This window comes from Mus musculus, chromosome 2, assembly GCF_000001635.26.
Source record: "Mus musculus strain C57BL/6J chromosome 2, GRCm38.p6 C57BL/6J".
In the NCBI taxonomy this organism is placed as follows: Eukaryota; Metazoa; Chordata; class Mammalia; order Rodentia; family Muridae; genus Mus; species Mus musculus.
In genome coordinates, this window is record NC_000068.7 from 122,755,457 (window position 1) to 122,827,545 (window position 72,089).

The following is a 72,089-nucleotide window of genomic DNA, read 5'->3' on the forward strand; positions in this document are numbered from 1 at the left end:
AATCCTTTCCTAAGAAAAGCACCGAATGCCCGCTGTGGAGAAAGATCTGGAAATCCTGTATCTTTTCACCTGCCTGGATTGATTGGGCCTGGGGTGAGCACTTGGCTCAAGGGCAAGCAAACTGTGAGCTCATCAGTGAAGTACTGGCCGGGCAGAAGAAGTTCTGCCTACATGGAACCCAGAGTGACTCAACTTGTGGGTGACAACTCCTTTGGGGGGTCAAATGACCCTTTCACAGGCATTACTTAAGACCATTGGAAAACACAGATAGTTACATTACAATTCATAACAGCAGCAAAATTACAGTTGTGAAGTATCAAGCAAAATAATGTTATGGTTGGGGGTCACCACAACATGAGGAACTAGAATAAAGGGTCACAGCATTAGGAAGGCTGAGAACCACCGGCTTAGAGGATTCCCTTTATTAACTGGAAAAGAGTGGAGACATAGAAGCTGAGTGTTAAGTGGTTACTGTTCTGCAATCCATGGATTTGTATTTCTTTTGAGGTGAACAAAGTATCACAGTGTCTCAAGATGCTTGGGATTCTGCCTAGCTTCTGTGAAACCTGGTACCAGGCTTCTTCTAGGAGTTGGATACTGGGCTGTTTCCTGTTTTCTGCTTTTCCACATTTTAAAAATAACATAATATTTCATATCCCATTCCATTTATAAGATAACATTATCAATTATCTATTCGATATAGCCACAACCCACAAACATTTTTCATTGTCTTTGGTAGCTTTAGCATTGTGATGGCCAGAGAGTGGCACTATTACAAGATGTGGTCTTGTTGAAGTAGGTATGTCACTGTGGGTGCGGTCTTAAGACCCTCATCCTAGTTGCCTGGATGTATTCAGCTAGCAGCCTTCAGATGAAGATGTAGAATTCTCAGCTTCTCCTGCACCATGCCTGCCTGGATGCTGCTATGTTCCTGCCTTGATGATAATGGACTGAACCTCTGAATCTGTAAGCCAGCTCCAACTAAATGTGTTTTTATAAGAGTTGACTTGGTCATGGTGTCTGTTCATAGCAGTAAAACCCTAACTAAGGCAAGTACGTTACAGTTTTCAAAGAATTGTACTTGTATTGTTTAATAATAAAGGGGCTGCCTAGGGGACTGTGTATCTCTACACTCTTAAATTCAGGAATTCATAGAAAAATATGCCAGTGACCAGGATCTTGATTCAGTCCTACAGTCTTTATTATTTGTATGGCGTTTTTCTGCCTTTATCTAATTTCATATTTGTATCTCTGGGCAGATCTAGATTTCTTAGATCTACTTCCAGCTGATCTGTAGATCTGCCCCAAGCCAGGGTTGTTTGGCTCGCATTACCTTCTAACAACAACAGGAAGGCATAGAAATAGAAGTGGGGTGCAAAAGTTGAAGCACACATGTGGAAGCAGTGGGGCTAGGAACTGATTCTGGGAAAAGCCCAACACTACTGCACCACAGCAGAATTTTCTTAAGCGGGAGCCTTAGGAGCAGGGGAGAAAATACATGAATATAAATTCCATCTGCTAATTTTATAGATTCAGTCTGGCACTAAGGAAGAACAAGGGTGGAGAGGGTGTGAGCTTCTCTTCCACAGAGAGCTCAGCAGCAAGGCTGCTTTAACCCTGGACAATACCCCCTGTAGACATGCAACAACCAGACAAGCTGTGGAAGAGACTGGCTCTGGAGCCTTCTTTTGGGATCATAATGTGACTCAGCCTGGCTCATTTTGCCCACTGTGTGGTATGCGTGTCATCCGAAACAACCAGTTCTGCGAAAGAGAATGGTATCAGGTGACCACATGTGGAGCTGGGAGAGCAAGTCTCAAATCCACCTCTCTGAGGGAGGATTTCGTGTTTATTTCTCTATCCTAAGGGTATGAAAGGTGATGGGAAGGTAATTAAGAGGAGGTGTTGGGTGTTACATCTGAATGCTTTTTTCCGCTAATGCTTTATCTTCTGTTGCCAAGACTTGACAGAAGATATATCCTAAGCACACGGGCTACCACTCACCAAGCCACTGGAGTGAGCTGATTAGGAGGGTCCCCACAGTACCAAGGAGGTCTGTAGACCATGGTTGATTGTAGAACTGAAGTTTGTGAACATCCATGGACATCAGATGGGCAGTCAGCAGGATTCGTTTGCCGAGGGCCAGGAAAATGATCGGTGAAGTGCAGTGTCTTCTTTGAATCAGGGGGGAAAACATTCACTAATATTCATCATCAACAATAAGAGTTATCACATTATTAGGCAAGGAGTTAGATTGTAAATTCTTTAGGCTTTGTGGGGTCATAGGCCCCCAGTATAGCTGCTAAAATCAGCTGTTGTAGCATAAAAATAAACAGCGAATATATTAAGTGGGCGTGGCTACGTTTTAATATGATTTTGCTCATAAAAATATGTGGTAGGCAGGCTTTGGCTCATGGGCTATTAGTTGATGATCCTTGATCTATCTATATCTATATATTGATGTCTGGGAGAGAGATGCATGATAATGAAAGACAATGTGAGAAAATCCTCATCAGCCAGAAGTCACGATGCTTTGCTCAACTCTCAAATGATTCAGCTTTAAGATCTGGAGCCCACCAACTGAAGAGGTGGATGAAGGAAGTTCACTGCCACATGGGCAGTAGACCCACGATGACTTCCCAGGCCTTCATCAAAGGGACTCGTGCCATTGGCTTTCATAACACTATACTGGGAAAAGGGGATAATTAGACATTTTCAGGACTATTGGATAGAGGATCTGAGCTAGCATTGATACTGATAGCAAATATATATTGCCCCCCCTTTTTTCTTTCTAGAGAGCCTTATGTGGCCCTTTTATTCATTATCTTAGGGAATGGTTCAGAGCACCATTCATGTAGCAGAGCAGCACATTAAGGCACATAAGGGCATCAACTTCAAATGAAGGAGGTGTGGACCATGGGAACTCCTAGTTGTCACAAATTACACCACCTTCCAGAGGTAACTGGAGCTAATGTGCACAGTCACAGCTGAAACACTAGCTCAGAGGAGAGCTGGAAGGTTAGTGCCATTTCCCAGGACACACTGTACTTAGTACGTTGGTGATGGGTTTCCAGAAGCAAGGATACAAGGGTCTGGAACCCAGGCGTTGTGATGTAGATTGGCCTTATCATCACCCCACCCCCACCCCCAGTGGCTCTTACGAAGGATCCATGACAGTACTGGAGACCTACCCAGAATGATGGTTTGCGTTATAACACTAGGTAGGTCACCAGCACCTGCTATGCTGATATTTGAGAGCAAAGTAAATAGAGGAGAAGGTGGTTACTCATTATGGCCCAAGGACAAAATGTGATCATAAAGGACTATAATTCAGCTTCCTTTTTGAGTGGCATTCGAGGAAGGAGTAGGCTACAAGGGCTATGGAGGTGTTATTATTCTCTGGCCCTGTGAGAAGTAGATTTTTTTGTGGCCCAAAAGGTGTAATATAGTGGTCATGAGAATACACTCTATAGACTTTCAATAACAGGGTGCCTACCTGACCACATAGCTTAGTAGTGTCTTTTCTCTGAGACCCTCTACTGCATTTGTGTTGAGGTGTGGTTACTGACTCCTGAGCTCAGTAGGGATGCTGAAGCAGGTTCAGCCCTGAGAGGAGTGTTAGCTACAGTGTTTGTGTAGAAGGCGAGGTAGAACCAGAAGCAAGACTTCTGGTTCAAGTATTACTAAGAATTTCAAAATGGCAGCCCCAGTGCACAAGTCAAGTGGAGGCCCCATGTGGCTTGATGGGTTACATTCTCATTAACCTGCTTTTACTTGGAAAACATGCATTCGGCTTCAGCTTTCCTGCACTAGATGGGGTGATCTGTGTTTCCCCTCTTCATTTGTTAATATTGTATATTACACTGATCAGTTTTTGTAAGGGAACTCCTCTTTGCGTACCAAGAATAAACCTTACTTAATATTCATGGTGTATAATCCTATCGACTATGCTATTGAATTTAGTTTGCTAGTACTGAGATGTTAATTATCAGAAACAGTATAACTTTTCTCATACCTTTGAATGAGTTAAGAATTTAGTCCTTCCCATTTGGTTTTTGGGGAGAGTTTGAGAAAACTTGGAGTTAGCTCTTCAAATGTTTGGTAGACTTCATCTGGGAAGGCTTTGAGTCCAGGGCCTTTCTCTGCTGATAGATGTATTAATTACTGATTCAACCTGATTACTTGTTATTAGCCTATTTGGATCATCTATGCTCTCATGATTTATGTTCTCATCTTAGTCTTGGTGAGTTTTGTGATTTTTCTGAATTTGTCTATTTCATGTAGATTATCAAATTTATTACTTTATAATTATTCATTCTTATAACCGTTTGCATTTTGGTAGAGTTGGTAGTTATGTTTCTCTCTATTAGTTTTCTCATTGCTGTCGCAAAGTATCTGGCAAGAAGCAACTTAAAGCAGGGTTTATTTTGTCTTCCTGTTCTGTTCTAGGAGACACAATCTGTCAGAGCAGGGCAAGCATAGCAGGTGGCAGATGTTGGGGGTAGGGAGGCTGCTGGTCACCTTGCAACTGCAGTCAAGAAGCCAAGAGTGAGCAGAAGGTTTGATGACCTTCTGAAACAGTGCCACCATCTGGGGACCAAATGCTAATATATGAGCCTACTGGAAGCACCTCACAGTCAAACTACAATAATCCACATTTACATTTTTATTGTAATAATTTCAGTGTTCTTTCTATATATCTTCTTATGAGATGGGGAAGCCACTATGCTGCTCAAACTAGCCTTGAAATTTTAATTCTGCCTCAGTTTTCCAAGTAACTTGGATCACAGGTGTTCTGCCTCAGTTTCACAGGTGTGCATCATTGTGCTGTGTCCTCTTTATAGCATTTTATTATTTTTCTGTATTCCTTTTAGATTATGTTTACTTTTGTTTTAATTTTTGTTGTTTTTCTACTTCTGTTAATTTAGGGGTTATCTTTTTTTTTTTCCTAATTGCTGGAGTTATAAAAGTAACTTGTCAATTTGAGTACTTGGGGCTGAAATGGAAGAGTCACTTAGGGAAGAGCCACAGAAACAATAGTATTACAGGCTTCTTCAGTATCTAGATATTGGATCAGACACTGAAGGCTAGGGACAATCTGTCTCTATCACCTTTGAATGGCAGTTTCAATGGACATAGGATTGTTGGTGCATACTTTGAGTATATTGGCTAGCTGCATTATGATCTCTGATTTCTGGTGAGAAGCCTCATGACATTATTGTGGACCCCTTGTATGTGGTGAGCCATTTCAGTCTTGATGATGACTTCAGAAGGCCCGGCTTATGCACCAACATGTGCTTTTACCCACGGCTTCTAGAACTTAGTCTTATATAATGCCTTCAGCCCCACCTATGAATGTGTAGTCCTCTTATCACAATCACCTCAAAGGTCTCACCTCTTATTACAGATACAATGGCAATAAAATTCCAACATGAGGTTTGGAGGGGGCAAACATTTAAATCACAGTAATAACATAATAACACAGGAACTATAAAAAAATCAAGCAGTAACCATCAACTGGATACCTTTTCTATGCCAGGTACAGTGCCAGTCAGCTTTAAATATTAACTCGTTAACATTTTACAAGGATCATATGAGGCAGGAACTTTAGAAACATGTGCTGATGCAGTTAACTGAAGCCAATTGGTACATTCTCCTAGAGAAAGGTGATGTGCCTAGGCCACACCCCTGCTCTGCATCATTCTAAAATGCAGGTACCCAGCAGAACCTGTTGTGGATGAAGGGCTTAGACCGATGGTAAATCATGTGCGGACAAAGACCTTGTATTTACAAAGCCTATAAGAGACGTTGTTCTCTACCCCTATTATCTAGTATGCAACCCTTTCCCCATTTGAAATAGAATGTCCATTATGGTAGTACTGGTGTGAGCAGCAGGACCAAGCATGCTCTCCTCCTGTCCTTACAGTGAGACCAAGCATGCTATCTTCCTGTACTGGCAATGAGACCAAGCATGCTCTCCTCCTGCCCTGGCAGTGAGACCAAGCATGCTCTCCCCCTGCTCTGACAGTGGGATCAAGCATGCTCTCCTGCCCTGGCAGCTATGATGCTAGTCCTTCATGTACAGTCAGCCAAGTGAACACTTTCTTTAAAGACTTGATCTTGCTTCTCTTATATTTGTGGCACTCAGTCATTCATAGTAGTGTTGGGAGTATCCTGGGAGTGGCCAGCTGCTTCTGGTAATGAGTGACATGATAAGATATACTCAAAGATGCAATAGTGGCAGTTTTATCTTGGGGCCAACCAACTGTTGTTTAATCAAACTTAAGAATTACTTAATAGGATGGAAAACAAGATTGGTCCTGTGAACCTAGCCCCCAACTACCAATGGCTGGTGAGGTCATGAACCCTAGAGAAAAACCTACTACTGACACTTTCCTGGAAGAGTAACACTCCTAACTCAATTCTAAATATTTACCTTTATATTCACAAATAAATATAACTCTCACCCCTCACCAAAGAAGCTTCCCTTTGCAGCAGGTGGAGACCATCACAGAAAGCCACCTAAGGCTCAGGACACATCATGGAAAAGGGGGTGAAAAGATTGTGAGTCAGAGGACTAGGATGTCTGCTGTGAGATAATGTCTTTCATATATGATAGGAGCTGCACCCATGCAATTTCAACAATACAGTTGGTTACCTAAACACGATGCAAACAATGACAACACCAGTTGACATCCCAATGTGGATGGAGGAAATCTCATAGATCTTAGCATAAATGAAGAACTGCAGGCAATTGAATGGCTGCTGAGAGAGGGGAAATCAGCTTTCTTCCGGGATGATAATGCTATATGTATATATAGTATCAATAATAAAGAGAAGAACTCATGAATTTGAGGGATATATTCAAGGAGTTGGATTGAGGAGAAGGTAGCATGGAAATGATGTCAATATAATACTAACGTACAAAAATCTCAAAAAGAAAATAATTTTTTTTTTAAGGAGAAGAAAAATAATACCAGCAAAAAGAAGTTGTTTGGTCTCTGCCTTAGTTAGGGTTTTACTTCTGTGAACAGACACCATGACCAAGGTAAGACCTATAAGGACAACATTTAATTGGGGCTGGCTTACAGGCTCAGAGGTTCAGTCCAGTATCATCAAGGCAAGAGCATGGCAGCATCCAGGCAGGCATGGAGCTGAAAGTTCTACATCTTCATCTGAAGGCACCTAACAGAATACTGACTTTCAGGCAGCTAGGGTGAGGGTCTTAAGCTCATACCCATAGTGGCACACCTACTCAAACAAGGTCACACCTCCTAATAGTGCCACTCTCTGGGCCAAGCATAGACAAACCATCACAGGCTCTTTGACTCCTTAGAACTTTCCTAAGTCAGGTTCGTGTCCCTGGCCACTATGACTCCAGCATTTGATGGAAGCCTTCTCCCAATTTCTCTTAAGTTAAGGTGTCTATAGCTGGCTTCTTGCTTGCAATCAGTGCTGATCGGGATAGGGCGCTTTGTATTTGAAGTACCTGTGTATACATTAGTGCTTTCTGACTGGAAAATCACTTGATCTCCTGTGATACAGATGAAGAAACTCTAACTGCGCTGTAGCTTGATACAATTTTGGCTATTTTACAAGCAGTTTGGCTGCGAGGAATGCAGCAATCTGGGAGAGATTGGAACTGCCTATTGAAGGCCACATATGAAAAGGTAATATACTCTCTGTATCTCTGCTCACTTCCCTTCTGGTTAGGAGACTTCCTGTTGGTCTGTCAGGAGGGACAGTGTGTGCTGCTTGCTCCAGAAATCCCCACCCCCCCCAACTTCCCAATGAGTCTCATAGTAGCTCGTGAGGATTGGTGTCTCTCTGGATGAGTGGCTATCACAAGTAGGAAGGTTTACTGGGGCAGAATAAACCACTTCTCTAGCTACACATTCACCCAAGGAAGCATTTGCTTCAGAGATGAGGGTGGGGCTTGTTTAATGGGCTCCAAGCAGGTGCATTTAAAGCAGCATGCCTGGAGAATCCCTCTGCCTTGCCCTTACTCCAGTGTCTTTGCTTTCTCCTTTTCCTTTCCACGCTCTATTGCTGCTCATTCCTGCTAGTGCCCTTCCTAGTATGGGTCTGCATGGCTTCCTGGGGGTCGCCAGTCTATATTTCCTTATGCCCGGATCTTCTTGGATAGGTATTTGTTCCTCACCATCATGCCCCCTCCCCCACTACACATCATGCCCCCTTCCCCCACCATGCTCCCCCCCAAGCTTTCTTGCCATCCTTTAATATTTCTCTTAGTTTCCCATCTCCCTGTCTGCACACTCACTACTCTGGAAACCTCATATGGATGGGAATCAAGTGTAGGTCCAGACAGTAGCAGCCACAGGGCTCACTTGACATTCAGCGGACAAGATGGAGAATAACCATCTGAGGAAAGAATGACTGGGCTGGCGAGATGGGTCAGCAGGTAAAGATGCCTGCCTGGTTCTAAGCCCGATGGTCTGGGATCCATCTGTTGGAGGACAGAATTGACTTTGGGAAGTTGACCTCTAACTTCCACCTGTGCCTCATGACACACATGTACACGTGCACACATGCACACTAAATAAGTAAATAAAATATTATAGAAAGAAAAAGGGGAATGCCAATGGAGTAACTTCTCAGTCTTAATGTCTGATGGGCAAGACACTGATGGAAAGAAGGGACTTCAGTGGGGTAATAGAACGATACATAGATGCCCCAGCGTGTGGGAACTATTCAGGACACGGCTTCCAACTCGATTCTCCAGCCATAGACCTCCAAACACCCTGCAAACAGACTGCCCTTGATTCATTCACAGGAACCAGGACTTCTTAATGAGGATGGAGAGGAAGGAGAGATGAAGAATAGTACGAATTGCTTTGGAAATATGTGTGTAGAGTTTTGCTTTTGTCAAAACTTTGGGCTACAATTGTTGGCACTTAGAGGGTGGAAATCAGGGTTATGTTCAGTACTATACAACAATTAACTGTCCTGAGGCCTGAACATTTTTTTCTGGTGCCCCGCCCCTTGCCTCAACTCTCAAGTATGTGAAACATTTTATTGATAAAATAAATTCAGTTTTAGTTTAGAGTATGGCAGACATTAAGGATTATTTTTACATAGTCTTAATACGCTGTTTCCAGCAATAGCTTTATCAGTAAATACAGATCACATTTGGTTTTGTTTCCAAGTTCTTTACCAGACTTACCTGTTGCTGCACAAAGTCACGGAAAATTACTAGGGAGGCAGTGTTGCAGGTGCAGGTGCCAGCAAGTGCCACCAGGCTTACCATCAAACCCGTAGTCCCTGTTTGCGACCAAGCAATTTTTCTATAGATCCTTCAGAGTGAAGACAGTTTGAAAGAAGTGACTCAAAAACTATTAAAATGCATATAATCAAACAAGTGCGAAAGAAACTTAGTTATGCTTAAAAAAAAAGTTGGTGGCATTTGCGTGTTCTTTGAGGTTTTTTTTTTTTTTTTTTTTTTTTAAGTTGAGGCCTTAGCAACTTTTAGGAACTGTATTTGTTTTAACACATGAAGCCGCGGTCTCTGGCTTGTGCCTTCAAACAGTCAGTCCTTAGAAGGGGCAGAACAGTGACTTGTCAGGCACCAAAAGAACAACTCCTAGGAGCCAGCAGGTTCCAGGGGAAGGTGCCGCGCGGTTCTGAGTAGAGGTGGCCTTGTCTGCACCCCAGGCGTAAGAAAAGCGTCTAGGCTGCGTGGGGACAGTCGCAGGACATGGGGAGCAAGGATCACCCATACCACCCATGCCTCCGGTGTCCGTGCCTGCTCCAAGGTGCGCATTCCCCTCCGGGTTTGTTGTTGGGTAGCGCCCTGGCGGCCTTTCCTCCTCCGGAGGTTGGGGGTGTGGGGGTGGTGGCTGTCCCCGCCCCTGGCCTTTGCCTCCCCGCCCCGGCGGCCAGGCGGGGCTATGCGAGGCCAGCGCTCCAGCGCCACAGTAGTTTCTGCTGCGCCAGCGCTGGGGCCCACGGTGTCGCTCAGCCCGGTAAGACGCACCCCACGACGCTGTTACCCTCCTATAGCCGCTCGCTGTCGCCCACCTCGGTTCTGTCTCCGCGCTCCCGGCCGCCCTTCTTCTTTTCCAACCCCTGACAGACTCCCCTTTGGTCTGGGACTCGGTGGACTTCAATGCTTTCTCCTTAGTGGCCCAGCCTCAGCGATGCAGAGAGGATGGCCCTGGCACCCTCTCCACCCACACAGCTTGGACGTGTGGTCTCGGTGCGTGGGAATTTCAGAAACGTTAGTTCCACTTGTTGTCTGTCACTCAGCACCTTGCCCTGCCTGCCGGGTGGGTTGAGACTGGCATTGATCTGGGGAGGTACCCAGGGCGCTGGGGGTGGGAGGTGGTCAGCGGAGAAGCACAGGCCAGGCTGATTGGCAATTAGTACAAGGGAGAAAAGGCTCTTTGGTGAAACTTTTCACCTTACTTTTACTTACTTCTCCGAGAGCCACCCCAGCTTCTAGGGCTCACAGACTGAAGCTGAGTCAGAGAGTTTGCACAGGCTGTAAACCTCTCCTCTGTAAACACAGCTTTCTGATCCTTTTTTTTTTTTTTTAAAACCTGCAGCTACCTCTGACAGTTCTGAGTTTGGGGGAAAACTAAGGACTCTTTCTTAGAAGATTTCCCTTTTTGCTTTAAACTTTATTATTTTATTTCATGTGTATAGTTAGTTCGTTTGCATGTATGCCTAATGCCCTGGAACTGGGGTTATAAGCTTTCATCTGGGTGCTGGGAACTGAACTCAATTCCTCTGGAAGTAAGCCCTCCGTAAGAGCTCTTAACCACTGAGCCATCTATCTCTCAAGAGACTTTTAAAAACATAAAATTTAAGGCAGGCTATGATGAAAGAAAACAGCCACTAAAGTATTTAAAAGAATGCCATATAAATTTAAAAAGCAAATAACTATTATAATTTTGAATAGCTCAGAATATAGAATTCAAGATATAGGCACTACCTGTAAACACATTTCTAAAACATCATAAATACTGCTAATATTGCTGTGGCCAGCTGCCTACACAGTCCTTGAAGAGAATGTTAAATTTCAAGTAGACATCAGTGGAAGGTGAAGATTTTTTTTTTCTTTCATTCAGATGAATGGACCTCAATTTAGATAGATACCCTGTTAGCAGAAAGGGTGTTGATTACTTGTTAGGCAACTTAGCTTCTTGGGTTTAACACTTTCTTGAACTACCACTATGTCCTCTATCCCCAGCTTCTTTGGGCATCTGCTTTTCCTAAGGAAGAGAATGAGAAAAGCCCGGCACTCCTCCCCCAAGCCTAATGCCTTCTCACAGGTGAAAAGCATCCCTACTGAACTTGATGCAGAGGGATGCGGTAGGTAAAACGCCCCCCCCCCCCAACCTTGTCTGATACTGGCCTTTACATCCCTAAATCTGGTACATAAAAGGTCTGCTGGATGACATGGAGGTGGTTGCTTGTGAAGGCATCTAGGAGACAGCTGGAAGCTTGGGAAATGGCTGTTTAAAACTAATTGCTTCTTTTGAATCCATCAGAGCAAATCCATAAATCCAACTTGGGGATGTGAATACTGGGGAGGGCCCTTGGGTCTGTTGTGGGTCTGGTGCCTCGCCATAGAAGACAAACTGTCTTGATAGGAAAGTAGGATTCCAGAGGTTTCTTTTGCCCATGCGTAGGCTTGTTAATAAGATGTGTTGTAATGTAGGAAATGTCTTGTAAAGAATGGAGACAGAACCCATGAGGAAGCATTCCTAGATGCACATCTCCCTCCCTCTCTCTCTCTTTTTCTCTCCCCCTCTCTCTCTCCTTCTCTTTCTCTTTCTCCCTCCCCTCCCTGCATCCCTCACTGTCACAAATACTTTGACTCTAGAGAATTGGTAAATAGGAGAACAGTGGGTAATTTACTAAAAGCTGCCCAGACTAGGGCTAAAGCCAACTAAGCCTCCGTTATAGACAGTGAGAGCTTCCATGGAAGTGTTGGTCTTGTAACTGGTCTGTTCTTCTGTGCATATTCATGACAGTTGAGCTGGATGAAGCCAGATCATTCTTCCCCTGTCTAAGTTTGGACGATGACCATGAGATTTTCCAACTCCTCAGATTTAAGCTGATTCTAAATCAGAGCGAGAGAAAGGCTGTTACATTCAAGAGAACTAACACGCCCACCCCTTACATTCAAATCAAACTTCTACCTTCAAAGAGACCTACCCATGGTCCTATAGTGAAGTCCTTTCTTGCTTATGAGAGGGGGCCAGCAATTCCCTCTTCAGTGATTGCCATGAGAAAGTACATACAGTACACATTGCAATAACTCCCACAGATGATCTCCATGCCCCCACACCATGCTTTTCTGATACTTTGGAGGATGCACTTAAGCATAGATGCTTTCCAGGGAATTAGTGCATAATGGTACAAGACATGGGATAACTGGTTTTTATTCTGATTATGTCACAGGTCTAAGCATTTTATCTGGCTGTTCTCTGCTACAGAAATTCCAAGGAGTCAGTAGACAAATATCCCTATTGGCTGTCTGTTTGAACACCCACCTCTCCTCCCTTTCCAATGAGAAGTGAATGCAGTTTTAGGAAGTAAGAAATCTTTAATCTATCTAGTGGAGTCCTTTTTCCTGGTGTGAAGAAAGCATGGCATATAATGGTTAAAGATGAGCCCAATTTGGTACTACCTGTCACGAAGACCTGGGTGTCCTGGGTGTCCTTCAGACAAAGCTTCGTTGCAAAAGGGTAGCTGTGCTATTAGGTCTGGCATAGGAAAGATGTGAGCTGTTATGGAACCTGACATACCTGCTACCTATGTGTATTTCCTTGTATCCAAACCATCAAAGAACTGAACTCAGCGTCTAGATTCAAACGACATATATGTAATCTGTAATCAAAGAGTCTCTTGTCATTGAGACCTTGTGGGCTGGATTCCAGGTTATGGCAAGCCAAAGTAAGTGACCAGTTTGTTTATAGTGACACTCCGCCCCTCATAACTTTCCTGCACATACCTTTGAAACCCAGTGTACTTTGGTCTGATGAGTAATTTTATCCTGATAATTTTAATGATTCAGGAAGCCAGGTGTGGTGGCCTGAATACCTATAATCCCAACATTTGGGAGATGGAAGTGGAAGGATTTGGAGTTCAGTGTTATCTTTACTTACGTATCATGTTAGAGACTTTCCTGGCCATCCGTCCATTCATCCATCCATCCATCCATCCATCCATCCATCCATCCATCCATCCATCCATCCATCTGCCACACCACCTCCAGTAGGATCTGTGTGACAAGTTCCACAGGCTGAGGTGATTGACCTCAAAAGGGGGAGGCCTACTGGAACCGGTTGTGGAACTCTTCCCCTGAGAAAAAATATTGAGCCGTAGATCTCATGGCAATCTATCTGTTTTGTTTTCTCTTATTCCTTTTCTTACTTACATGTTCCTGGTAGCCTAGGCCCTAGAGATGGGGCCACTAACATGACCTCATCCCCAGGGAAATCAGTGCTTTACTTTTAAAATCATTTACAAAACTTATGATAGATAAAAATGTTCCCAACAATAAAATTTCATATGGCTACACGTGTGTCATTGGAGGTGGATTTTGGTATATGGTAAAGAAAGCCTTAATTAGGAAGAATCAAAATAGTTTAAATTCACATACTGAAGATTTATTAAAAAAATCAGGCATTATATGTTAAATAATAATTGACCATGGGGCTGAAGAGTTAGTTCAGCGGTTAAGAGCACTGACTGTTAAAGATTTATTAACCTACTCCTGGAAATATGCCACTAGTCTTGGACAACAGCCCCCAATGAATACATCCTTTTAAAATTGCTATATTTTGATGATTTATAATGATGTTAGCTGTTCTGTTTGTGATTCACCGAATATATAGTTTCAGAGTTGTAATGCTTGGATGATTTTTGTGCTTTACTGTGCCAAATGATTTTTGTTGGTATTTGTGATTGTTTCACTGGATATAGTTTCTAAGAGATGTAATGTTTGTTTTTTAATGTACGAAATCCCCTGCTTGAGAGCTGCAAAATACACTCAGATTCAAACTGCCTCTGTGTTTGTTTCTGTTTGTTACTGCCGAATCCTTACCCACCTAGCTTCGAGGACCCTCATTCCAGGGACCCCCATACCTGACAGGGGTGGTCTATGGCATCTATCCATCCATCCAAAGAAACAAATGCAAGATTCACAAAATCTGGGCCTAAGCTGACCCTTGCTGTGTGACCCAGTTACTTCACTGGAGACCTCCATTTCCAGGGGGTTTGTAGCTGGGCCAACACAGGTTTGTAGAGCTCTTGACAGGAAATCTGACTACAAATCTATTGTGGATGAGGTAGTAGATGGGTAGTCATTTGTTTTTGTTTATAGTGAACTGGATTGTGAGGCGTCAAGTACCCTTCACAATTAGGAAATGGGAGCAAGCTTAAGACAAGGCTTATTTATTTTTTTGTGTGAGCCAGTCAAAACCCTTACCTTTCAGTTAAAACAATTAAATTCACTCATGTGCAGTATCCTTTATTAAAGGCAAAAACTTTTCCTTATGTAAATATAATTTTTGTTTTCTCCTTGCTGAAATAATGAGTTTTATCATTATAATGTTTGTTTTGATTATGAAATATTATTAAGTACTTAAGCTTGGAGGGACATTCTTGGCAGCAAAGGGAGTCACTGCTTCTTTGCAAAGTCCTCATTAGTAATTTTTTTCACTTTTTCTATTTTTTTCAAGATTTTAATTATATCATGTTCCCCTTCCCTTCCCTTCCTCAAGCCCTCCCATATACACCTCAGGACTTCTTTTTGTTACATGCATATATATATATATATATATATATATATATATGCGTGTGTGTGTGTGTGTGTGTGTGTGTGTGTGTGTGGTATATATATATGAATTCCCTGTATATATGAAATCTTGTTCAGCTCATGTTTAGGCAGTCAGGTTGGTGAATGTTTTATGGGTATAGCTTCTGGCATTACTAGGAGACACCATCTTACAGAAAACTCCCTGCTCCTTTGGCTTTTACAATCTTTCCATCCCTCTTTGGAAATGTTCTCTAAGCCTTTGTTTCTCCGAGCGTTTTGTAGCTGCTTCCTTTGGGACTGGGCTCCAGAATGCTGCATTTTGACTGATTGTGATTTTTCTGTTCTGGTCTCCATCTGTTGCAAAGAAAAGAGTCCTTGATGAAGGCTGAAGACAACACTTATCTGTGGGTATAAGGACAGTGTTTAGATTATTAGGGATTATGTCGTTTTGGTAAAGTAGTGGTTGTCGGTTCTCCTTTGAGATTCATGACGACACTATCCTAGAATAGCTGGCTAAGTTCCCACTGCCAGGCATGGTATCCATCTTGATGATTAGGTCTTACATCCAATTAGAGAGCTGATGATGGTCTCCAGCATACGCGTGCTGCTACTGCACCCTTAGGGTTATTGTGCCATGTTGATTGTTGTTCTGGTTCATAAGTATCATAACTGGGTAGGACCCTTTGCACTTATTAAAAGATAATTCTTACAGGGCTCCCTGAAAAAATTAGGGACCCAATGTGACTGCAGGCCTTGATAAAAAGCTGTATGAAATCATTCCTGTTTCTTGGACAGCTTAGTTTTGGTCCACAACTGGAGCTCTTGCTTCACAGCTTTATATTCCAGCAAGTGTTTGGGCTTGGATTGGATTCCAAATAGAGAGTCCTATCATGACTTGCAGCCCTGAGTGAAGATTGCTTCATTTCCTTTATTTGTTAACAATATAGTAATCCAGTTCCTGAATATGTGGGCAGGCAGGGCCAGCCCCACCTTATGCAAGAGGAGTTGGGCCAAAAGCAGGGGCAGGGCCTGTGTGATCCTTTCTGTTTTCAAAGGGCATAGTTCTCTCCTCACACCATACTTTGGACCGTTGCTTCTCTCCGAGTAATCTCTTAGGACTGCTTTTGTCTTTGTTACTCCAACTGAAGAAGTGGATGTAATGTCAGTGTTTGAATTTGCCCTTCTCTATCTTCCATATCTAGGTCTTTTCCTCTTGCATGTGTTTCACATTCATGTTAGTGCCTTCCCCCCTGCAGTTCTAAGAGCCACCCAATGGATCATCATACTCCTGTCTCTGTTGTGAAGGTAGACCAGTTTTTCCTTTTCATCATTTCTCTGTGCCTAGCACAGTGCCTAGCAGAGAGAACACACTTGAAAATGCTAGGTATTCCAATCCATTCTCCTAGATTCTCTGTCTAAATTCCATTCCATTAAGACCTCCCAAGGCTCTAACTTCCATGAGCAGGGCACAGAAGCTGAAATCCAAGCCATGGCACAACAGGTAACTTACATGACTCACCCAGGCTAGGTGGGGCAGTGAGTTAGAACATTTTGTAGGGTGGAGATGGCCCTGACTACATAGCTCTAGCCGAGTGTTTCTTGTGTGAATGTGGGCTTCCTGTTGTCAGTAAGACCACAGGACCATTATTTTTAGGAGATACCTTCAAACTTTTTCATGTTGGCAAGTAAATCAGAATATAAGAGGATACTGTAAGCTAAACAAAACAATCTAGTCTATAGGCGTGTACTTTGGTTACAGCTTTATGAACACTTCATGGTTGCCAGTGGTCCTGAATTAAGTTTTGTATTAACCAGGGTTCTCTAGAGTAGCAGCAGAACTTACAGAATGGATCTCCCTATGTATATATATATATATATATATATATATATATATATATATATATATAGCCTTTAATAGAATCACTTTCAGGCTAATGTCCAACCAATCCAACAATGGCTGGCTATCAATGGAAAGTTAAGAGTCCAGTAAGCTGCTCAGTCTTCAAGGCTGCTGGCTCATCTGGCCTTTAGTAGATTCTGGGATCCTGAAGAAGTAGGCTCTAATGGGAGTGAAGGAATGTACTTGCTAGTAAGTCAGAAGCAAGCAAGCAAAGAGGAAAAGCTTCCTTTTTCTCTGTCTAGCAAGGTGTGTCTTCCTACCTCAAGATCCGGGTCAAAGGTGTGTGACTTCCTGCCTCAAAGGTCCAGAGTAGAAGTAGATTCACTCCAAACCAAACAAAAAAATCTCTCACAGGTGTACCCCCCCATTGTAGTTCATCCCAGATGTAGACAAGTTGACAACATCTTTCAGCTTTTGATCCTCACTGTCAGAAACATAGGTCTACCCAGTCTCTCCCCCAACTCTCTCTTCCCAATGCACACCTCCCTAGGGTCCCTTCTTTTCATCTACAGCTAAGTGATTCCCATTCCAAGAGAGTCTTCTTTGTGACCCTCAACCTCAACTGTCCAGCTCCAGGAAGCCCTGGATATAACCTCCCTATTCCATTTACATAATCATTTCCTTGACCTCCATACCTACCTCCAGAGGCCCTTTCCACTTCTCACCTGCTTATTCTCTCTTTTATCTGTATTTATTTGCATTTCAAGCCCTTATCACACATATTCATTAAATGCAGTAGACTCCTGACAGGTTTACAGGACTGTGTAACTGGGTTTATTGTTTCCCCCAGATTAATTTACTCCCTCTTGTCTGATATAGAGATATACTTGGTAAAACTACTCACCAATGAACTCATTCCTTCTGAACTTCTTCATTGTAACAGAGATTGCCACTAACTGGAACTAAAACCATGAGTACACATGAGGCCTACCTAACAGAGCTTATGGGAAGTAGAACATAGTATGTGTCAGCTCCCGCCCTGCCTCTCTCAAGACAGTCCCACCTTCCTTTGACTAGAGTCTTATTACCTCCCCCAGCCTCCTTGGGACTTGCATTTTTTGTTGTTGTTGTTGACATTTTGATGTATATCTTTTCTCCAGAGACAGTGAATTTTCTTTGTGGGTTCAGACTCCAGCTTTATGTCCCAGTCTATCATAACTGATATTATGGAGGATCTGGGCTCTTCTTGCCAATCCCTGAGGCACTCTGGATGGTTAGGTAGACAGGCACAGAATCTGTGATTTCTAACAAGAGAAGTAGCATCAAGCTTTTCAGCTATGTCTTTAGGAATAGTTGTTAGGAAATGCTGTATCTTTACTTTCAAGTCCATCTCCTCTAGACTGGTGGGAAGAGTAATGAGGTTAGCTTCTAAAAGAATCTAGGTTTGTATCCTATCGTAGACTTAACTAGGGAGTCATTTGGCTTCTTTTGAAGCATAGCATCAATATCTGTAAATGGAAATAACAGCACTTAACCTCTTGTTGATTTGTTGTGGATACAAGATGATGAATGCACAGTGCCACAAAACAGGGGGGGAGGTTATGTGCCTATATTAGTCAGGGTTCTTTAATCGCAGAACTTATTGAATATCTCTACATATTAAGGGAATTTATTGGAATGACTTAGTCTGTAGTCCAACTAACCCAACATTGGGCAGCTGAGAATGGAAAGTCCAAGAATCTGGTAGTTGCTCAGTCCCACAAGGTTGGGTATTTCAGCTGGTCTTCTGCATAAGCTGGAATCCTGAAGAAGTAGGTTCCAATGTGTTCTGTCTCATGTCTAATATATAGTTGTTTCCCGAAGCTGCTGTAACAAATCACAAACTTTGTGGTTTAATGATACTGTGATGGCTATTCCTGGTTGTCAACTTGACTATATCTGGAATTAACTGCACTCTAGAAAGGTACATCTGTGGTCTAGATCTTGAGACTGGAAGACACAAGTTTCTGACCTGGATCTTGACTTGGAGATCTTGAGGCATAGTGGCCATGAAAAGCTTTGACACAGACAAGGTAGTACATGCCTTAGAAGACCGAGGCAAGCAGATCTCTGAGTTTAAAACCAGCCTTGGACAAAGCAAGTTTTAGATCTGGGTATGGTGGTACACAACTTTAATATGGGGCATACCTTCTTCTGGAGGCTGACATAAGGACTTTGGAAGAAGGAAAGCTCACTCTTCTTTTCTTGCTTGCACTTGCTTACCAGCACACCTGTTGGAGCCTACTTCTTCAGGATTCCAGCTTATACAGAGACCAGCTGAAATACCCAACCTTGTGGGACTGAGCAACTACTAGATTCTTGGGCTTTCCATTCTCAGCTGCCCAATGTTGGGTTAGTTGGACTACAGACTAAGTCATTCCAATAAATTCCCTTAATATGTAGAGACATATTAAGACATATTCCATAAGTTCTGTGACTAGAGAACCTTGACTAATATAGGCACATAACCTCCCCCCTGTTTTGTGGCACTGTGCATGCTAAGTAATTGCTGTGCCAATCAGCTATGGCCTCAGCTCCAGCAACAGAATTTATTATCTTACAATAATCTACTTCAAAGGTCCAGTGCAGAACTCACTAGGCCAACATCAAGGTTCTGGTTAGGGCCATGTGCTTTCTGGGAATTCTTTAAAGGAGGTCCTGTTTCCTTGTCTTTTCCAGCTGCTTTAAACTGTCTGCATCCTTGGTTCATTACCCTTGACCTCCATCTTTAAAGCTGGCGATCTTTCATTTTTATGACTAACCTCCCATAATCATAGCTTCCTCATTACTAGAAAAGCCTCTCCGTTTTGAAAGGATTTAGGGGGTTAAGTCGTGCTCACATGGTTAATTCAGGGTAGCCTCTTAGTGATGATTTAGATATTTTCTAAGGTGAACTGTGTTCTCTGTCATTTTCTGAGTCTTCACTAACTGGATTTTCAAGACAATGTATGACATTTCTATCATGCTTCAAAGAGTCTTTTAGCCTCTGTCCACTGTCCAATTTAAAATATGGCCCAAGGAAGGAACAAACCAGGGAAGAAAATCCCGTCTCAATTTTGCTTTATTTCCTTTGAGATCCTGTTAACCCCCATTAGCCTAATCCAAGCAGCAGAAGAAGAGAGACCAAAGGATGGGTCTTGGAATAGGAGGGTAAGAACTAAATGGTAGAGAGGTGGTGTGTGTGTGTGTGTGTGTGTGTGTGTGTGTGTGTGTGTGTGTGTAGAATAACTAGCAAAAAGGTAATAAAAAAAAGTCACCAAATCATTGATATTTTATCTGACTTGTGTCTTTGGTGTTTTTAAAGCAAGTTTCCATCTTGCTAAGAATGACATAAATGTTTACCACTGTTTGTGGGTTTACTTTCAATACTTAAAAATTAAATTATGTAACGTCAACAAAAGATAGCCTTTGCCCAGGGTTGGGTCCACCTTCTTCTTGGTCTGTTTTATCAGCAGCTGCCAAGCTCTACTGTTCTTTTTAACACCTGAAGTTGATAAATTGGGTGTGGGGCCAGGACTAAAATGAGCAACCATTCTGCCTCTCAGCCCAGATCCTCACTAACTCTAATGAATACTAGGGCAACATTCTTGAGTAGTGGAGTAAGCATGACTGTGCATAATTCACATAAATCTCTGTTTCATCAGGGTAACTTTATACATTTAGCCAAGTAAAAAGTTAGTGCATATACTTTTATGCAGGGAATAGATCATGTAAGTTAGAATATTGATTATATTTCTTGTCTTCCACATTTGAAAATTTAGCTACTGCATGATTAAGATGAGCCTAAGATAGGCAAGAAGCTAATCTCGTCCATCATCTTCCACCTTGCAGAGAGCTTAGTCCTTAAACCCCTGTAATGAACACACCTGGATGGTGCCACTTAGTTGTCCAGGTTAAATGGATCAAAGAGATGTGAAGAATTTCCTTAGTGGAGGAAAGTTACGTTCAATAGAGTGGATGCTAGAGTGGGACAAGGGAAGGCAATGCCAGGTGCCTATTCTTCCAGATTAATTATTGCTTTAAAAAGTCAAACTGTAGCTTATGCTATGGAGTTGTAAAAATTGGCCCAATCACCCAGGTCATTACAACAGTCTTCAGTTGTATGTAATTAAATTGCTTTTTAAATGTTACCTGACAGTTCCGCACGTACATAAGGAGAAGAAACCTAACAAAACTTTGTTCAAAAGTGTAAACCTTTCATGGGGCAGAGCAGTTGGCACATGCATTTTAATGTAGGTATATTAGAACGCACCTGGAATTCATTTTTTTATCAAGTATGGCAAACACCACAGATTGCAAGGGGACCGCTGAGAAGGAAGACATTTCTTACTCACAGTTCTCAAGAGACCAGAGGCACAGCACCCATGTTGGGCCCTGTGAGAAGGGCTTGTTGGAAGGCAGAAATTGGAAGAAAAAGCATAAGCAAAAGCCTGTATTGTGAGGCAGGCAGAAAAGCTGACCCGGGTCAGGACTGAGCAGTTGGGACTCTGTGTACCCTCAGTGCAGAGACTACTTCTGGCTGTCCGGTGTCTAGTGGCAACGTGATTATATGAGCATTATATACTGATTATATGAACGATTATATGAATATAAAAGTCAGACAGACAAGGTGGCTTATAGGCTAATTAATGTCTTACAAGTCAAAGGTATGAGGGTGGGCCAGACCTTCACAGTCTGAAGTTAGCTGGTTCTTAGAGAGATAGTCTCTGTAGGAACTAGCCAGGTCTCACAATGTCAGTTTATCATAAGCACAGAAAAAAATACTGTAGCTAATACAGTAGGACTCAGAATATCTCCAGGAAGGGGAAGCAGCCTGCTGTCTTGTTCAAACCATGTCTATTGCTATGAATAGCAGTGTATGTGTTACTTACAGTACTTCAAGGGAAGATGGGGCTGTCTGAGGGAAACAGCACCCCTGCAGCAATGCAGGGCATTTCCTTAGCACGACTGCAGTGCTAACCTTGGGACAGCGGCATTTCCTTCTTGTGATTGGACTGGGCCTTCTTCTTTTCCATCACATGTGGTGGCAGTCACTCATATTTGTCAACTTTACTTGGCAATGTGGTGCCTAGACATTTGGTCAAACTATTCTGAGTGTGACTGTGAAGGTATTTATGGATGAAACAAAACTTAATGTGGTAACTGGAGAACTCAGATTGCTCTTCCCTGTGTGACAATTGCTGTCTGAGGGTTATACGGTGGAACATTGTTCTGCTTGTGTGAGACCCATTTAAAACAAGGCCTTTTCCTCCTTCCTGGATGAGTCTTTGGATCAGAACTTTATCATAGACCAGAGGTGGGCTAGGTCTTTGGCTTGCTGACTATAAAGAGCCTGGGACCTGTTAGGTCCCATGTAGTGGTTTGAATGACAACATCTTCCATAAACTCAGGTATATGAACCTTCAGTCCACAGGTGGTGGTGCCATTGCGAGGTTTAGGAAATGTGACCCTGGTGGAGGAAGTGATCACCAGGGGTGGGCTTTGAGAGTAAATAGTCTTTCCTACTTCCAATCCTGAGTTCTCAGCTTCCTGCTTTGACTGCCATACCTGCCTGCTGCCATGCCTCCTGCCATGTTGGGTTCTTATCCCCCTGGAATTATAAGTCCAGATAAACTCTTTTTCATAAACTTTCTTGGTCATGGTGTTTTATCAGAGTAACAGAAAAGCAGCAAATACAGACATATAAACTATTTCCCAGAAGCACTTCCAGGTAGTAGGGCGTGTGGAACAGTTTGTTTTGGTTTCCTCCCTAGTTTTAAAATCTCCTCCCTATGAATGTTGGTCTAGTTCTGAGTTGGCTGTGTAATCTGGAGGAAAGCACTACTTTTCTTCAGCCTCAATTCTCAAAGCTAGAAAATGGTCATAATACCCGAGTGCCCAGCATTGTACTTGGCATGTAGGATTTGTGTCTAGGGCAGTAATGAGCAGATTTATGTTAAGGATTGTGACCTAGTTTCAGATTGTTCAGGAAAACCATGCTATATATCTGCATGCTATATATCTGCATGCTATATATCTCCATGCTATATATCTTCATGCTATATATCTCCATGCTGATGGGGGGAGGTAGGAAGGGCAAAGGTCAAGGCTGGCATAAGAGGGGGCAGTTCAGGGAGCCCCTGAGCCGCGGTTGAGTAGAGTATACTAGAGGAGACTGTGGACCTTAGAGACAGCTTTGCTGTGTAGGACCTCCATCCTACACAGGACAAGCCAGGGATGGAAAGATGGCTTCTAGTCAGGGAGATCTCTATGTATGTATTTCTGATAAATCACCTAACAGAGATTGCCAAAGAAAGAGTGCTAGATTTCCAGGGATCTGTACATTTGTTAGAATTTATTTCCTCATTCAATGTAAATATAAAATGTTGAGTCTAAATTTATATTCTAGGTTTTAGATTCTTAAATTATTTCAGTTTCAAGACCATAAATACATAATCTGCTCTGTCTAAAAGCTTGCCTCTTGCCAGGTGTGGTGGTGCATGCCTTTAGGGTCAGCACTCTGGAGGCAGAGGTAGGTGGATTTATATGAGTTCAAGACCAGCCTGGTCTATTTGTGAGCTCTAGGCCAGCTAGGGCTACATAAAAGAGGCCCTGTCTCAACAAAACAAAAACAAAACAAAACTCTTTCTACTTTGTGAGGATGCGTGTAAGTGTATCAGTGTGTGAATATGTATGTATATATGTGTATCTGTGCATATGTGTTTATGAATGTTGTGTTTATGTGGATGTATGCTATATGCACATATATTTGTATGTGTGTATGTATACGTTTGCTTGGTCTGAATGTATATGGTTGTATGAGTATGTGTGTATGTATGTGTGTATGAGTGTGTGTTATGTGTTTATGTGTGGTGTGCATATATGTGTATATAAGTGTGTGTATGTGTGTGGGGGATATATGTGTGTATGAGTGTGTGTGTGTGTGTGTGTGTGTGTGTACACGTGCCTGTGTATGAATTTGGAGATGCAGCACTTTTCTGCTCTGCCCAGAGCCTGCAGGGGTGCTGTTCTGAGTCCTGGATCTGGAGAAAGTTCCAGTCTGGGGTGTTCTCTTTCTGGGTTGGGCTGCTGGCTGCTGCAGATGCCTCCGCTGCTGCTGCAGAGGACATTCGGAAAGAGTTGCTCTTCATAAAGGGGTGTTCATTATAGATCGGGCCCTACTACCTACACCTTGAAAGATCACTGCCCTCCCTGAGCCTCCATTTCTCCATCAGTTCAGTGTTTTTGAAACTCCAGTGTTGACTCAGTTGTGGACATTGTGATGAGCAGTTCTAAGTTGTGTTGCCAGGGTAGTATCCTTTTGCAATTATTTGAAATATGCCCAGAGTTTAACTTTTAGTGATAAAAGCCTGCTACCTCCTTACACGGTTTTGTACTTGACCTGACTAGATGCCAGGAGGGAATGAAGATGTGACAGACACACAGACACAGAGAAGTTGGGATTCGATGGGCCATGCTCATTCTGATGGAGAAGCCAGGACACACTGAAGCTTAGGGTGCTTATACACACAGTTGAACGTGAAGGTGGGGTTATCGCACACAGATAAACAGGCAGAGTTATTATGTATAGTGGAACTAGGAGGCAGGAGTGTTCTCTGTAGGGGAGCAGTCTTCAGGCTGTAAACATCCATGGAATAAAGCTTTGGTGTGCATTTTTTGCACCCACCATCAACACTCAAATTCAGATCTGAAGAATGCTTTGCCACCACTCTGACTGAGTTAAAATTTCATATCACATAACTTTTCAGTATTTGGAATACAATCCAGCTACTTTCTGTGAAAACAATATTCTGCCAGTGGACATTTCCCCCCCTGTATTATCAAGAGTCAGTTTGGGTGACTCCAAGCTTGAAGAGTTGTAAGTGGACCTTACATCAAGAATGCTGTAGATAATACTTGTTGGGGCACCAGCTCTGTATGAACTCAGCTAGGCATTCTGGCTGCTCTCAGCCCAATGAGAGGCGTGTCAAGTGACATAAATCTGAGGACCTTTGGCCACAGGCAGTCTGTACTGTTTGTTTAGGAAGGGCCAGCTGTGAAAAGGTTGCCAGTAAGTGATGGAAGTGGTGATGTTCGGGCAGCTGTTGACACCTCGGCCAGCAGGGGTTGTTCTGTGTCCATGTGTCTAGTTCCATCTTTTGAAGGAGGAACTCAGTTGATTTAGGACCAACCGAGTGATGTTTATCTAGCTTAAAAGCATAGTATCATTTAATCGGAAACTATATTGAATGTGCCACTTGCAAATGGAAGTTAAGTTGGTCTTATTTATTGATTTGTTAAAGCGTGTGTCTCACTTTATAAGAATGTAGTGATACAGTGGCTGCTTCATTCTGTAACATTGATAGTTAGGACATTTAAACTAACAAGTGTCCAGGGTCCAGGCTGTTTACTGTGGCGTCTGGGAAGCTTGTTAGATTTATGCTTCGTTCTAACTTGTTGACAGGGCTGTCCATTTCCTCTCTGCTGACCTCAGGGCCAAGTTTGGCCTTCCTTTTTTTTTTTTTTCCTCTTCTCTTTTCTGTCTTCTAGTTAAGATCCTGTTGTCGTCACTTCCTGATGTCCTGGCTGTTGCATTATATTTGGTTTAGGTCAATGTCAGAACTCCACATGGACTCCTCAGTGGTGTTCTCTGACATTGCTTCTAACAATAAATGTCTGTTTTTGCTTATCAACACCAATCCATTCTTTGATAGGAATATAATATTTCAACAATTCAATAAAATAATTATGTCAACATTAAGAATTCCAGTCTTGGCCCCCTATACCATCTTCACTTTTGATTCCCCCCAACAAATAATTACCCAGCTTACCCATACATTTGTTCAGTTGATACAAATTCAGAACTTCCTGTGATAAACTTGCAGGTTTAATAACTATCTAGAACTTCTCAGAGAATTCAGGAAGCCACTTAGCTGGCACTTACTGGTTTATTATAAAGGACACAAGAATGCCTGAGTGGAAGGTATTGGGAACACAGTGCTTCTGCGCCTTCTCTGGACTTGCCATGGTCCCAGAGCCTCTGTGTTTGTAGCCACAGGGAAGTTCTTGGAAGCTTATTCAGGATTTTTACTAGAACCTACTCTCCAGTCTCACTGTTTCTCTTTCCTTCATGTGGGTCAGAGGGTGAGGCTGAAAATCTCAACCCTGTAATTGCAATCATGTTTGGTTTTTCTGGCTCTGAGTTGAGTCTAGGGGTCCTACTGTGAATCACTCCAATGTTGCAAAGCCAGAAAATGTTTAAGGTTGAGGAGCTTTGGTCATAGAATGTGGGATAAAGTCACAGATGCATGCATGTGCACACATGTATTCACACATGCAAGTATACTACAGTTCTAAAATGAGATATTAAATGTCATGCTTATGGAAGCCACTGGCTTCTTCCTAGCCGTTGACAATGTTCCAGGCTTCGTCTTCTTCATTCACATTTTTGGATGAGGGTTCTGCTTTTTAAAAAATTTGAAGTTATATAGCTAGAGTGAAAAGGATGTGGAGATTTCAGGTATTCTAGGGCATTAGATATTTACTCTAATACATTTGTGGTTTGGAATTGGACTTTATCAGCTGGAACACTCTGCTGTTTATTAATGAAGTTGAAAAAAAAACTGGCTTGGAAGGCGTTGTGCTTAGATACACTGAACCCAGAAACGGACTATCAGTAAACACCGAACTAAAACTGACATAGCTTTCTTGGCAGAGCAAGAGAAACATTTGTGCAAATTTCAAAGAACTGAGGTCAAATAACTCAAGCTGGAATGGCTGCAAACCAGAAACTTAGCCCTGCCTTGTTTTAGGTTGCCTTAAGAAAGGCAAATGAAGTGAAACAAAACTTCCTGTGGATCTGAGCTGCAGTGTGAGACCAATAGGAAATGTTTTCCTCTTCTGGGAAGTTGTGGGAAATAATTTTTCTCTATTTAATATTATCATCTGGTTCCATCCCTGTGATGAAAATCTGAGATAATCTAACAGCTCATGCCTTCAGGGGTCGCTGTGGGTTGTCACTTGGCCTCACTGCATTAGGTCTGTGCTGAGGCAGAGCATCACTGCTTGATGGAGTACTGGTCACCTCATGCTAGCGAGGTAGCAGAGAGACGGGTCTGTGGGGAGGATGTAGAGCTCAGGATCCCAAGGTCTCTTCAGGTGTATGCTTTCTGTTACCTAACTTCCTCCAACTCGGTCTCACCTCCTAAAACTACCACCACTTGCCAGTAGCGTCAATAGGCTGAAGACCAAGCTTTAATATTGGAGACTTTGGGGACCTTCAGGATCTAACAGGTATGTTCAACATGTGTCCTAGAGACCGCATGCGTCCCACGATAGCTATAAATGTGGCCTGACACATTTGTAGGTGACAAAAGACATATCACAATGTGAAAATGTTTATGACAGTGCTGACACATATTTGTCCTGATGGTCACAGATGCAGGATAATACAGTGACTTGAAGTAGAAGTCCCAGACCTAAGTCAGCCTGCAACTTTTGGAAGAGTCACAGAAATGCTATTTGCTTCAGTTTTGTCACCTATCCATTAGGATGACATAGCCCACTCAGAAGTTCAATGCGGACAGAAAAGACATCACTAATGTCACTTATTATCATCTAAATGAATATTTTATTCTCAAATAGGTATTTAGTATAACATTTATAACATACATAAAACCAGAAAAAAATCACAATCTTTCATTGTTCTAAAACCCAGAGAAAGAACTCATGCTACTCAGTGGAACATTTTGACTCTTTTTTTTTTTTTTATAATGCATCTTCCCTTACTTTGTTGGGTTAACATATATACTTAATATGCCATGATGTAATATGCTCATTTGTATCCAAACTGCAAGCATATTATATGTTCTTCTAATATATTAAGAGTTTAGAGGAGCTCATGAGTCATTGATGTAATCATATTTTACCCAAGCTCTCCTTAATATTCAATAATCAGAACACTGTCTCCATATAAAATTGAAGTGATCAGAAATTAGTCTGTGGAAATAGTCCAGGGCCAGGACTGCCCCAGCCTGAGTGGAGTCTGTTGTTTGTCCGAGGATTATCAGTATTGATCCACAAACTATTAGCAGAGGGCCGGGCATTTTATGAACAAGTATGCTAGAGACATCTTTGTAATACTTTCCTCTTCTTCCACATTAGAAGTTTCTTCCTTAGAAGTGCAGTGGGGAGGGATGGCAGGTGTTATTTTGTAGAGCAGTTGCTTTGCTTTTAGACTGGAGGCAATCATTTATGGGCCTGCTTTGCTTTCTGTGGGCCTTGGACTGGAAATTTTGAGGAATGTTCGGATTCACCAAAGCTCTGCAACTGAGCTAATACGGGCATCTGCTCTCCAGACCCCCACCATTTCCTCCTATAGGGTTTTCCCTTCTCCCCTTCCCTTTCTCTGTCTGTCTGTCTGTTTCTGTGTGGTGTAATTAAGTCAGTGATGTTAGTTAGAAGTTAATGATGTTAGTGGCTAGGAATCTTACTCCTCTGGGAGTGTTTGCATTTTAATAAAGCGTTCTTAGACCCTGTTTGAACTCACAGTGATGAAACTGATAGGAACATCTGGGTCCCCAAAGTCTGGACACCTAAGTTGTACAAGTTAATGATGTCCTTCACGCAAGGCCAATGCTCTGCGTGGGGGCACAGGGCAGCTCTTGAGAAGCCTCACTGGTCTCTCTACTGAGGAGCTGACTGCTCAGAGTGGCTGCTTCCCTTTGTAAGGGCAGGGCATCTCTGGGAGAGTCTTAAGGAGGAATTGTTTGTGAAGTTGATGCAATAAAAGAATGACTAGCAGCATGATCAGATTCTTTACATAAAGTACAACTTTATGATGCCAGGCAAGGATCCCTTTATGGCTTACATGAATCATCTGCTGGAAATTGCTCAATGTACTGAAGGCCTTTGCTTGTACAGCTAATGAGTTTGATTTAACTGTGCTTCCTTGGGTAAGCAGAGCAGGGACCTTACCTGGGAGCTGAGACCCTGATAGCCATGGTCAGAGTGAACTCAGTGGCAGAGAGCTGGGCTTTTATTCAACTGTTGCTCTTTTAGCAAGATCACAGGTGCTCCTTGTGGCAAGGAGCACTGCAGGTCTCTAGGTGCAGACCTGTCTACCCACTTTAATCAGTTTAAAAGCCAAAGAAACATTTGGATGTGCCCAAAAGAATGGATGACAGCTTGAGAGAAACAAACAGTACCCTAGATGAACAAGGATGGGTAGAGTCAAATGCTTAGTGAGATTCTAAACGGGGAGGAGGGCTGGAGAGATGGCTAAGCGATTAAGTGCTTTTCTTGCTTTTTTAGAGGGCAGAGGTCAGTTCCAAGTGCCCATATAAAAGCTCGTAATCACCACAAAAGACTGTCAAAATGGTTCAACAGGTAAAAAAAGGCACTTGCTACCAAGCCTGATGACCCGATCTGATTCCCAGGACACACATGGTGGAAGGAGAGAATGAACCCCCACAAGTTGTTCTCTACCCCTACATGGGCACGCATAGGGCACAAGTAAATATAAAAGGGGAGGGATACTTCTTTAAATAGTCCTAGATAGCCTGGTATAGCAGGTGGAAAGGAAAGAAAAGGAAAGGAAAGGAAAGGAAAGGAAAGGAAAGGAAAGGAAAGGAAAGGAAAGGAGAGGAAAGGAAAGGAAGATCAGCCATTAGGCAGCCATCAACCCATAACTCTCAGGAAGCTAGCTTCCTGGAAGGAAGTCAGATTTTAGCAAAAGACAGTAGATACCAAATAGAGCTGATCTGATGCCAGTCTCTCTTTCCAAGGGTCACAAAGTGAACTCTCCTTGGCACTTACAGTCTCATCTGCTTCCTTTTAGCCTGATCTATCCTGGTGATGGCCCCACTGGTCACTGTTGTCTCCAGTCCACGTGCCCGGCTCTTTGCCTGTTTTCTTAGGCTGGGCACTCAGCAGGCCGGACCCCTCCAATTGCATACAGGAGCCTGCTGCACAGCCAAGAACCACTATGAGGTGCTGGTACTTGGTGGGGGAGCTGGAGGGATCACCATGGCCACTCGAATGAAGAGGAGAGTTGGAGCAGAGAATGTGGCCATTGTTGAACCCAGTGAGGTAAGTGTCCCTTGGCGTGTGAGAGCACGTATGTGCATGTGTTAGGCTGTGCGGGCACAAGGTTTTTATGTCTTGAGTTTAATGCTTTTCATGGGCATAAAAAAGAAGAGGTGGCAATGATCTGGGAGAAGTTTGGGGAGGGGAAAGAATATGATGAAAATATATTGCATGAAAAAATTATTTAGAAATAATAATTTAAAAAGTCCTGGAGGAAAATGGAGCATCCCAAGAGCTCTAAGCTTTTTGTGTCTTGTATTTCTATCTCATTAGGGATGCCACACAAGTTACTATGATATAAGTGGCTTAAAACAATGAACACATATTCCCTCACAGTTATTTTGAGGCTACCAGTCCCAAACTATTCAAAGAGTCAAGCTCCCTCTGAAGGTTGGGTGTAAAAGAGCAAAGGGTTTGCTCTACCTCCTTCCTAGGCTCTAGCAAAGATTGCTCATAGAGCAATCCTTGTCAACCCAGGTTTGCATCGTCATCATCATCATTCCTGGTCCTTGTGTTTGAGTGGTATCCTCTGGTGTCTCTGTGTTTGGGAATTTTCACCTTGGGGTGGACTACGGTTAGGAATATTGTTCTCCACCCCCATAAAGTCCCAACAATAAATCAAAGTGTGACTGCAGAAACTAATGAGTTTAATAAGGCTACTCAGAGATCACTGGGGAGGGACTTTGAGCAGGAGCATAGGCAATCCTGAAGCAGCTTTACTGTAAGGTCTGCATTCAGCATGGATGATGATTCCCTCTGTATTACAGAGTTCTCTCTCTAGTCCTTACAAACCTATGCATTGTAACCCCTCCCTGGGACCCCCATGGCCACGTGGAATTAGGGAAGAAATGTGTACAACTAGTTGGGTGGAGTGGCAGATGCTGTATCATGACTGACCCACAGTGGGTCTCCTACTGATGCTTTTCTTTCGCATGTGCATTGCTCTTCTGGGAACAGAGCAATCATTTCCCTCCTTCAGATCCTCACCAGGTCTGACCCTGCTTAGTTTCCAAGATTAGACAAGATCAGGAGCTTTTGGGATGGTATGGCTGTTAGGCTGGGCAATCTTCTCTGTCCTGTAAGTGCATCCGGAGTGCAGGACAATCTTCCTGTAAGGAAGCACTCATGGGACTTTTCTTGAAAGAGCTTGTCATGTTAAGGCTTGCTAAGGCTTGTTAAGGCTTGTCATGTTAATGCCTGCTGTGGTTTCTTGATTGCTGGAGGTGATGTTTGCAGACCGAAGAAACTCTTGAGCTGATGTTTTTGTTCCATTTTCTCTTCAAGACAGACTCACAATTGATGAGCTCTCATAGCTGGAGACCTCTGCCCTCCTCTTTCAGGATCACAGCCATTATTGACCTTAGGGATATTACAGGCTATTCTTCACCACCCTCTGAGTTCTAGGCTGCTCTGGCTAGCCAATCTACCCAAACGCCAGAAACATTTTGGCAATATGGAGAGTTTTGGTTTCTTGGTCCACCCAATGAGTGAATTCTCACAAGCCATTAAGTTTACCTACTCTTTGCTCTGAGCCCAGAACAATGAATCAAATTAATGTAGATTGGGGCAGTGATCAGGTGCAAAGTAAGTAAATAAATAAATTAATGAAAAAAATAGACTATCTGAAGCAAGATCATTGCAAACGTCCATGAGAATTTGTGTCTTGTGCTATTGGCTTTGGGTATAGAACTTCTGAGAAAGAAAGGACAGGTGAACCAGAAGCACCTGCTCCTTTGTGGGATCATAGTTTAAAGATAATGAGGTTTTGATAACCCCTAGAAATGTCAGTGAGCTTCCAGACTTTCCATAATCCTCACATTCTTTCAAGGAACCATGGATTACTTTTAGATTTAATTTTCCTTACTATCTATGTACATAAATTATACACGTAAGTAGATATAAATTATCTATCTACCTACCTACCTACCTACCTACCTACCTACCTACCTACCTACCTATCTAACAATACATAATAAACATCAAGTCAGCTTTTAGCAATAAATAATTGTGGCAAATTCAGTAGTCATTAAAGACAGCTCATCATTTTGTTTTGTTGGTCTTGGAATTATTCTTGGTTGGTAACAATCTTCCAGAGTTATGGTAGTAGAAGACAGAAGAGTTGGGGATTAACCCTCTGCTGACTTCCCTATGCAGTGCTCTAAGGGTCAGGAAGGAATGATTGTGAATCTAGCTGAAATAACTTCAACTAAAATGCTTTGGATATGGCTCATATGGAAACAAGATCCCTTACTATTTTGTTTCTCAGAGGCACTTCTACCAGCCAATCTGGACACTAGTGGGCGCGGGTGCCAAAGAGTTGTCCTTGTCAGTCCGTTCCACACTGAGTGTGATTCCATCCGGAGTGCAGTGGATTCAAGATAGAGTGGCGGAACTTAACCCAGACGAGAACTGTATCCGCACAGACAGTGGCAAGGAGGTAACCATTGGGGCTGCTGGGCTTTCTTGTTATCTGGGGGCGGCATCGCCATTTCCAAGCTGCACACCCTCAGAATGGAAGCTGGCACAGATGCCCATGTTTGTGTTTACAGCTGTGTGTTAAAAGCTGCATGACACGGCAGTGTATAGTATATGGAATAGGTGGAAGGATTAAGTGGTTTTGAACATTCACTGTGTGATACGGTGGACCTCATTGATTAGTACAGCATCTCCAGACTGAATTTTTGTTGAACAAATGTTATTTCTATGTATTGAAATAGCAGCTGCGTTTTCCCTTTCCTTTGAAGTAAGCTAGCATTTCTAACTGATATCTGGCTTTCCATAGGAGGCGAGTTTTGGGAAATATCTACTCAAGTCACAGTCCAGGCAACCTTCCAGACAATTAGGAGAGTCATGTGACTAAGGTTTGTCCCAGCACTAAGGGAACCAATGCTGCCAGAGGAGAGGTTCAGAAGTGCTTAGCACTAGTTAGAGGTAACCTTCTACATGAGACCCACAAGGTTTTTGACGGATCCACTGAAGTACAATGGTGAGACCACAGGCTCAGTATCAAGCTGCAATTTCATGTTTTCTATCTGCTGCTGAGCCCAGAACTGCAGCTGCCAATCAGTTCGTCAGGGAACTCACCCTTGCCACAGGCCCCTCCTCAGTGAGCTTGTTGTACAAAAGCCAGACCTTCCCTTACATCACAGGTCACCCCCAGAGGATGAAGGTTCCATTTTCTTCTTGCAGTCCTAGAACTAGCAAGGACCTCAGCAATGCTTGCTGGATGAGTGAATCTACAAACACTTTTAGCTGCTTGTGGAAAAATAGAGTTTTATGCAAGTAGACAGATAATAAAATCAGTCCTGATCTGTACTCTGTGCCATCCAGACAGTCGATACCTTGAATGTCTTGGTTCTGTAGGGAAGCCAACCATTAGAGGGCCTGGGATCTGTGGTGATGTCCTAAAGGGGAAACACAGGCATTCTGTAAAGGAATGATACTTTGCTCCACACATACTGTCTTAGTCAGGGTTTCTATTCCTGCACAAACATCATGACCAAGAAGCAGTTGGGGAGGAAAGGGTTTATTTGGCTTACACTTCCCTACTGCTGTTCATCACCAAAGGAAGTCAGGATTGGAACTCAAGCAGGTCAGGGATCAGGAGCTGATGCAGAGGTCATGGAGGGATGTTCTTTACTGGCTTGCCTCACCTGGCTTGCTCAGCCTGCTCTCTTATAGAACCCAAGACTGCCGGCCCAGAGATGGTCCCACTCACAAGGGGCCTTTCCCCCTTGATCACTAATTGAGAAAATGCCTTACAGCTGGATCTCATGGAGGCATTTCCTCAACTGAAGCTCCTTTCTCTGTGATAACTCCAGCTGTGTCAAGTTGACACAAAACTAGCCAGTACACATACCTTGGTGGTTTTATCAAAGTGTAATATCGATTATTTGTAAGGACTGGGCACCGACAAGCTTATGGGAGGGAGGTTAATGAAAGAATGAAGCCCTGCTAGAAAGAACACAACAACAACATCAACAAAGCAAAGCAAAACAAAACAACCCCTGGCCTGATCCCCCCAAAACCCCAAAAGGTTCAAGCCTTTTGAACAAAGTTCTAAGTCTGCTGACCCAAACCCGAAGGAATAGCAAAGCTTGTAGACTTGCCTTTTGAGCAATTCCAGAGAACGACAGAGACCTTGCCAGAAGGCTTAATATGGACAAAGATTCCCATTTCGTAAACGAGGTCGGGGTGGGGACAGGGAGAGAGATCCTGATGCTAAGAGCCTAGTAAATCAGCAGCCAAACCCTTGCAACACTCCAGGCTCACCAACTAAATAACTGTCACATAGCAATTTAGAAAGAGAAGCGTGCCAACAAAAGGTTCAAAGATGACAAACCCACCCTCAGCCAGCTACTAAGCTGTGCTGGCTCATACTGAACACGCAGGCCACATTTCCCCTTTTAATGTTCTTTAGAAAACAGTAACAACACTTCCTGAGCTTGCACCTGCAAAAGACAGCTCTAAGTGCTTTACAGGTTTCCGCTCATTGAGTGCTCAAAGCAGCTCACCAAGGCAGGTACCGTTCCCATTTCACAAATGAAGAAACCGAGACGTGCCTTCCTTACAAGTATTTACTACCCACCTTCTATGTCCTAGATGCTAGTCTGAAGACTGAACTTAACAACGAGAGAGTTTATCTCCTCCAGGAACGCAGTCTGATGGGAAAGATAAGGGTTTTAGGTAATAACACCAGAAATTATTAAGTCACAGCATGACAAGAACCAGTCAGGCTTGTTAGGTCGAGGAAGGTTTGCCTAAAGGAGTTCTTTCTTAGTTAAAGAATTAGTAGGCATTAATTAGGGTTAGAGGTAGGAGCTACATGCAAATGCCTTGGGGGCAGTGAGGGAGTATTGGAGGAAATGAGCCAGTGTGGCTAGAATACGGGGGTAGGAAGGAAAACACTGGAGTTCAGAGAAGAAATAAGGCTTGTGGTCTAGAACACAGACTCCCAAGGCAAGGGCGTCAGAGAGACAGTCTAGGTCATAGCAGTGCCCACAAGTCCACTTTTATTCTGGTGTCTGTGACAGGAGACACGATACTAAGAATAGAAGGATTTGGTAAATTGAATCCTGTTTGCTAAAGAACACTGATTAATTTATGCAGTCTGAAGAAGGCTCTCGAGGGACCTGCTACAAAATTAAAACTTGAACTTAAAGGCTCCCATCTGTGGTGAAAATTGCTAAGTGGGTGACAAGAATCATAATTCCAAAAGACTCAGAGTGGGAGGATGGATTAAAACCCACCAGATATCTCCGGAGAGATGTTATGTACCGATTTCTGATGCCATCAGCCTGGGCAGTGCTATGCTCAGTGAGGTCCTAGAAGAACCCTACCAGATTCCCCAACTTCTTCCTTAACTTCACAACAACGCTCTAAAGTTTCCCCAAGTTTCTGAGCCTTAGAACTCACAAATGATACATGGTCAGACATCTACTGGGGCTCTCATTCTTCAGAGATGAAATGAATTTATAATCCTCAAGACAATGAACCCCATTACAAAGACACTGAGGAATCCCCAGATCTCCAAGAGATCCACTCAGCGAGGCAGGCCTGGCTGCTGTATCAGCAGGGAGAGGCCTGCTGATCTATGAGCAAAAGACTGCCAGGTAAACAAGCCATGAAAACAAAGAGTAATGATATGTAATTTAATCTGGTTTCCTGGAGATACCAAGGAAACTAAGGAAGTTCTGAGCTATCAGCAGAGGAACAACAATATATAAACCTTTAGTTTCTTAGAAAAACATATGCACATATATTTACTTATATGAGTTTATATGTATGCCTTTCTGCTTTTGGGTAAGATTAAGAGCAGCTTTATCCTCTTCCAGGACAGGGAAGCCTGACTTGAGCAAGGGGTCATATAGAATTGTGAATTAACCTTAAATTCAACATGAATCGGCACTACGCTGATATCACTGAAAAAGGCAAACACAGCGCCTGACTATGGGAGAGAACAGTCCTGCTGTTTCTCGGCCATTCTGTTGTGTCCCCATGCCTTCTTCCTGGGTATTTTGATTATAATAGCATTAATAACCCAAGTGGTATTCCAGTAAGGCAAAATACCAGACTCCTGACACTCCTCATGCCCTTCAATGGCTGTTTTCCCTATAAAGCCAAGAGTGTCAAGCTGTTGACTCTGTGGACAAAGTATACAGAACTGGATAGTCCCCCAACCCCCACCGTTAACCTTGATAAACTTTTTAAAAAATGGAACTAAAATTATTCCTTCATATGTGTATGTATTCGTACAACCAGCATTGCTGAGTTCCTTTCTAGGTTCTAGGACTGCAAGAAGAAACAATCTTTATCCTCCAGGAGTGTTCTGTGAAGGGAAGGAGGGCATGGCCCCTGTATCACGTGCTTACTGCCAAAAAGCATTATGGGTGCTATGCCAAGGGAGCTCTGGCATAAGTAAGAGGCACAAGGAAGCCTGGACACACTGAAATCAAGTCTCTTTTTGGGTCCTCTTCTACAACCTCTCCTAGATAGAGTGGAACATTCTTGGGCCTTGGCACCTACTCTGTTCAACTGGGGTTTGCTCCGCATGCTGCCTGTCCTTTTTAGTTTAATCTGAGATCAAGGAGATTCCCATCCATATCTCCTTGGTGGGCTCCTGGGTCTTATCTAATTGCGTTCTCTGTTTAGCTTTTTAAAGGGATGTTCTTACACTTCGATCTTACAGTTTCTCCCACTATATCTTCCCCTTGATCCTAAACATGCATGCTCATTACCATATTTATGGCTATCATTGTCTTCAGCATGAACAACCACAATCCCTATTTGAATCATTAAACATAAACAATTGTATAACACACTTTTCAGTGACCTTTGAAGAAAGTTTCCCAATTGTGATATTGGTTCAGTTTGATCAGATTCATAAAATTATGATATGTCATAAAAACAATCATATTCTAAAGATGATTGCCTGTATTTTGAGATTAGGAAGTTGTTCTTAGTAGGCTCTAAGGCCTAAGATTTTTGAAACAGTGAGATGTGAGGCAACAGAAAGGGAAGAAGGGTGGTGAGCTGTGGGGCATATCCACCCCGCCTACCCTGTCCACCACTATCTACCTGGGGACACTCATGGTGACAGATGGAGGCTTATTTTTGAGCATTGGTCTAACATTATATATTTTTTGGTTTGTGTTGTAGATCTCCTACAGATACCTTATCATCGCTCTTGGAATCCAGCTGGACTATGAGAAGGTACAGTCTTCAGTTGTTGCTGTGTTATACCCTCCAACTTATGCTAAGACAAATACAGTATTCTTTCCTTACATTCATCAGCAATTGGGAAATGACAGGGAAATGGTTCTGAGATATCCATCTACCTCCCCAAGTCTAGCTTATTTCTCAGAGTATTTTCTTTATGATGCAAAAAGTCTTCTCTAAGATTCTGCCAATGGTAACAGTGTGTTTTAGCTTTACGTTTAAGTACAGTTCAGTATGTCTGTGCCCTGATCTTGTTTCTGGCAGAAACAAGCTCTTTCTGAACTCACAGAAAGCCTGCCTTGTTATGCAGTGCTGAGCTGGCCACACAAAAGAATTGGCTTTCCTCTGCAAATCAGATCTAGCTTGTGAATTCTTAACCGGACTGTAACAGCAGAACACAGCTATCATCGGACTCTGGAAGCATGTTTAGGTTTTACTGTATGGAGACTTGAGTATCTTGGGTATGAACTGACTAACACAGTATAAATGATACTTGGAAGTTTCTTAGATGTGTTTTCAGCAGGTCAATGAACTACAAGTTCCCTGAGAACTGTGAGATTGAAGTTGATTTTCCCAAAACACTTTAGAGTAGTTCATTTGTGTTTGTGACTCCCAGGAGTATTTAGGGGACGGTAGACAAATAGTTACAACACATAAAGCCTGGTGCTGATACAGGCTGCAGATCCATGATTCAAGCTCATAGAAGTGGCTCATGGAAGGTCTTTGGGGTGTGTTTATATGTGAAGAATTATGACATGCCAGGGGTGTGGGGAAGGTAGTGGAGATGTGTTGGGATATGTTATATGAAGGTTCTCTTGAGGTTCTGTGCCTTTTAAGGAGGGAGGAAAAATCCAGGATTGAGAGTTTGTAGCCCCTCTTTTTCTAAACAAATATATTAATTATTATTATTATTTGGAATAGCAGCATCTATTACATTTCGGATACCTGATGCATATGGGAAACTGAATATGTTATACAGTGTATATAAGTATACAATAATTCCAATACATAGTTACTTTATCATCACTCTCAAGTTTATTTATTTATTTATTTATTTTTATTGGGTATTTATTTCATTTACATTTCCAATGCTATCTCAAAAGTCCCCCCCACGCTCCCCCACCCACTCCCACTTCTTGGCCCTGTCATTCCCCTGTACTGAGGCATATAAAGTTTGCACGACCAATGGGCCTCTCTTTCCACTGATGGCCGACTAGTCCATTTTCTGATTCATATGCAGCTAGAGACACGAGCTCTAGGGGAGTACTGGTTTGTTCATATTGTTGTTCCACCTATAGGGTTGCAGATCCCTTTAGCTCCTTGGCTACTTTCTCTAGCTCCTCCATTGGGGGCCCTGTGATCCATCCACTAGCTGACTGTGAGCATCCACTTCTGTGTTTGCTAGACCCCGGCATAGTCTCACAAGAGACAGCTCTATCTGGGTCCTTTCAGCAAAATCTTGCTAGTGTATTGCAATGGTGTCAGCGTTTGGAAGCTGATTATGGGATGGATCCCCGGATATGGCAGTCTCTAGATGGTCCATCCTTTCGTCACAGCTCCAAACTTTGTCTCTGTAACTCTTTCCATGGGTGTTTTGTTCCCAATTTTAAGAAGGGGCAAAGTGTCCATACTTTTGTCTTCATTCTTCTTGAGTTTCATGCATTTAGCAAATTGTATCTTATATCTTGGGTATCCTAAGTTTCTGGGCTAATATCCACTTATCAGTGAGTACATATTGTGTGAGTTCCTTTGTGATTGGGTTACCACACTCAGGATGATGCCCTCCAGGTCCATCCATTTGCCTAGGAATTTCATAAATTCATTCTTTTTAATAGCTGAGTAGTACTCCATTGTGTAAATGTACCACATTTTCTGTATCCATTCCTCTGTTGAGGGGCATCTGGGAAAAGCCTCGAAGATATGGGTACAGGGGAAAAATTCCTGAATAGAACAGCAATAGCTTGTGCTGTAAGATCGAGAATCAACAAATGGGACCTCATAAAGTTGCAAAGCTTCTGCAAGGTAAAAGATACCGTCAATAAGACAAAAAGACCACCAACAGATTGGGAAAGGATCTTTACCTATCCTAAATCAGATAGGGGACTAATATCCAATGTATATAAAGAACTCAAGAAGGTGGACTCCAGAAAATCTAATAACCCCATTAAAAAATGGGGCTCAGAGCTGAACAAAGAATTCTCACCTGAGAATGGCTGAGAAGCACCTGAAAAAATGTTCAACATCCTTAATCATCAGGGAAATGCAAATCAAAACAACCCTGAGATTCCACCTCACACCAGTCAGAATGGCTAAGATCAAAAATTCAGGTGACAGCAGATGCTGGCGAGGATGTGGAGAAAGAGGAACACTCCTCCATTGTTGGTGGGATTGCAAGCTTGTACAACCACTCTGGAAATCAGTCTGGTGGTTCCTCAGAAAATTGGACACAGTACTACAGGAAGATCCTGCAATACCTCTCCGGGCATATATCCAGAAGAGGTTCACTCTCAGTTTTTAAAGGCAGCCATTACTATGGAATCATCGCTAGATATCAAAAATGAATTCTAATTATGTCTGTGCTAATACTCATATGCTTTCTTGTTCTGGACTGCTCCAAATTTACCCTTTAGCAACTGTACCTCTATGTACTCCCTAGTCAGCTTTTATAAACCATGTATGTGAAACCATGTATGTAGTTGTAACCTCTAAGTGTCTCACATTTCTCTGGCTGTATTTAAGTCTAAAAAATAAAGAGTATAAAAGTATGCATAAATATACTGATGAGGAAAAAAGATGCAGAGGATTAATCCTTTACCGATTCTGGTGAGGAAGGTCTTTTTCCTCCATCTCATAAGTGAAGAAACTGAGGCTAAGAGAATATAACCTAACTGTGGCTAGCGCACTACTGGGTACCCGTTGCTTGAAAATTCTAGAAAGCTTCCCAAGTGAATGTAAAGTAAAAAAGAAGCTAATCATCTGCAGATACAGGATGGATCACCTGCAGATACAGGATCCCTGGGATCATCTGCAGATACAGGATGGATCACCTGCAGATACAGGATCCCTGTGGATCACCTGCAGATACAGGATCCCTGTATCCCCAGGCAGGAACGTGATGGTTTCTGTCAGGCTGGATCTCCACTCTGCCTGTTGGCTGTATGGGGCTCTCATGCTTGATGCAGACTGTCTGTTCCTGCCCTTTCTCATGCCAGCTCCACTGAGTGTCTTCAGCATGGTATCCTGCTCACTGCCCTGTCTCGAGGGACAGACAGGATAGTCCTCAGCCTCCCTCTGTACTATCAAAGGGCAATTCATTTCTTCTCTTCCCTGATGCTCATGTGTTCTTAAACGCGTTCTCACGACCGGCCAGGAAGAACACAACAAACCAGAATCTTTTGCGGCAAAACTTTATTGCTTACATCTTTAGGAGCAGGAGCGCAAGCCCCAAGCCCCCAAAACGAAAGCCCCCTGCTTACATCTTTAGGAGCCAGAGCGCCAGAGCGCCAGAGCGCCAGAGCGCCAGAGCGCCAGAGCGCCAGAGCGCCAGAGCGCCAGAGCAAGAGCTCTATTTACTTCTGATAGACTGTCTTGAATTTCGTTAGAAAGTTCAAGACCAGACTTACCTTGTAAAGCTATACTTACGGGTACCCTGTTCCCCAGCTGAAGAGTTCTGAATTCACGCAGTTGAATCCTTCTCAACAGTCTGTGATGCGGGAACACTTTATTACCATCGTTCCCCAGCTGAAGAGTTCTGAATTCACGCAGTTGAATCCTTCTCAACAGTCTGTTTTACGGGAACCTTCATTACCATAACCCGCAGTTCTGGTTCCGGAATGAGGGATCTTCCTTGCGCCGGTGATGGTTAACTCCCGTCCCGAGTTTTCTTGTATTTTCTCGTCCCGGGTTTCAGCACCAACTCTTAAACGCGTTCTCACGACCGGCCAGGAAGAACACAACAAACCAGAATCTTCTGCGGCAAAACTTTATTGCTTACATCTTCAGGAGCAGGAGCGCAAGCCCCAAGCCCCAAAAACGAAAGCCCCCTGCTTACATCTTTAGGAGCCAGAGCGCCAGAGCGCCAGAGCGCCAGAGCGCCAGAGCAAGAGCTCTATTGTTTACATCTTTAGGAGCCAGAAGCAAGAGCCAGAGCCAGAGAGCAAAAGCGCAAGAGCGCAAGCAAGAGAGAGAATGGCGGAAACCCCGTCCCCTTTAAGGAGAATTATCCTTCGCCTAGGACGCATCACTCCCTGATTGGCTGCAGCCCATGGCCGAGTTGACGTCACGGGAAAGGCAGAGTACATGTAGTGGAAAAATACCCTTGGCACATGCGCAGATTATTTGTTTACCACTTAGAACACAGGATGTCAGCGCCATCTTGTGATGGCGAATGTGGGGGCGGCTCCCAACAATGTGTCTCCTCTCTGCTCTCATCTTCTTGCCCCTGAAAGCAACAATGGTGGATGAGGGAGTATAAAACACACCTCACCACCACTCAGAACTTCCAGGAAGGAGTCTGGCTGCCAGGTTATGGCACCCTTTCTCTTAAGAGTGGCTTTTAAGTACAAGGTAATGTACTCAGTTACAACACTGTTAAGTAGAAAAGGTGGGACGGAACCCAGGACTTCAATATTCCAAAGTCCATGCCTTCATTGCCTACTTTGCATCTCACCCAGAGTTTTATCTGCACAACCCAAGAGGTTAATTTCAGTCTTTTGTTATTGGCATCATGGATGAACAGCTCTTGGTCATTCCTCCCTCTCCTCAGAAAGCCAAGTGGTTTTCCTGAAGGCAGTTTTGGCTGGCATCTTGTCCTCACTCTGGAGGTGGGAAGAGCTGTATCCCAACTGCAGCCTCTTGTCCAGGGAGGTGGGGAGTGGGTTCTTCAGAGCTGAGCCCATTCTGCAGCTTGACAGGTGACTTCAGGGGCCACTGCTGTGGTTTGATCCTCTCATTTGCCTGTCTGTTCTGTGTCTGAGTACAGGGGGAGCTGATGCTACTGTCATGTCTGAAGGGCTGTAGAAATGGAAAAGAACAAGGGCTCCAAAAAGCATTGGCATAGCTTTTTTTTTTAAATATGCAAATTTGCTTTAATCTTTGATAAATGGTAAATTTGCATGTATACCACAAAAGAAATGTACTTATTCTTTTTAATTTTGTGAATTAGCATGAATCATAATGAGATCTCCATGTGTTTTGATATCCTGATCTACATTAGTAGGCCCCTTCCTTCCCTAAAATACTCCTTCCTTAGGTCTTCATGTCCGGTAGACTACATTATTTCTCTTCCCTTCCTTTCCCTTTCTTATGGCCTCTTCCTTTTCTCTTAACTTGTTTTCCACTTACTTGATGTATGCACACACGTGTGCATACTCACACACACACACACACACACACACACACACACACACACACACAAGTTTAAATCTATAATAGGCATATGAGAAAAATGTTATTTGCTTTTCTGAGTTGGGGTATTTTGCTTAATACAATGATCTACATTATATTAATTTTCTACAAATGTCATGATTTAATTCTTCTTCATGGCTGAGTAAAATTTTATTATCTATATGTCTCACACTTTTTTAATCTATTGTTTTAAAAAACAAATTTCCTTGTGTTTGGTTGCAGATTAAAGGACTACCTGAAGGCTTTGCTTATCCCAAAATAGGGTCCAATTACTCAGTGAAGACAGTGGAGAAGACATGGAAGGCCCTGCAGGGTTTCAAGGAAGGCAATGCCCTTTTCACCTTCCCAAACACTCCGGTGAAGTGTGCTGGTGCCCCCCAGAAGATCATGTACCTATCAGAAGCCTACTTCAGGAAGGTACGGCTCCTCTTCAGGACAGAGTCGACAAGGGCAGGTGCCAATTGAGCACCTGCCACAAATCCACTTTTATCTCTGCCATGTGACCTTTCTGTTTCTCAGAGTTTTGTTCCATTTGAACACAGTTACATAGCTGGATGTAGAGACCACTCACTATGCATATTCTTTCACGGAGCTGAAGTTGTTCTCACAAATTAGAAGAGGTTTTTCTATAGACTTAAAAAATATGGTGACAATCATACTGTATATACAAATGAAGTATACCATTTAAAACTGTGTAAAAGCCCGTTGGCAAACTATGCTAGTGATTGTCCAAATACTTTAATATTTGTAGTTAGGCCATTACTGATTTTTTTCCTTTTTCAAATAAAGCTTTTATTCTTTAATGCAAGGGGTATACACCTATAGGTAGAATACAATCCCTATTTTGTTGCTTTTGAAAACAAACTAAAAACAAAGAAACAAAAAACCCAGAGTTGTTTGTATAATGGGAACAAAGGGATCTGGTAAAATCATTTTTAGGTAATATAGACATTTTTAAATAGTGCATTTAGATAGTATAGACCATTTGTGAACACTATTCATGTTGAACACAAATTATCAGTGCACTGAACATGAACACTTTATGTTAATATAAAATGTTCTTATTTTGGAAGTGAGGATGAGAGAAAGAACACTTTAACAAAGGCTTCTTGTAGGCCATTAATTATAAACTACACATATATACATTTATAAATCACACACATATGTATATGTACATGTATATATGTATGTGTGTGTACATATACATACATATACATATACATATACATATACATATACATATACATATACATATACATATACATATACATATACATATACATATACATATACATATACATATACATATACATAGTGACTGCCAATTGCTTTCACTCAGGCTCAAGGTTATGAGTATTTTCTGGCTTTTAATATGTGTATTTGCAAAAAGGCAAAATGCCAATTTTAAAGGTAAAAAAATGTTCACATGGAGTTTCAGATCTTTTGTAAAGAGGTTTTGCTCTTTGTAATGAGGGCCAGGGGAGGTTTGCCCAAACGCCTTCTGTGTGAGAGCAGATGGTTGCCAGTGGCATATACGTGGCGTCAGGAAGTGGGGGCTGTTTCTGCCCTCCCTACGCTTTACTGAGGTATGATATTATGTTCACTGAGGCATAGTTTGGCTGGAGCCATGCAGGACTTAAAGTGACTTGTGCTTCTATAAAAGGACAGGAAGGGATAAAGGGAGGGAGGATGGCCTGAGGACTTGGGCTGTGTTCTTGGAACCTGGAGCTAGGCATGTGGTCCCATGAGCTCTGTAAACTGCAGTGGGTCCTGTGAGGTGGTGAGTTAAGAGACAGGGGTTGGGAGCTTTTGAAGTTCTACCAGCTTGACTTGTGAGAAAATCTCTACAGAGGGTTTTAATTCTGGTCTGGATGAAAAAAAAAAAAAGATAAGAAACAAAATGGCGGCTGGATTAATTGTCTGGTTTCCTCTTTGCTTTTTCTTAGACTGGAAAGCGACCCAAGGCAAACATCATCTTCAACACAGCTTTAGGAACAATTTTTGGAGTTAAGAAGTATGCAGATGCCTTGCAGGAGATCATTCGGGAGAGGGACGTCTCTGTCAACTATAAGCACAACCTTATTGAGGTCCGACCTGACAAGCAGGAGGCCGTTTTTGAGATCCTGGACAAGCCTGGGGAGACGCATGTGATTCCTGTGAGTGGCCTGTTAAGCTGGTTGCCTGGAGCCTCATCTGCTGCTCTGAGCAGGAGACAGTAGGGCACTTCCCCCTGAACCACCATTGCTACTTGCTGGGGAAGGCTGCTGCTGACAGAGAAGGAGAGGGAACTGAAGAGGGCAAGATGGGAGAGACTGGCAGGGAGTCCAGAGGGCCGGTCCACAGTGATTTTTTTTTTGTCTTATTCTTTAACTCCTCTTTCCCTGACACTCAAATTATTTCACTTCTTTTATTTTATTTTATTTTATTTTATTTTATTTTATTTTATTTTATTTTATTTTATTTTATTTTATTTTTTTTTGCCTGGAGAGTTTAGGGCATTCTTCAAATGCCCTGTGAATGTCGAAACCTTTGGTGTGTGAGACACAGGCCTGCTTGTGGACTGGAAGGGAGCTGTGGGTTGCTCCCGACAGACAGGACTGTTTGCTTTACATCCGTGGAAGAAGCTGTCTTTACACATCTTTCACCTGTGCAAACACCCAACCCTTAACTTCCTTCTCAAGGGACTTGGCAGAGCCACCACCTTCCTTGGAAAGATTTCAGCCTGCGTTGGGGGGCTCTGGGTCTTGGGCATCCGTGTCTTTCCCCACAGAGTGAGAATGCTATGTTTATGGAAGAATTATGTAGATTAAGCATACGATGCAATGGTAATGGAGAATATTTGTCCATACTATTTTGGTAAGAGCTATCAGCAGCGAGAAAGCATGAACCAATTACATTTTGCTCTGTCTTTAATGACGATGAGTTCAATAAAAAGGAATTTTGAGTGAACCAAAGATTAGTCTTCTAGACATCAAAAAATTAAATAAGAGCCTTTTCAGCTTAAGCATTTTCTAAAACTCACTGCACCTTTTTTTTTTGTTCTTAAACAGAATATATTAAATATCATTAAAATGTTACAGATGGCTCAGGGGCATACTTTAAAAATCCTTTGCTTGAAAATATCCTCAAACTTAGAGATGTTCTAAAAACAAAAATAGCAGAAATAAAAATGTGCCCTCTTTAGCCAGATTCATGCAGAGTCTTACAGCCTCACTTTAGCTTTATTATTTGATTTCCCCAGATACAGGTGACAGTCATCATGCATTATTCTCTTTAGCTCTAGATAATTTTTCCAGAAAAACTTCCTAAGATAAGGGTACTTTCTTATGTAACCCCAATAGTTAAATTGCTAAGTTACTATAACTTAAATTGTTAAGTTACTATATGCCTAGTAAATTTGGTACATACATGATATTTTTATCAACTACATGTATGCAATTTTGTTGACTGACCCAATAGCTCTCCAACACTCTTCCGTGTCTCGCACAGTTAGTCTGATGTCTTTTTAGCCTCCTTCAATCAGGGATCTTTCCACAACTTTCCTTTCATTTTGGTACAACATAGCCTTCCCCTCTGCACTTTGTCAAAAATGGAATTTTCCTCACCTCTGGTGATGAGTTTTGCTTTATGAGCATAAGTAACTTGTAGTCCAAGGAGTTCATTGCAATCATACAGGAGGTCTGGTCTATTCTGGTTTCTAGTTCAGATAAGGCTTAGTTTAGATAAGGCTTAGTTTCTCCTTTCTCCTTCTCTTTAGAGAGGCCTTTTCAGATCAAGCATATACTCTACTCTTTTCAGTAACACCCAGACTTGGTACCCACTGAGGAGACTCATCTGCTTGGCTGTCAGTGTGATGATTACAAAATGAATTTTTTTGACTCCAGAATTTCATCCACACTTAGCAGGAAGCCCTTGGCATTTTATTAGCAAGTTCCTTTTCTTTTGTGTTTATCAATTAATTATTGGTATGAACTCCTGGCTGCTCATCTTCCCTAGTATTTTGTCATTCATTAATGCTCTCATAGTTATTTTTGTTATCAAATTGTCCCAGATTTGGTCAGAAGCTCCAAACTGGTTTCGCTGTCCTTGTGACACAGCTCTTTCTTCTTTTCCCTAGCACTTCTGTGATGTCTACTCATCTGGTTCTGTCCCCCCCCCACCCCCCCTCCCAGGACAGGATCCTCACTGTGAGCAGCTCTCAAGCAGCTGTACCCAAATGAGCCCAACTGGAGCTTTTGTATGGACACTAGTTATCATTTTACACAAGTTGTTGTCAATATTGGTTTTTTGCTTTCCAGCTTTTCAGCCTGTCACAGTTCAGAGGTTTGGAAGGTCCTTCCTCCTCTAGATTTTTAAATTTGTTGCTCCTGATTTTTTTTTTTCCTGGAAAACAAGTGAGCCAAAATTGTGAATTTTACACAAAGCAGAAGTGAATGGGCTGCGAGGGGCTGACTGTCCAAAGCAAACTCCTCCGAGAAAAGTGTGAGCTGAGCGAAGGAACTTGTTTGTGCGATGTTTTAAAACTGTGGCTTGCTGCTGAGCTCTGGGAGCTCTGGGAGCTCTGGGAGGCTGCAGGTGGAGAGCTGGGTGGATGGGAGGGGAGATTTTCCTCTACTAAGTTTGTAAAGGGGGTGTGTGTGGTTTTGTGTCACCTCCGAGTGATAAGATTTCAGCTCAGATATTTCAGTTAAGCAATTAGACTATGAATACCAGAAAGCCCACTGAAGACTTTCCAGGAACTGCTACCAGTGCTAGATTCGCCCAGAGAGCTTTTGAAATGTGCTGATTCCTGGGTATCCATAACACACATTTCAATTAATTGGCCTGGAGTGTGGACTGAGGAACACTGAATTTCAAAAATTACCCTAATGATCCTCATGTTCAACTGAGACTGGGAATGGCCATGTAAGGAATTACATATACCCTAAAGCCTAGTGGTTTTGGATACTTTATTATAGAGAGTGCCTGAATTGGTCCAGGCTTCTCCATGCTCACTAACAAACAGACCTGCTGTCAGGGACTCATGCCCCCAAAAGGCCCCTCAAAGGGTATAATGTTCAAGAGCACTAAACATACACAACTCCTTTCTGAGGTTAAATAAGCCTATAGCTGAGAGTCTGAATAAATACAACTCAGTGTTTTGATTTCTGGACCCTCAGTGATTGTTGAGTCCCACAGGACACCAGAGGCTGTTGGCATCCCCTTTATACCTTTACACAATGTTGAGATGGCCTTAACATATAAACACTTTTACCCTAATGAAACATGATTAATGAGTAAATGTGTCCTGAAGCAGACCCGACAAGACATTGAAGTTGCTACATGGGATTGTAAAATAAAATGAATAAAAGGCACAGCCTTCAAAAAGAGGAAGAAAATTATATAAATAAAAACTGAACGAGTGGATGAGACCTCAGCAGGGGTCATCTGGGACAGGCTTTATTTATGTGTTTGGGAAAAGGAAACCCATCTCTGTGTTCAACACTATTTCATACACCAAATGCTAGACAAGATCTCTCTTTACTGTTCCAGGATGCTGTTAGGAAATTTTATCCCTCAGTTTGTCCTCTCTCATTGGTGACTTGGAACTTTTCTTTATGCAGTTTTGGAGTTGAGTCCCTCGGAGCGGTGATGTTTAAACATGATCTTTACAAGTTTCAAGGCTCTAAACATCTCCTTCCAGAATACAACTGAAGAACCAAATCCAGACAGCACTAAGTTGACAGTGGAGGGCCAGAGAAAGTTATAGACAATATATGCCACTCCTCAATTTTTACCAAGACTTGTAGCATCAATGGAGTATTTCAGAACATTAGTGACTTCTACTTCAAAATATTGGGTTCCCCATCTCTCCTATTGAAGGTATTTGGACTCAGTATAGTCAGATCATAGCAACCTGAGAGGACATCTGTTTAGTTTCTCATTATCCTCCACTATAGTCCTTAAAGTCTTAGAGAGCATATGGATTGACACATTCACTAATGCATAATGCTCCTTGCGGCCATTATGAAATACAAAACAAGGAAGACAGAGACAGAAAGAGAGAGTCTTGTGGGTTGTAGATATACTGAAAAGATGCAAATGTGCATGCTCTTGTTTTGTGTAGTATGAAATGCTTCATGTCACACCACCTATGAGTGCACCAGATGTCCTCAAGAGGAGTCCTGTGGCTGATTCTGCTGGCTGGGTGGACGTGGACAAAGAGACTCTGCAGCATAAGAAATACCCGAATGTGTTTGGCATTGGGGACTGCACCAATCTTCCAACTTCAAAGACTGCTGCTGCAGTAGGTAGGTTACCACCTCTGATTCTCCTCAAAGTTCCAGGAAACCCCAGAAAACCAGAAGTTTAACACAGACTTTTGTAATTCAATGATTTGAATAATATTTTATTTATAATGGGTAAAACCTTTTGTGACCTAAAAAATGACTTTGGCTTCCTCAAGGCAGGCAGAATCAAGTCCTCAATGAACTGTGTGTTTTATGGAGAAGAAAATAGCTTTTAAGGGCTTTATCAAAATACCAAAAGAGTGTGTCCTTACCTGTCACAGGGCAATAAAGAGGTGATCTCTCCCAGCTCTCTAAGCAGTAAGTTTTGTGACTGCCATGCTTACATCTTTGTTACTCTTGGTCCTTGGCACCAGGCAGCCTGGCTATTTTTCTTCTGCCTAAAACCCTGCAGAGCTTGGGAGGCGTTTGCTTCTCTAGGAAACACATGCAAGTCAATGAAAGCTTGCAGACCAGAAAATTGTTCTGTATAGACAAGCACAGCGGAGCGTGCCCTGATTGGGACACGATTAAGGCCTCAGCCTGGAAAACTAAATCCTTTACCTGGATGTTCTGCACTAGCAGTGATGGGGAGAATTGCCTTTTAGATTCCGTCCTCTACAGACAGGAGCTGTCTTCTGTGGACACCATAAGACATGGGCCTCTCTGCTGATGGCCAGATAGCATTGTATGTAAATCGGGTACCTTTCTATGAGATCTACCACATGTCTTTTTCACTATCAATGATATTTATCTCCTGCCTCTTTAATTTCAAAATTCTCAGCCAATGAAGATTTTGAAAAAAATAAATATTTGACTTATTACTCTTTACACTTTTATATGTTTTTAGTGAATCATTTGAAAGTAGCTGAGGCATCACGATACTTCTTTGCCTTAAATAACTTAAACCCGCTTCTCCTAGAAAGTACAGATCCCTCCACACTACAGAACCTTTATTATGACCAAGAAACTTAACACTGTATAATCAATCTGTCTCACATTCAGCCCAACTCATATCTTCTAAAAACATCCTTGTAGCTTTGAGGTGAGTTTCCATTGTGTTTGGTAAGCCTGGGGTTCATTCCTTGGTTAAGGTGGGCCATGCCTGCTGCATTTATATAATTACATTTATTTATTTGTTTATTGGCATGAACTCACAGAGGTCAGAGGACAGCTTGGAGTTGGTTCTTTCTGCTCATCCTGTGCATTCTGGGAATTGAACTCAACTCCTCATTCTTGGTTGCAAGCACCTCTGCCTGCTGAGTCCTTAGCCTGTTTTCTTTTGGTAACTAATGGATAGTGTGTGAGACAGTACCTTTAATTTATATCCACATTACATGCATTTCTGAGGTAGAAAGACCTAATATGAGATGTCAGGTTGCCTAGCTTTTAGCCTATGCCAGACAAACAAATATTAATTCCATGCTTCAGATATAGTTTTAAGTATGATCAAACAATAGTTATCAAGTGAAGCCTTCCTCCTGGCTCTGCCATCTGGCTGGCATCTACATTCCTCAGCCGTGTAAACAGTGTCTCCATTGTTATCACATTTTCCCTTTTACAAACCATGTCTCATTACGTGATTGCTTCAAATCTTTCTAGAAAGCCTTACTTGTATTTGACTTGTTTTCACCAATTTTATTTCACAGCACTGCTATGAATGTGCCACTGTGTCACTTCTCATGGATACTTGCTTGTGTCCTTCATGACTAAGTAACAATGACTCTAGCTTTCCCCCAGCATTTCTCACTAACTTCCCTATCCCAAGCTCCCTGAATGTGCCCCCCGCCCCCCCGCAATACCTGCACATATCCATCCCTCCTTGGTTCTGCTTACCTCCCAGCCTCTGTCCAGACCATTGTGAGCAAAGCATGTTACCATGCTGAATACAGCGTCCCTGTGGCTTAGACCTCTCTCCTTGCTTCTCTCCCAAGAGACTCTTGGGCAAAACAGGAGATTGTAGTAGAGGGAAGGAACCCAGCTAGGGTCTGGCCACATCCACACACTCTTTCCATCTTGCTCTTTCCAGTTGTCTGTGACTGCTTTCAGGCCTAGTCTCTCTGCAGTGGCATCTAGAGACAGTTTTTCTCCTTTGACAATGAGGTTGGCACCCTGAGACAGGGCTTCCTCATATCTTTTCAGTGCAGTTTCTTTATGCCCTTCGTGATATCTAATTCCCCAAAGTGGGGCAGGATCTTCGCAGATATTACTTTGTTATCAGTGAGGACAGCCATTCAGTAGTTTCATTCAATTGTCTTGATCACTTCTAAAGCCAACGACATCATTTTTTTTTATTTGAGTGCCAGTAAACTATAGATTTCAGGCAAAATTAGTCTGTGGCTTGTTTTTGAATGACTGGTTAAGAATGGCTTCTTCAGGGGAACATTTGTTCAGTTCAATGGTAGTTCCTCACTGTTTCTTTTACTCAATCTCAAAAATATTTCATTGTTCTACTAATGAGAACTAGCAGACCCACATCATAAATATTATTTGAATTGTATCAATAAGACTTTTTTGTGGAATGTTTTTTCTCTACTCTTGCCATATATACATGCATAAACACATCTATAAAGACTCTATCTAGCTGTCTCTTGTGAGACTAGGCCAGGGCCTAGCAAACACAGAAGTGGATGCTCACAGTCAGCTATTGGATGGAGCACAGGGCCCTCAATGGAGGAGCTAGAGAAAGTACCCAAGGAGCTAAAGAGATCTGCAACCCTGTAGGTGCAACAACATTATGAACTAACCAGTACCCCGGAGCTCTTGACTCTAGCTGCATATGTATCAAAAGATGGCCTATTCGGCCATCACTGGAAAGAGAGGCCCATTGGACTTGCAAACTTTATATGCCCCAGTACAGGGGAATGCCAGGGCCAAAAAATGGGAATGGGTGGGTAGGGAAGTGGGAGGGAGGGTATGGGGGACTTTTGGGATAGCATTCTAAATGTAATTGAGGAAAATACGTAATAATAAAAAATATTAAAAAAAGACTATCTATCTATCTATCTATCTATCTATCTATCTATCTATCTATCTATCTATCTATCTACTTATCTATCTATCTATCTATCTATCTAGTTTGGTCTCAGCCAGGCAAAACTATAGAGAGGAAAGCCCAGTAATTTGCCTTAGTGGGTGTGACTGGGGCTACCATTCTAGGCTTTCTGTGAGTGGGGATACAAGGTGCTATACAACATGGCGCCCAGACCAAACCTGGAGCAAGAGGAATGGGAATTGGGTAGGGCTACCCTTATCATCCTGTGGGAGAGAGCTGGGTCCTTAATTTCAAACTAAGAGTGACAGCTGTGTGGTCTTTGATGAATTGAGGGCTCCTTCTGCTAGTCAGAACTTCGAGTAAAAGGAAGGGTCATGATCTACTCACAATCTAGAGGGGGTGTGGATGGAATCACCATTATCTTGTTTGTATTAATGTTATATACAAATGAGTTTTCTTGGAAAACCTGATCCTTAGACTTTCTTTTCTCTTTTAGCTGCCCAGTCTGGAATCCTTGATAGAACAATGTGTCTGATTATGAAGAACCAAAGACCCATAAAAAAGGTTTGTAAACCTATAGGGGTTACTGCATCGTTTATCACCTCCCCTTCTATAATTCTGGCACTTTCTATATTAGCTTATACCATAAGAATTTAATTTGTCTATAGTATCATTACATAATTTTCATTTTTCACAGTCCAAAAACCTAGAGACTAAGACACACACACACACACACACACACACACACACACACACACACACACACCAATTTCAGTCACTCAGCAAATAATAAATTATGACAGAAAGTACTTTCTTGCTTATTCTCACAATTTCAGTATGATGGCTATACCTCTCTTGCTTATTCTCACAATTTCAGTATGATGGTTATACCTCGTGCCCACTGGTAACTGGCTACAACCGAGTGATTCTTGCTGAGTTTGACTACACAGCTCAGCCCCTGGAAACCTTCCCTTTTGATCAGAGTAAAGAGCGAATTACTATGTACCTAATGAAGGCTGACATGATGCCATTCCTGTACTGGAATATGATGCTCAGGTGGGTGTGCAGAGGGCACTGGGTTGTTTGGGGGTGGGCTGTTTGAGAGGGTCCTTCTAGCTTCCACTCAAAGCAGGGCTTGCTAATGAGACCTACTCTACTGCATCATTTCTCAATAATTAATGGTAGCCCTTGAAGAACTCCTGAGCCTCATCCATATTTGGGAAAGAGGGCTGCCCTAGGTAAGGGGGAGGTTTGCAATATCTCCATCTTGTGGCGGGTGCCTACTCTTCTCTTCATTCTTGGGAGGAACTGAGTCTTCTGTTTTCCATTCTCCATTCCTTTTTTTTTTTGTTCCCAGATGAATTAGATAAATAATAATGCTAACAATAACACAATAATAAAAATTCTTTTACATGCCAAGTGCTTTCTAATCTGCCACCTTCCTTTGGTTTTACTGTGTTTGAGAAACATTAAAAATAATTAAGAGAACAGAGATAGACTCAAGCTCTGACCTAATTTTGAATAATGTTTCTACCATTTACGAGCTGAGCAAGTTGATTAGACTATGTTTAGTTTATTATTCAAAAATTGAAAATAACATTAAGGAGTAATACAGAGTCAGATAATGGTAGGTATTTAATAAGTAGACTACCACAAATTAATAACTCTCCTATGCTTAAAAAAAGTACTGTTTGAGTTTTCCAGACATATATGAGATTGATAAGTTAGGATATCCACAACAGTGATCCTCAATTCAGAATGATTTGGGGGGACATTTGACAATACTTGGAGACATTTTTGGCTGTTATCACTGGAAGGATGCTGTTGACATCTAGTGAGCAGAGGTGTGGGATACTGCAATGCACAGGGCATCCCATGATAAGGAACTGCTGGGTCCTAAATGTCAGTAAGGTTCAGAGACTCTGCCCTCCTTTGAAATCTTGAGGTGAAGGTAAGCAGGTAGCAGTATGCATGTAGCAGTGGCTTTGTGGGTGTATGCTGAGTTTAGTCAGCATGCTGAGCTCACACAGCAAATTCAGTGTCAAAGCTAGGACTCATCGTAGGTTGTTCCAGACATGACATCCTTTCCACTTCAGTAGACATGTCTTGCCTTATGTGCTGATAGGCATTCCTAGCGGCTTTTTATAACATGATGTCACCTCATCTCCTTTGTCTCCATGGCTTCTCTGTGTTATTTCTTACAGAGGCTACTGGGGAGGTCCAGCCTTCTTGCGAAAGCTGTTTCATCTGGGCATGAATTAAAGATGGCTCACAGCTTGCTTTTCTTGGATGGCTTCTGGATCAAAATCGCAGTTACTGATTGACATGACAGATACAAAGGACTCAGAACCTCACCCTTTAAGGAGGTTGGACATGGTGACCTTTCTAGGCCTCTGAATAGCTATCATGTGGACAACCCAGAACGAGTCTTTGGAAACATCCAAGTGAAATAATAAAACTCTATTTTCTAAATAAAACTTGGTTGTTGATTTACTTATTTGAGAAAATCTCTTGACTAGCAGCAATGGGAAGTTGTAGCACTTGGGAGAAGAAGCTGGTGTTGGGGCGATGGCTTTCTTGTTGTCTCCGTGGTGTGTTCAACTTACAGCTGGCACTACTTTCTAGAGACTACTTTCTAGAGACTGAGAACTTTCTAGAGACTGTAGAACTGTGTCAAAGACTGTGTCGCAGCTCTGACACAGGGCTGCTTAGAACTCCTGCTGCATGAAGATTCTAGAGCCCAGGTGCCTCCCCTTGAGTGCTTCAGGGACACTGAGCTCAGCCTGTGCTTTTTCAGCTTGTGACAGGCACTATGGGTTACTAATACCTGCCAGTTCTAGGTCCTCTGCTGGGTGGTTTTGACTCTGGGAGGCCTACAAACTTGGCTGAACCTAAGATTTTCCTTTTCTCTATATTCCATCAGGGATACCACCCACGTCACAGTCTGAAGTTCAGTCCTCCCCGCTTCCCCTTCAGTCTTTATCTTGCAGGGCATTTTTCCCTACTAAATTTCTTGTTAACCTAATTCTGTCATGGCACCCAGAGTTTTAAACAATTTCCCCAGAGTTTCCCAGAGAACTTACATAAACACAGTGGCGTTGGGTCTGAAGAATTCCAGTGGCTAAGGTAAGTGTTGTCTCAAGTCATCCCCAGTTTGGCCAATAAAGTGTTGAATGAGTTTGGACTGGAAACAGCTCCAGTTTGCTTGAAGTTCAATAGTAGCTCCAACATAATTCATTCCCAGTCGGTTGATGGTGGAAGTTTAGTTTCAGGCAGTCTAGAAGTTTAAAGGCATGTATATTTCATGTTCATAAAAGACTTTGATTTTTTTATAATATTTTAGAATTCAAACCCTTTAATGTGTTATCAAATCTCTCTGGGTTCCTGGAATTCTCCTTATGACTCTAGAAACCTTATTCAGACATCTATGCATTCAATGACTATTTACCAGACACCTACTAACTGCTACTTTCAGCCTGGGGGATACAGTGAGGAACCAGAATAAGGACTGTGTGTGTGTGTGTCCCTTGTGCTAGCTTCTTTCCTGGGGGTGGGTGGGGGGGGACAGGGGAGCTTGCTGAGTTAGACATGAGTTGATTGGGAGGACACTTTCCTTTCAGTTCTGGGATAAAGTTGAGCACCACCCTAGCAGGAGGCCCCATACTGAGGGGAATGGAAGACTTTCTCAGATGTGCATCAGGGACTTAACTTGATCAACACCTGTTCCTGCCCAGGTATCAGAGGCAGTCCTTTCAGTCTCCAGGATGCCCCTATTGTCTAAATGGCAATAGCCCGTGACTCCTCCCTCATCCTGCTCTCAGGATGCAAAGCCATGCTACACATGGTGCTCATATTGGGCTGGCTACTCACCTTCAGGTGGTACACACAAAACAGTTAGCCAAAGTCAGAGAAGTCCTGTGCCCTCCTGGAATTCCTGCACCTGCCTCTGCACTCCTGCAGGATTATAAGTTCCCTCCAATGGATCCTTCTCTACAGGCTCTAGGAAGAATCCAGAGTGGCTTCCTGGGTGTGGAAAGAAATGCTAGAAAGAATGGGGTGTCCTGAGCCTCTTGGCAGAGAAAATTTGAAATCCTTTGCAGACTTAACACAGCCTCCTGGGTCTGCTTATGCTAATGCATTCTGAATAAAACCTCCAAGCAGACAACTGCCTCAGAGATAACGTATAGGAGTGTAACTTATTGCCACTGCAGTGGGAGCAGTGACCCTACTGGTCTGCACATTGGTCTCCAGATTTCAGTTTCTCCAGCTGGAGAAGATAACAAGTGTGCTTAATTCTAGAAACGCTTAGCCTTTGAAACCTCACTTTATTCATTAGTATGGGGCTGGTCAAAGGAGAGGGCATTTTTGGAGTTATCTTTGAATCAGGAGTAGGGTGTAGGAAGAGGCGTGTGAGGCATGGTGTGGGCTAGGAGTGCAGAAAGAGGACTGTGAGGCTTGGCATGGGACGGGGTGCAGGTTTCTCTCAGGCAGTGTCTTTGGGCAGGACTGAGTCACAGGTTCTGTTGGTAGACATATGCCTCAGATATATTCCCTCAGAATCCAAGAATCCAGAAGTGACAGGCTGGGCCTGCCGCCCTGGGGAGTCCTTTGTGCCTGCAGTTAGCTTTACCTTCAGAGGTTCTTCCTTCTGATTTCCTAGGACAGGACTTAGAGATGCTATGAACTACAGTGTGAGTGCCGGGAACAGAATCTTGTTGCTACCCATCCTGGTGTGTAAAGTGACACACTTAGGTCACAGTCTAGGGAGCATTGGGATAGAGGCAGGAGGCTGGCCTTAAGCCAGTGAGGAATGGCCAAGGTTTGAGATTTAGATGTTTTCTTTTATCTAATGTATGAGAAAGCTTTTCTTCTATTTATATTTTGTAGAAAATCTAGAGAGCAGAGACAAAAGTGATCATTTAATCCAACATCAAGTAAAGACAGGAAACAGCAGGTAGATGTCTCTTTTTCAGCTTAATATTACAAATAATGTTTAGACTGAACAGGCTATATTTAGGAATATATATATATACATATATATATATACATATATATATATATATATATGCACGTTTGTGCATGCAATAGCAATTAGTGAAAAAAGAGGCCATGAATTTGAAGGAGTGCAACCAGGGAGGGGCATATGGGAGGCTTTGGAAGGAGCAAAGGGAAGGGAGAAATGTTGTAATTAAATTATAATCTCAGAATAAATTTCAAAACAAATTATTCCTCTTTTTGAGGAAAGTGGCTTTTGTAATGCAATATGTAAAAGCAGTTCATGTTATTAAAAATGTATTGGAGAGCTCTGATCTGATTTCATTTTTTTCCCCTGTAGTTCTGGGAATTGAAACCAGGGCCTTGTGCATGTCAAGTAAACACTCTACCACAGTAAGCTCCATCCCCAGCTCCCTGATCTGATTTTCTTCTTCATGCCTTAAGACCATAGGGCTTTCATCCAATATAGACTTACTTTGATTATCTCAGGGAAGGAAGAAACAAGAAACATGTTTGGGTAAGATGAGGCATTCCGATTAGGTTAATAAAAATTAGATCTACTTTGTTTGCTTAACTGCCAAGTAGCTAAGGGAGGTGCTTGTCCACACAATGGGAGAACTTGAGGTCAGTATCATGTAGCAGAAATATCCCACGAGGTTGAGAAAAGGGGAGAGGGAGATAGTTTTCTATCCCAGTATTGACTTTTTAAAAAAAATTAACATGTTTCTGTGTGTGGGGGTGTGAGTGCCATGGAACACACATGGAGCAGAGGACAACTTACAGGAATCAGTTTTCTCTTTCTGGCATGTGGGGCCTGGAGATCACACTCAGGTGGACAAGCTCGGCAGCAAGCACTTTATCCACTGAGCCATCTTACCAGTGTATTCACTAAACTTCTCTAGTGACCTGTACGCTTATGCTGTGGCACATGTGTGCACATGCTACAGCACACATGCACACATGCTTGCTCCCGTGTGTGCGCTCACTCTCTTCCCACCCTCTGCCCAAGGAACCCACCAAGTGTCATCTGTATCAGTGGTCTCTTCTGGTGCCTATTTTATGGTTGGGTTTGACCTTTCAGTGATGGTGAGAGAAGACAGCAGGATGAGGGAAGACACTGAGCCTGTTGGCCCTTCGTTCCTCTGATCCCACCCTTGTCTTGACCCCACAATGAGGTTAAAAACAAAAATTCAGACTATAAATTCATAAAGTTTTATAGTAATTTAATATAGATATTCACCTGTTGAATCTAGTGGTTTAAAGAAACTGAGCTTGCATGTAGTGTATAATTTTCAATTTCATTTTTCTAATCAACTTATTGCTGATTAGTGAACAGAAAACTCACAAACCCGATCTTTCAGCATTGATTGTTGGCCAAGGCCTGCTGTGGGTCCTGGTACCTGCTCTCTGCCTTCTGATGGGCTGGGTATCAGAAACAATGCATAACTGCAAACCCCAAGTTACAGCATTGAGCCCATGACTGTGTCTCCCCTCCATCTAGCTTCTGCCATGGTACATCAGCCATCTTGAATTGTTCCAGTTAGACTCCTTGTCTGCCCTTTATTGGGACCCAACTTAGTTTTATAGCAAGAGCCAACTAACTTCAAGATGACTAGGGCTTAAGCTAAGATCATGTTACCAAACAAGCCGGGGTGTTCACAGCTCACACATACTTGGGCTAGATGTCATATCAGCAGGACTGCTGAAACCACTGTATGGCAAGCATAAGCATAAAACCTAAATACTGTGGCAGATATGAAATTATAATCTGTGAGACATACACAGCCTACTATTTTTAAAAGTACATACAAATTTCTTGGAACATGATTTTATGTGATGATTACAGGTATACTTATACCTTATAGGCATAGCTGGGTAGTGATGAGAGCCCACGTGTGATCTGCAAGTCCTGAAATATGTACAGTCTAGCTCTGGAGAAGAAGTTTGAGGACTCCTGGCTCCTGGAGAGCAAGTGATCAAGAACTCTGGAAACAAGAACCTGGAAAGATGCTGGTTTTCAGAAGGCTGTGGAGCTGCAGAAATTGCCAGGATTCTGGCCCCAGTGGTCCTGGCTGTTGACCACATCAAAATAGGCAATTACAAGGCCTGGGAGATGGTCTAAACCTTACAGTTTCTCGGCTGGTGTGGATGCCCTCACAAACATTCTAAATGAATCTAGATGTGTGTGTGTGTGTGTGTGTGTGTGTGTGTGTGTGTGTGTGTGTGTGAGAGAGAGAGAGAGAGAGAGAGAGAGTGTTCAGGTGATGAAGAGATGACTGAGGAGATGGGTGGGGAAGGCTTTTGCTTTTCCTTCTGTTGGCTGCTTCCTCCTGCAGGTCTTCTTCCTGTGTTGATCATAATGGGCTGTAGTTTTCATGTTCTGCACTGTTTATCACTCTCCTGAATTGATCAAGGATCTATTCTTGGGGAAGGGTTCTGAGTTGGCTTTGAGTGGGGGCTGTAAGACCTGAGGATGGAGCTCATCTTCAATGAGAGACATGTTATGAGGACAGGAAGCTGCTGATGACCTGTCTGCCCACTTAACAGTGTTTGCTTTTCCAGTTGTTTTGAAGGTATGAACTGTATGGGTCTTTGGCTGCTTGGGAGAACCAGCCTTGGAGGAGGTGGGAGGTGCTGTGGTTTAAGAGGAATCCAGCTTCTCAGGGAAGGAGCCTGTGAACCTCATCTGGCATCCTCCTGGCCAGGCAGAAGGAGTAAGGCATCTGCAGGGAGGTTGGGATCCTGCCTGCTGGCACCTTGCTTCCAGGAAGCACCCGTTTATAATACATGGTCACAGGAGCTCCTGGTGGTCTTTCTGCTCAAACCAGTGACGTAATGGTCTAAAGAGGAGGAGGAAAGGTCAACAACCTCTCTGCTTATTTCTGTTACCTGGCAGTGAGCATTCCCTGCCAGAAACTGCAGGCAGAGCCTGTTCAGAAATATGCTCTGTCATTATTCTTCCTGATCCACTTTCATGAACAATGCCTGACTGGATGGACACACGCCATGCCAAGCTGCTCATCTCAGCTGCTTTTCCTGCTTGACTTGAAGTTCCATGAGTGCTGCTCAGAGGAGCCTGGCCACTGAAGACCCCAGCCCATCTCTCCAGGCCTCCCTTCCCATAATGCACGAGAACCTGCGTCTCCAGATGTGCAGTATGCTTTTGTTTCTTCACTTTTCAGCTGTCAGGATGCTTGATCCCTTCTATATGGCAAGATACCACTTATTGTTTAAGACTCTTTCCAAGAGTTAATTATAGGCAAGAAAGATGCCTTTGTCTATATCCTCAGGGCATCATCCTTTTTTTTTTCCATTTTTTATTAGGTATTTAGCTCATTTACATTTCCAATGCTATACCAAAAGTCCCCCATACCCACCCACCCCCACTCCCCTACCCACCCACTCCCCCTTTTTGGCCCTGGCGTTCCCCTGTACTGGGGCATATAAAGTTTGCAAGTCCAATGGGCCTCTCTTTCCAGTGATGGCCGACTAGGCCATCTTTTGATACATATGCAGCTAGAGTCAAGAGCTCTGGGGTACTGGTTAGTTCATAATGTTGTTCCACCTATAGGGTTGCAGATCCCTTTAGCTCCTTGGCTACTTTCTCTAGCTCCTCCATTGGGAGCCCTGTGATCCATCCATTAGCTGACTGTGAGCATCCACTTCTGTGTTTGCTAGGCCCCGGCATAGTCTCACAAGAGACAGCTACATCTGGGTCCTTTCGATAAAATCTTGCTAGTGTATGCAATGGTGTCAGCGTTTGGATGCTGATTATGGGGTGGATCCCTGGATATGGTAGTCTCTACATGGTCCATCCTTTCATCTCAGCTCCAAACTTTGTCTCTGTAACTCCTTCCATGGGTGTTTTGTTCCCAATTCTAAGGAGGGGCATAGTGTCCACACTTCAGTCTTCATTCTTCTTGAGTTTCATGTGTTTAGCAAATTGTATCTTATATCTTTGGTATCCTAGGTTTGGGGCTAATATCCACTTATCAGTGAGTACATATTGTGTGAGTTCCTTTGTGAATGTGTTACCTCACTCAGGATGATGCTCAGGGCATCATCCTTAAAGCGTTACTCATCTTGATTCTAGTCCCGAGAGCACGGGCTTTGCTTCTCTATAGTTACTCCTTACACAAAGGGGTATGTAAGTGAGAGGACGTAAGGGGTAGTGATCACCACCTCACAAATGGTCACCAAAGCCTCATACTTACAGAAAAGGCATTTACGGTAACCTAATTAGCACAGACGTCTAAGTTTTCTTCTATGATAAGACATGATGTTTGGGAGATGAAATTCAATGTCTGTAAGCTAGAATTGTGCACAAGGAACTAGTAGGTGCAAAACTAACTTGTTAAGTGGGACTGTTTTGATTAAGTCCTGCTGGTGCTGTAAGAAGGGCAATGTGGGTTCTTGTGAAGCTGAGCTTGCTTGTTGCGTCCAACTTGACCAGCAAGGAAAACGCAACCACCGGTTCTTCTTAAAGCAGTTTACTCAAGCAGCTTTTCTCTTCAAATTCCCGGCGCCTCGGGGTACAAGCGTTTTTTATCCACTCAAGCCACAACCACGCCTCAACCAATCACCACAGGTCACATCACCTCACCAGGCAGGCTTGCTCAGCCAATCAGGGATTAAGGGCGAGCCATCCACCAAATATGGGCTTGTTTACTGCCTGGCATAGATTTCCGTCCGGCTGGCCAGGGAGTCTGGAATGGCTTCCCACACTTGCTAAGTCCTAATCACAGTGAGTTGAGATGGATGGGCAGGCACTATGAAGCATACTGCTCATCAGGAGGTTTGTATGCAATGTCTCCTCTCATCCCCAGGACCTCAGTAAGGGAAAGCCTGTGATTTAGAGAGGATCCCTTGCTGAAAGGAAGTAAGTTGCCTGGGTCATGTGACTATGAAGTGACAAGGGCAGTTAGAGCCTTCTCTCTATGGAGCTAAAGGCAAAGCCTTTTTCCAGTCCCTAGTGGAAAAGCCTTTTATGAGTACGAATGACACACCTTCCCTCTCCTTTCCTCCTTGGCTTGTTTAAGTCAGAGGACTGGCAACACTGAGAGCTGGATGGGGTCCTTCTAGAACTGGAAATTATACCACTTCCTGTCTAACAGGGAACAAAGCATTTCCACAGAAGAGTCTTGTAGAAGCTGGGCTGTCATTTGAAACAGATTGAAGGTAATGCCAAGGGGCCAGGGGCCTTTGTAAGCTGTGGTTGGCAGGTTACATGGTGTGTGTGTGTGTATGTACACATACGTATGTATAAGCCTGCACAGGTAACTAGAACACACCCTAGGCCTATTCTGGGTTCTCCCTGGGATTGATATCATTTAGCCCCAAGCCTCATTCCCCTCCACTTGTTTGCTCCCTGTGTGTCCTCAGTGCTGTTTGTCCACATTCAACCCCTCTTCACAGAGTATCGGTTTTGGCTGATTCTGTCTGTGACTAGCCATTCTCCACTCTGATGAGCAGTTTGTCAAGTGATGGCTTTCAAACTTGCTTTCTGTTTTTGTTTTTGTTTTGTTTTAAATTTATTATTTTTCCCATACAATAGATTTTGATCATATTCCTTTTCCTCCCCCAACCCCTCCCCCCCCAATTTTATTATTTCTCTTTAAAACAAAACAAAAACAAAGATGAAAATCAAACCAACAAGAGACCAATAAGACAAAAGAATACCAAACCAAAATAAAACATAACAAAACATGGAATCCATTTTGTGTTTCATTAAAGCCACTTTAAATACTTTAACTGTCCCACCATATTTTAGACATTTGGAGGACAGAACCCCTGTCCGGGGTAGAATCCTTCACTGTGCCTGTGTTGGATGACTCCCTATCCATGCTTCTAAATGTGGTAGCATATTGTTTTCTGAAATCTTAAAAAACGCAATCCATGCTATCACTGGCAAGGCACCAGCAGGCCTTGTTCTCATCTTTGGCGGACTCTCTAACCCGGAGCTCAGAAATCATGCCACCCGGCTTGCTAAGCTTTCATGGTGGGTCACCGCTACGCCAGCCCCACACTTCCAAATTCCCATGGCTGGCTGGGGTGGTCCTCCATCGTACCTTTCCACTGGAACTCAGTCAAGTCGCTGCATGAAGGAAAACACCACACAGTCTTAGTTTAGAATCAAAAGGCAACACAATCGTTGGGCACAGCAACTAGCATCCTAGTAGTAGGCCATTCTAAGTTAAATCCTCTGGTAGGATCCAAACGGATCTGCCACCTGAAACTGAGGCGACCTTCACTACCTACATTTCCCCAGTACCTCCATGCTCCCATCCCGGAGCCTGTCCTTCCCTTCTCCTCCTCCACAGTCCCTGTCTCACCCGGAATTCCTGCCTACTCACCCGGGAATTCATTTTCTTAACATCTTTATTCATTAGAAGGGTCTTATGAAGTCCTGAGTACATGATTCACTCCTCATCCTAGGCTGCCCCTCTTGGGGAAGTGGACTTAGCATCAAAATACAAACAGCACCAGGACTATCTGCAACAGCCCATCCCAACAAGCTTGCTGTCATCAGACCTGTGTAATGTGAACCGGTGGGTGCCATCCACAGGCATCTATCTCTGCATGGAAGCCTCATATCATGCCCCTCTGCTCATACTATGGCTTCCAGGGCAGGCGCGGGGCACCTTTGAAACTTGAAAGAAAGCTTGGGTCTGTCAGCAGGGCCAGCCCCTGCCTTTCTCTTGAGTGGTTTTGAAGGATGATATGAGGAAATTCACCACTGTGGGAGAACTGTGGGAGTCTATGAGCCAGATATTTCCATGTCTGTTCAGTATGTAGGAGGTGGGGCTGGAGAACCTGTGTTCTAAAAGATCTTTTGGTGAGGTGAGTTGGTGCTGTCCCAGGCTTGGAAGCCACCTGGGGTGGAAGAAGGTGCAACATGAAGCAGAAGGAGCCACAAGTGAGTCCTAGGGCCATAGCATCCCATCACAGGCAGGAGCCTGTTGTAGCTTGTTAAAAGATCCTCACCAAAAAGAGCACAGAGACTGCCATCGTTGCAAAACGCATGAGGATTTTACTTATCCAACATGTTGGGGAACCCCCTCTCAGCACTCAGGTGGGAGGAGAGACACAGAACAAAGAAAGAACACATTTTTTATAACTTTGTAAGGGCTGGATATAGGCACCAGGGTAGTTTGGCTTATTTTAGTTGGTGTAGCCAATAACCTTTTTAGACATTGGTTGGTTTGTATAGGGTGACTCTCATTTTGTCTGTTCTTGAGGTTTTTAGTGTGAGGTGGGACAGGGGAATTGTTAATCTTATTTTGGAAGCTTAGTAATTTTGACCGTTAAAACTATGTCTCTGTATTTGTTTAGTCAGTCAGCTTTTTATCTGACTCTGTTCTTGTCCTGCTAGTACAGTTTTGAAAGTCCTTTTGAAGGGGGAAGGTACTGGGTAGTCTTAAATTTATTTTGGATATTTCAAGTCCTGGCACCATAGCATCCCATCACAGGGCCAGGAGTGAGTCCTGCACCCATAGCATCCCATCACAGGCAGGAGTGAGTCCTGAGGCCACAGCATCCCATCACAGGCAGGAGTCAGTCCTGGGGCCACAGCATCCCATCACAGGCAGGAGTCAGTCCTGGGGCCACAGCATCCCATCACAGGCAGGAGTCAGTCCTGGGGCCACAGCATCCCATCACAGGCAGGAGTCAGTCCTGGGGCCAAGGCATCCCATCACAGGCAGGAGTCAGTCCTGGGGCCACAGCATCCCATCACAGGCAGGAGTCAGTCCTGCACCCACAGCATCCCATCACAGGCAGGAGTCAGTCCTGCACCCACAGCATCCCATCACAGGCAGGAGTCAGTCCTGCACCCACAGCATCCCATCACAGGCAGGAGTCAGTCCTGGGGCTACAGCATCCCATCACAGGCAGGAGTCAGTCCTGGGGCCACAGCATCCCATCACAGGCAGGAGTCAGTCCTGGGGCCACAGCATCCCATCACAGGCAGGAGTGAGGCTCTTCAGGATTGGCTTGCTTACTCTTACTATTTTCTTATTCATAAACTTGAGGTCAAGATATCAAATGGGATAAGTGTATGAACCATTATGGAATGTGTTAATATATGTAAGGCATGTAAAGCAGTGTCTAAATTTCACAAGAGCCTTGTAAAACATTAGCCATGTTTATGCAAATGATATTGTCATTGTTAACAGTATTAGAAAGAGGCAGCAGGGAGATCAAAAGAGGTGTCTAATTTTTTTGTATTCATTGATTCTTCCAGTCCCCTTTTGGAGACATGACTCCTTCTTTCTCTTCTTCTTCTGGCATCTGAAAGTCACAATAAACGGTAAACTTGATATAGCACAAAGAACAACGTTGCTCAGATTTACCTATTGGAACATTTCATTTAATGCCCTTACCTGCTGGTTCATTTGACTGACCTAAAAATGACATCTTTGAAGGGAACATGATTTCCTCTCATTCTAATTTGTCATTATAAAGCATTATTTTATTTTATGTTGTTTTTAGACAGAATGTCTCTAGTCATCCTGAGCTGGCTTCAAACTTGCAATCCTCATGCCTCAAAATCTGGAATGATGTAATTACAGGCATATGCTACCATGTCTGGTGGTTCCTCTAATTTTTAAATAGGTATTTGGACTTTATGATAGGTTCCTACTGTGCTTTTGGCCACTACACACTGTAGTCTGGGGTCCTATTGAGCAGGCATGTCATTTCCGATCAGATATAATCCATAGCTGCATTTGGCCCTCTGGCCTGGAACCGGAGGGGAAGTCAGGGAAGTCAGAGTGGGAACAAAGCTACAACCATCAGGGAATCCTGAATACTGGCTTGTTTAAACCATATAACTGCACAGGCAGAAATAAATGAGAAATCAAGTTATTAAAACCAATCTGATCAATGACATCCTAGGGTTAAAACCAGCCACACATTTCTGATTTTGAACAATGACATTCACAGGCTATAGAATAGATGGGGTTGGCTTCTACATATTCCAGCCCAGAATTTCTATCTTTATATGCATCTTAAAATGAGAGAATAGGATTGGAGGGGCAGAGAAGTTTGAGCAAGGCCCCATAATAATCACCAGAACTGGAGTCAGAGTCCAAGCTTGCCTGAATGCCTGGGAGGGGAGGGGCAATTCTTTATATAAAAATTTCCACTGTTAGTTTGAGGACAAGGGCCTGTATCTACATCAGTGAAGCCCTGATAAACACTGATTGTCCAGGGTCACTAAATCCCTTGCCTCTTTTTAACCCTTACTCTTGATAAACCACTGTGAAATGTCTTGGGTTCAGAGATTGTTACTTATGGAAGAACTGTTTAAACCAACTTCACGGTCTGCACTACACTCTGTTTGCACACTGCTTTCTGGTTGCCAGAACTATGTTTGCTAACTTCAGCTCAAGAACTTGTTCTTGGGTAACTGTCTTAGTCAGGGTTTCTATTCCTGTACAAAACATCACGACTAAGAAGCAAGTAGAGGAGGAAAGGGTTTATTCAGCTTGCACTTCCACACTGCAGTTCATCCTAAAGAAAGTCAGGCCTGGAACTCAAGCAGGTCAGGAACTTGGACCCAGGAGCTGATGCACAGGCCATGGAGGGATGTTACTTATGGGCTTGCTTCCCCTGGCTTGCTCAGCTTGCTTTCTTATAGACCCCCAAGACTACCAGCCCAGAGATGGTACCACCTGCAAGGGGTCCTCTCCCCTTGATCACTAATTGAGAAAATGCCTTACAGCTGGATCTCATGGCGGCATTTCCTCACCTGAAGCTCCTTTCTCTGTGATAAGTCCAACTTGTGTCAAGTTGATACAAAACCAGCCAGTACAGGTAACTGTACTATATTGGAAGAAGGTTCCAGAAAAAAGGATAGCATGGGTGAAAATGTAGAGTAGAAACTAGATGGTTGACCCCTGTACTGAAAGTCACATAGCCTACTCCTTGGACTGTGGACGTCAGGAGGACCTGTTCTAAATTGTATGTGTACAAAGTTCTAGAATTTTCCTTTAGGCACGGGAGAGGCCTCTGTGGTCCAGAGAATATCAGGGTGCGCAGTTTGTAGGTATATGAGTACGAGTTTGTTTCTCTGTCTGCAAAGGTGAAGCATCATTTTAATTATTATTTATTTAGCACTACTCTGAGGTCCCAGCACTGCCATTTCATCAAGATAACAACCATAACAATAACATACAAATACCAGCAATAATAATGATAATTGCTTATTTCATTGGAGTGCTATGGGGGTAAATGAGGTAGATTATGGCTCCCAAAGTGCCGGGGCATTTGGAAAGAACTATCATTGTACTTGCATGTTGCTAGGTAGCTGTTGTAATTACTACTAACCAGACAGTGGGACTTGGTCATCACAAGAGCTTCACCTTCTTATGATGGAAAGAGAAACAGACTCAAGCCTTAGCATTTTCTTCCTCTCTTTGGAAGAGATAACTAACTGGTAGTGTGGATTGACCATGTGCAAGGTGACTTCATATACTATCTTCTATAATTAAAATAAAGCCTTGTTATTATATATAGTTATTATTATTATTGTTTTAAAATGAGATATGTTAGGGCAAACTTCAGACATAATGCTGCATTCTTTTTAAATATGCCAGGTAGGCATTCCTGAGTAGGCAAAATTTCTAAATAACTACCATACAGTCCTTTGAACAAAACAATAAACAATGCTGGTATGTTTCCATCTGTTGTGTGATACCATTCCTGGGGTGACATGAACAAATGCCTACTTACTCTGGCTAGGAACCAAAGACAGACCAAAGTAAGGATACTGCCAAGGTCCAACCAGTGAGTTTTATTCAGGTTATTTACAGGAATATGGGTGAGGGGTTACTTACCAGAGCAGAAATGACTCAGACAGCTAATCACCAAAAGGCCACCCCAGCATGAAAGCTGGAGACCTGGAGTTTACTGCACATTCTGCAGGCAGCCCAACAGGTTGAAGAGTGTCCTCTTGGAAGCTCTGTAGCTCTCTGCTTCTTCCAGGCATCTCAGCTTGTCTGGGAGTCTGAGCATGTAGTGCTGAGAGAAGCTTGGAGATGGAGGGCCCCAGTGAATCTGGTCAGGACCAAGGACTCCCTGAAGCTTTTCATTGTTTACTTCCTTCAACAAGCAGGACAGTGTTTTACCTTGTTTTAGAACACTCCATGTCTTAATCATCTCTGCTCCAAGACTATCCACAACCATCTAGTCTTCATATCAGTAGACACAACTTTCCCAACAATGGCATGTTTGCCATTCTGGTATAAGATCAAGCACCCCATTTCCTTGGTTAGTTGTCCCATCTCCTTAGTTTCCTGCAGCCTGGAAAGTCTCCTCAGCATTTCTTGCATGGTCTAGAAAAGCTTAGAATAATGGCCTTTCGTTCTGAAGGCCTACCTGGGCCTGCCAGGTAGACAGACCCCTGTGGCTAGTGCTAGCTGTGTATTCTTAGGAGTCACTGTGCTCACACTGGGAGGCACACGATGCCAACCCCTCCCTTGGTTCTCACCGTGGCACTTAGTCAATTGGATTCTATTACATTTCTTCACTGGGGTCACTTTTTCCCCATTGTGATCACGGATGTGTGTGGCTCTATATTCACCAGCCTTATCAATTGCTGGAGACTTCCTTTATGATGGCTTCAGAGGGTGGTTTCCTCTTCCCATCATTCCATCTGCACTTGTTAGTTGGCACTCACTGGGAAGAAGAGCTCTCCCCTAGCATCTCTTGATTAGCCTGTTTCTTCAATGTCTCATGGATTTTTACTCTATGTAATGGGTAAACCATCACTATCACTGTTTCCTTTAAAGTTTAACATTTCAAAGTTTGGCTAGTGGTACCCCTTTCAGGATGGTTTCAGGTCCTTTTGACAGGTGTCCATTGTTTTGTGAGCACTTCCACACTTTCAGACAGAGGACATTCTAGACTTATGCTCATTAATTTGTCCATGTCTTTAAGATCTCAGAATTACATTTTACTGGAGGGTATGACCCATCACTATCAGCATGTGACATAGAGCAATTGTTTCTTTCATATCCAGTCATACAATTAAGCATTGACAGCCTAGGCATAGCCACTGTTATTATTTTTTGAGTAGCTGGGAGGAAACAGAATTGTCCCAGTCTTCTTGTCCAGCGTCAGGGATCCACCCCTCTAGGCCATCTACTTGAATGACTCCTGTTTCTTGGAGGATGTCTAAGGCCTTTGCTTCCTCCCACTTTCCCCTCCAACTCTCTTCCATAGAAGAAATTAGACTTTATCTAGAAATTAGAGTACCATCCCCTGAGCTGGCCACTGAGAAGATCAGCGAGCATAAGAACAGCAGCACAATCCTGCTCCTGTGTAGCTTGCCACGGGGAGGGAGAAAGTGAGTGTGCAGACACATGCAAATCAGGTGATGGTAAATGTGCGAAGAACATACGAGGGGGACAGAGCAGAGCAGTGTGTGATCACACCTGTGCCTCTGACTGGTGTGTGTGTGTGTGTGTGTGTGTGCACTGTTTTACATAGCACGCAGCTAGCACTTCTCCACCTCCACAACTTTGCTTATATCATCTCTTCTGGTGGCTGCATGATTATTCTCCTTTGACATTTGAGCTTTAACCTGAAGTCAGATTTTCCACTCATTATGAAGTCTTCTTTGACTGATTCAGATCTTTTCCTTCTCTGAGCAAGTAAGAGTTGATAGAAAACAGGGGTCTGTGCATTACAGTTTGATTATAGTGCAGTGACAGGATAAGGCTTGGCAGTACACATTCTGAAAGGCAGGAATTCCTCTTTGTGTTCCTTTTCTTCTTTTGATCTTCTCTCTCCCTCTGGGCTTAATAGTAGGAGCTTGTACAGTTTGACAACACACACAACAGTACACAACAACACACACATACACACAAACTCCCAAAACACACACTCCCCAAAACACACACTCACATACCAACAACAACACACACACACACACACACACACACTCACTCAAATCCCAGTGAGGGTAGTCTTCAGACGGAGGAGGAACTGGTGGGAAGGTGACTGCAGAGTCCTTTTCAGAGCTCTCAGCTGTGACCACACCCAACTCCACCTTCTGCAATGTTGAGGATTCATTCTATACCTCAGAGCTTCTTTAGTAATTTCAGCGAAGGAGATGAACGACTGCTTGTTACACATCATATTTCAATGTCAAATGCTCTTGACAATCATGTCTGATTGATTGTATATCTTGGTGACTTCTTGAAACAGGTCTTGGAGGAAAAACCACCATGTGTTTAGAAGCTGTTAACAAATTCCCCAAACTATATAATCAATCAGGCATATAACCCATCAGCGACAAAGCCTCCTTCGTGCGGTGTTCTCCACCCTCACACATCCCCAAATAAACATAATACCTGTTAATCTTAAGATTAAGAGGCTCTCCGCTCTCCAGGACAGCCTTTGAACAGGGCCGTGATGAGTTGCGCCTAGAGAGCTGTAGGTGGCGCTGTGAGCTCGGCGCATGGTCTTCCAGGCAACTTTTAAGATTTCCAGGGGAAGGAAGACAAGGCGTCTGGCATCTTTTCAGTTAAATTTCATCCTATCTGCTCAGCTTCTGCAAAGCAAGTCTGAGAAACAGATTAGCCGATTTCTGACCCTAAACGGAAGGTCAGCCGTTCTGTGCTCAAATGTAGCATTTCACCGCAGGCTGGATCATGTCCTGGACTGGGCTTTGGAATTCTGCCCATAAGCTATGAAAATGACCCCAAGGTGTTTCTTAGAGCATTTCTTTGCTTGGGAGGCCTTTCTTGGTTTTGTACTTGGAAGCATAAACCACATTAGCATCGCGCTTTGGGCCTGTGTATATGTGGGTTTGGTTTGGGTTGGGGGGTGAGGGATTGGCTTGTAGGCTTCAAGGCTACTTGCTATTTTCGATCACTTTCTGAATTCAGTTTGCTGTTAAAAGCAGGCCCCTGCTTGAGTGGGGCCTTTATTACCCGCACCTGGTCCCTAACCCAGGTCTCTGGGAAATTTTCTTTGTTGCCAAGCTCTGTGGCTGTAGTGCCGATCCACTTAATAGCAGAAAATTGGGCGCTAACTGTATCATTTGTCAGCCACACTGTGGGATTTCAGATTCCTTAATTAAACTTGCGTGTTTCAGATTTCATAAAGTGAATCTGTGTTTTATGTGCATAGGATGTGAACGTGTGGAATGGAGAGAATGGGACCTTAATGACCTCCTGGACAGATACAATTCAAATTCCCTAACCACATTTACTAAAGGCACGGCTGACTTTCAATGTCTCATAGATTTCCTAGTGGCGAAGGGAATGAGGTGACACTTCCCATCACATTTCTATAATGAAGTTATTAGGGTTGAATTTATTTTTGGTTTTCCCCCATATTCACTGTTTTCAGATGAACACTTTTGTTTGTTTCCTTACTGATAACCAGTAGATGGCTCTGTGGCATTTCTAGAGTTGACAATTGTTAGTTTGGTGCCTCTTAATATATGAGAGTAATTTACTTTCCCTCTGGCCTGTGGGGAAATCTTGAGCCGTTCCATTCAGTCCCATGGATGAGGAGAACGGCTGATGAAGGTTCTTTTTCTCCCTCAGTTGTTAGGAAATTTTGTGTGTGTGTGTGTGTGTGTGTGTGTGTGTGTGTGTGTGTGTGTATGTGTGTGTGTGTGTGTGTGTGTTTCTCCTATTGGAGTAGCCAGATAATTACCAACTGTGGGCACAAGACCTTTGGGATGGGCAGTGTGCAATATGTTGGCCACTGATGGATATAGATTCTATCCAGATTCCAGAAGGTAACAGTACCTACACATGGCTCCTAAACACCAGCTGTTGGAGCTCCCACATGGGAAGGGATGGGGACTTTCATAGCTGACTCAGTTTCCATTTCCGTCTCCCCAGAGCTGGGGATCATTGCCCAAACACAGGTAAAGCAGGCGAGAACATCCCTGGATGCTGTCTTCCGTGTCTAGTCTACCTGGTGCCACCAGATGAGTGCCGTTTACCAATTTCCCCCAGTGCCTTTTGTTCTGCCTTCTCTATCACCATAGGATGGGGAGTGTGAGGACTGTGTGCCCAGTCACAGGTTATTTGTTGTTCTCCATCTTCTTTTTTTTTTTTTTTTTTTTTTTCATCTTCTTGTCTTGCCTTCTGAGGCTGAGATGGCAAGTGATTGTTCTTGCCTGATTCTTCTCTCCTTCCAGGTACACTTGGAGCTGAAGGGTTTTAGAACCTCTTATCAATTAGGTGTCTTCTAGTCAGTAAAATTTAAATAGGACCTTAGGATGTTAGGAACTGAATCTTAGCACCCAATGGGACTATATTTGGAGATGAGGCCTTTGAGGAGGAAATGAAGGTTAAAGATGTTGTAATAATGGGGTCCTAGTCCAATGTGCCTGTTGCCATTAGAAGAGGGAGAAACACTAGGGGTGTATACACACAGAGAAGGGAACCAATGAAGACAGAGAAAGGTCAGCCATCTGCAAGCCAAAGAGAGATGCCTTAGCAGCAA

The 72,089-nt window shown here is 43.0% G+C and overlaps 1 protein-coding gene across 5 annotated transcripts; it reads left to right on the forward strand.

Moving 5' to 3' along the window:
- Nucleotides 1-9,870: 9,870 nt before the first annotated feature.
- Sqor (sulfide quinone oxidoreductase) lies at nt 9,871-54,097 on the forward strand. 5 transcript variants are annotated; one of them, XM_030251917.1, is made up of 11 exons: nt 16,259-16,292; nt 29,488-29,738; nt 32,002-32,172; nt 32,518-32,596; nt 36,894-36,947; nt 42,582-42,776; nt 44,306-44,515; nt 48,466-48,649; nt 52,117-52,184; nt 52,498-52,676; nt 53,825-54,097. In XM_030251917.1, exons 6-11 carry the CDS (start codon nt 42,747-42,749, stop codon nt 53,880-53,882), a joined length of 729 nt encoding a protein of 242 aa, XP_030107777.1. In that variant the 5' UTR covers nt 16,259-16,292; nt 29,488-29,738; nt 32,002-32,172; nt 32,518-32,596; nt 36,894-36,947; nt 42,582-42,746; the 3' UTR covers nt 53,883-54,097. The 5 variants fall into 5 exon arrangements, 4 of the variants coding, with proteins under 4 accessions (XP_006500029.1, NP_001155975.1, XP_030107777.1 ...); XM_006499966.2 differs by lacking the exons at nt 16,259-16,292; nt 32,518-32,596 and adding an exon at nt 9,871-10,216; NM_001162503.1 differs by lacking the exons at nt 16,259-16,292; nt 32,518-32,596 and adding an exon at nt 9,903-9,983.
- Nucleotides 54,098-72,089: the final 17,992 nt, after the last annotated feature.

What these genes read in the sequence shown, in the direction of transcription:
- Sqor (XM_006499966.2), top strand. Translation starts at nt 29,505, where the DNA reads ATGGCCCCACTGGTCACTGTTGTCTCCAGTCCACGTGCCCGGCTCTTT. An exon ending in CAGAAGCCTACTTCAGGAAG is followed by an intron (nt 42,777 to 44,305) that starts GTACGGCTCCTC and finishes GCTTTTTCTTAG; the next exon opens with ACTGGAAAGCGACCCAAGGC. An exon ending in GGGAGACGCATGTGATTCCT is followed by an intron (nt 44,516 to 48,465) that starts GTGAGTGGCCTG and finishes TGTTTTGTGTAG; the next exon opens with TATGAAATGCTTCATGTCAC.